A 72,089-nucleotide genomic window follows, 5' to 3' on the forward strand; every position below is an offset into this window, starting at 1 on the left:
CCTAACTTATTACACTTAGCCCCATGATCGTGTATAATTTTTTATGCAATGATTATGATAGTTACAAATTTTTATAAGCACCATAAGATTGTTTAACTTACAAATTTTTATACCATTTTTAAAATTTACAATTGTTGAAGATTTTTTCATAATATTTTATTTGAGAAACATAATATATTTTCTGCATATATATCTCATCTTGCGTTCAGTTTTCTGCTTTTATTAAGTAAACAATTATTTCTCCAGAAGTCAAAAATAGAGATGACATACCAAGATGCGAAACTCATAGTTAGACACAGAGCACTATTCTCCATTCCTAAAATTACAGTTGACCACCGGACATTTGAGCAGCTCTGCTGGTCATGTCTGGCAAATAGATCCAAATTAACAGCCCTGCTGAATATATTTAAGAAATATGCTAGGAGACAATTTAGTTTTGCTTAAAAATAAGACATATATTAGCTTATATAACCATTCACAGCCTTTGATAGAACAACTGTAACCATTATGACTTATTGCATATAGCCATTTTGTCAAGGCCTCTATGCTAGCATACAATCCAATCAAATTGTTGCATTTACTAACTTCCGTAACACACGAAATGTGGCTAATGATGTCATGGTAATTGATGTAGATCGTAATAGCTTGATATTGTGAAGTTGTGTACTTAATGATTTTAATAATAGTTTTGTTATTAAGGTGTATATATTTTAATAAATATTTTGTTAATTTTTTAAGAAATATACGAAGATGTACTAATCAGATGCTACCAGAATGGCAATAAAACTAATAATCACTTCAACGTCTTTTGATTTAGTTTTTATCAAAACTTTTCTTTGTCAAAACTTTTCTTTGTCCAAACTTTGTGATTGTTATAGATCAGATATTCAGATTTGGGTGGTATACATCAGATGCAAGTTTTATAAAAAGAGTTCCTTATAGTGATTTTACAGTTTAAGTGATATGGTATCCATTTCTCAACTGAATTAGGAATGAATTAAGAATGCACAATTAGTCTAAAGAATAGTCTAAACAACCCTCTCAGCCTTAGAGTTAATAGATAAATCTGTTATAAATATTACATTAATCCTCCTTTCATAGTAAAATTGAGTACAATAATTCATAATGACAAAAACTATTGAGCTTAATATTATACACACTTAAACAAACTTGAACAGAACAAGCAGAAAAATTCATAACAAAAATCATCTGATTACAAAATTACAATACAGCAAAAATTGTAATCTGAATCAAATCAAGGGTAAAGGGGCCGTCATATTATAGCGTTCACCAGTTGCCAATAATGAAAGTGGCCATGAATATTGAGCGCAATTCACAACTCAGTAACATGAGAGTTGCATTCAATACTTATGACGAATATCCTTTTTCGCAACTGGTGGTTGCTATAAAGTGACGGTCACATTGGTACCATAAACCAATTATACCAAATTAAAATTCTCAAGTTTCAAGGGCTCTCATTTTCCACCTTGACCTCATTCACTGGAGCACGACGAGATCTAATAAAAGCCATTCCATGTACACGCATGTGATTTTTCAAAAGATTCAGATTTTCAAATTCTTTGTAACAGACGCGACATTCAAGTTCACCAACTGGTCCTTCCTTTGCACGCTGGGTTTCGATTGGCACAATGTCTTTAATAATATTCTTACGCGGACTGACAGCCACATCTAATTCCTCATCTTCGCTGTCAGGAGGTAGTTCCTCAGGTTCTTTGATACCCTTTTCCTTAATGTATTCATCCGCGTTACGAATTTTATGCACCATGAAAAGATGTTTTTTGAGCGACGGTAAAACACTGAAACACAAACCACATTCTGGACATTGATTGGCTTCCACAGTTTTATGACTTTCAATATGTTTACAAAATTCTACTGAATCTTCAGTCGAGAAGGAGCATTTAACACACGCATAGAGTCCACTTCCTTCTTTACGCAGACGTTTCACGGGGAGCGTCTCCTGTTCTGCGTCAGCCTCTGTGTCAGATGCAAGCTGTCGTTTTGTAGCATCTTTCCGTCGATTTTCACGTCCAATATTTACAAATCGTTGCACACGTTGTTTGGCAATTCTGTGTTTGAAAATCAAATGTTTTTCTAGAAAAACAGCAGTATTGAAGTGTCTTTTAATGCCTTTTTGTTTACAAGGATAACAGATGTATCCTGGTTTGTCTCCAACATGCGTAGCTTGACAATGACGATCAAGTTTTTGTTGTGAATCATACGTCAAACCACACAAATGACAAGGGAAAGAACTATGTTCTGTTTTGTTATGTTCCACAAGTTTAGATTCAGAATCGAACTCAAGGCGACATATTTCGCATGTACTATTCTCAGGAGGAGGGGTAGGTTTTTGGACAGGTACAGAAGTGGATGTTGCTTTTCTAGATGTTCCTTTTCCAGGTGGTGGCCCTAAAGTTACCCTTATCACAGGAGATGTCTTTGGTGAAATTTTACGCAAAGGTTTTGGCACAATGTTAGTTTTTTCTTTGGACTTGTCGATTTTTTCCAAACTCTTCACTACAACTGTCGTAGATTTTTCACAGACATGTTTCTTGAACAAATCTGGACTTTCAAACATAATTTTACAAATGTTACAGAAATAAAATTCAGAGTTGACATGTTCATGCACTCTGAGTTGATGACTCAGCATTTTTGGATATGAGGTGAACTTTTCATTGCAAGCAGAGCAACGTAATGGCCAAGTTTTGGTTCGATGGTTTTCTCTCATGTGAGTGATTAAATAATCTTTCGACGAGAAGACAGCTTCGTTGTTCTCAGAACATTCAGTACACTTGTAGCAAAACGTTGCATTGCGTTTTATTTCCGTTATATGAGTTTGCATGTGTTCCGATACTACATGAAGAAGATTCATAGCCTTGTGGGAATACCATTGTGTGCCCCTTTCTTCACAAATTTTGCAATAAAAGATGGAATCACCTTTCCTGTCCTGATTTAGGTACGTTGGTAGTGATTTTGTTACCGTTTCATGAAATGTTGTGGTCTCGCCAATGTGAATGGTCTTCATGTGCTTGATCAAAGGTGCCAATAAATGACTCTTGTAGCCACAGTCGATTCCACGTAAAGAGCAGCATTGTAGAAAACACGAACGACTAAAGTGAAGACAGACATTTTTAATATGTTCACGAAATTCCTGAAATTCAGAAAATGAATCACCACATTCAGGGCAAGTATGTGGCACCTTCATTGAATGGTATCGTTTGTGAGCTTCCAAAGAACATTTTTTTGGTAGTACCATATTACAAGTATGGCAAACATAATTAAAGGAGCAAACTAGCTCCTTTTGACCAAAATGGTCTGCCAATGCATCCTTGCTCACAAATCCTGTATTACATTCATGGCACAGAATTGGATTTTCAGGGATAGGAATGGTCTGAAAGGGTTCAAATGTTCTTTCTAAAGATTCCAAAACCTTGTCTCTAGGTGGCATGTTGATAGTCAAAATGTCTGCCTTCACTTGAATGGCAGGATTTTTGGAAGCAGCTTGAGCTTTGTTATGCATTCTGATGTGACCCAAAAACGCACATTTGTTGTAAAAAGTACATATTGTCTTGCATAAAGGACACTGGTATTCAATCAGCAGACTCACACGCTCTGTGTGCATATCCATAGTATCTTTTGACATAAAACTATCACCACACTCAAGGCAGGTGGCTGGAGAATAATTCAACAAGTAGCCCTTGAATTCTGGAGGTAACGGCTCAGCCTTGTGACTCCCAATTTTATGCTTTCGCTGCATCAACTGAGTAATGCTGGCGACATTGAAGGACTTGGTGTTTGGCTTGTTTATTACAGTTGGTGGTTTATTCACTGGAGGATTTGGCTGACGGGCTGATTTGATGTAATGTCCCACGGGTAAATTAATGATCCTTGGAAAAATGTTAGTTGCTTTGATTGGAGGTCTTTTTGGTCGGACTGGCCGTCTTTCAGGTACTGGCAAACGTCTGTATTGTTGTGACATCTCCATGGGTCTTACTGGAAATTTCTGTTTTGCCATTTTATATGCAACTTTAGACTTGCTGTCAATTGCTGATGAGGTCACTGTTGTTTGTGATGTCACCTGCGTTGCTTTGACAACACCATGACTTCCATTGGACACATGACCTTCAACTTTGTCTGTTCTTGAAGAATTTTGTGAAGTAACCAATGATACTGATTTTGGAATCATGGCTGCTTCGTATCTTTCATCAATTGGTTCCGATTTGATTTTCACTGGAAAAACCACCTTCAGTTCAGTATTTCTGGAGGTTTCAGGCACCTTGGTTACAGGAACAGGATTAGAATGTGTGCTGGGAACCGGAACAGATTGAATTTCATCTGGATCGATGTCGTCATTATCATCATCATTTTCACTCTGTGTGATTTCTCTCTCGGCATCATTCTCCCCTTTTCCCATTCTCTCAAATTCTTCAGGGGTGATGTGCTGGACACCACTTAAGCTAATAATTGGACCAATGTCACTATTATCTGGCTCTTCTTCATGGGTGTCCATATTTGTAGATGTCAGTCCGTCCATTTCAACTTCTGCAAATCCATGAATGTTGTCTTCTATTAGATTCTCAGAAGAGGTGCTATGCTTTTCAATTTCTGGTGATTTTGTTTCTAGAATGCTCCTCACTGTTGATAGAGCATTGGTATTTTGATTTTCACCATTTTCCACTTCCTGTTCTGACCTCTGATTCAGATTAGAGTTATCTTCCTTAGTTGATAAGCTGTCTTCTGCATCTTGTGATGATTTTTGAGTGTCTGTAGACATGATAGCACTGGAAGCATCATTCGATAAATCTTCAGACAAACTTGCATCTTTTTCAAAACTTTCATCAGCAGATACCTCCACTTCATTCATCTCTGCTACATTCGGCTCCATTTTTTCTGGGCATGTTTCAGAATCTGATTGTGTCTTGTAGTCAAGGACTAGACGATCGCAATCAGAATCGCTTTCAGTTGATGGAAAATTAATTCCAAAATTATTTTCCATTATTTTTGGTTGATTTTCTTTGATTCCTGTGTCTTCAATTCCCTCCATTTTTTCAATCTGATCATAAATTTTGCTTTTATAGTCTTCTTTGGCTGCTTTGTTTTCACTAGCACCATCTTTGAGATCGGAAAGTTGACCTTCAACCGAATCTGACACACAATGCCCTTGTTCCTGATCTCCAGAGCTATGTATTGCTGCATTGGCACCAGTCTTAGAATGTTGATCCTCTACAGAAATGACATCTGCATCTCCCCCATCCTGAATATCAGAGCTACTTGAAATGTCCAAATTGGAACCAGTTTTCGCATGTTGATCTTCCAAAGTAATGGGGTCTCCATCATCTTGACTTTGGTCTTCAGAGCAGGAAGTAACGTGTGAAGTCGATTTCAACTGTGTACCCTGATCAATCATAGTATCTCTGTCTTTTCCCTCCTTTCTATCCAATGTCAAAATTTCAGAGTTCTGACTGGAAATGGCTTCAGATGTAAAAGTACTTAGCGAAAATGGATCAGTATTTTGCGAGGATCTTAAATCAGAATCTTCCATTAAAATTTCTGAATTTTGAGAATTTGTAACATCAGTGTTAATAGTTGCTTCAGAAGTAAGTGACGCATTTTGTGAAAGATTCGAATTTTCCGATCCAGAAACGTCTAATTGAAGATTCAAGGATTCTGTAGACAAAATAGAAATATTTTGCGAGTCTGGTGGACTCTGAGCGGAACTCATTTGAGACGTGTTCAATGAAACAGCATTAGAGTCAGTAATGTTGTCTTGGGATGTTTCCGAAGGACTTCCCGACATTCCGTCAAAATCACTGTCTCCAGATTCCTCATCTAGATTTATTATCGTAGAATCATCTTGTAAGAAACTATCATCCAGCCCATCCTCTTCTTCCATTTTCACCTGCCTGGTCAATCTTGACTACCAGACTTGACAATCTTGACCACTAGTCTTGACAATTGTTTCTCTGGTTTATAATATACCTTATATCTTGATAATCTCATCTACTTTCTACATAACTGTCTTTCTCTGAAATATAGGTAAGTTACATTGCAAATAAAGTATACCATAAAATTGAGTTGTTATTTAATGTGCTCTCTACCCATAAAATGTTTCTTAAGGCCTATTTTACATCTAGTTCACACCTTTTTTTGCATTTATATATATGCATGCATTTGACGGCAACAAAAGGTTATCTTTATCAACTGGATTATTATGATCAAGCCCTATGTATGGGATATGGCAAAGGGGACATAACCTGTGTTTCTGTTAGTAAATCAATACTGTAGCCTATATACTATTATAAATATATCAAATAAATATTATTAGCCACATAGACTCTCATAAATGATAGGCCAAGTTGACTATCCCAGTCACAGAAATACATCAGGTGTTATTGAAAAGGTCTATTTGTGCATGCCAAGCCAATGATATATGAAACAAAATAAATCATGTTGCAGCTTAAAGAGCCAATGTGCCATTTTCAGGGGTTGATTTTGGTCTTAAATATATGTAAATAGTCTTCAGAAGTTCTAGAAATGTACGAACCTACCAAATTCTAGTATTCTTGAAACAATAATAGCTGTTATCCTAATATCTCTTTCAGTCAAGTCTTATTTAGTCTTTTTTGTATATTTCTGTATACATATTTCAACTCATCTGAATACTATCTGGCTGAAAATAGACACAGACAGTACGTTTATTGGGAACATCCTTAAATTATATACCTGAAGACATTTTAAGATCTAGATATGCTATATAAATCAAAAGATTGTGGAATTTTTTATAAATTTTAAACCGGTGAATTTCATTCAGCCTTAAAAAAAACATAATAGGCTGGTATAGCCTACTGGAGGCAGAAAAAGAAATATAGACCTTAGTCTAGTATAGGACTAGGCCTACATGTAATAAGGCTTCATTCCCATAATGCATCTCTATTCTCTACCAATATGGCCCTTGCCATGCATCTCTAATGAAATATGGACTTGGCTTGGAATTTCTTTGTTTTCCTATGAATTCAGCTTTTTCCTCTGAAATATAAAAGATTGGGTTTCAATGCAAACGACGATGGTAAAATAAACGACATCGCACACTTACAAAGCATGGAAACTGCAGCAAAATAGCGACAAGATTCGTCTGTACAATCTATGGTTCATATCACGTGACTTCCACTGCCTCATCAGTCATCCCACAATGCATCTTGATAATGGCGGCGCCCAGTGTGAAAGGAAGCAGGTTAAATGTGAAATGAATAACTCATAATAAAGCGGTAAAACTTAAATAAAAAGCGAGGATTTTCGTGTGGATGTTGATCTAAATCATAAGTCCTTTGACTTTTGTCTCCGACTCGCCTTGTCAGTTCACAGAGTTCATTTGTGAAAGATAAATTTTGCTATTATTCGTGTCCTTACGCAGCCGTTCCTTTGTTTACATTTTTTAAAGGTCAATTTGTATCGTATCGTGGCGCCCGCAAAAGGTACAAAACCCTTTCGGTTGATATCTTGAATGGGAAGAGAAGGTTTTGATTTTGTAGAAATATTTGGTATTTGCTTTTGGTTCATTCTTTCTAAAATTGTGTCTCTTCTTCAAATATTAGTCTGTAGAAATGGTTTGCCTAGTAAGCCTGCTACTCTGTTAGCTAAATTTTTAAATAAGGTCATAGCCATGGGACTAATTTTGGTGAAAACTCTATGATGAAAAGCCTTAACAAAGCCACAGAGCATAGAACAAATAGTCAGGCCTCCTTTTTCGTTGAACTTTGTTTGGCCAATTAATAGCCTGCTTTGACAATTTGACTAGCTTCCCCTAAACTTAGATTTTATCAATATATTTAAACCTATTCTTTGTTTCAGGCAGTTGCAATATATCCCAACAGAGAAGGCTAGTACTGGTGGAGCAAGTTTAAAAATGAATAAGTAGAGTGTCATTTCTTTTAAACAAAATGTCTGCTTTCCAATTTACCATTCTTCTTAGTCAACTTCTGTGTTTCTTTGCTGATGAACGAATCATATTAGGCAAACATTCCAGAGAAGAAAGGGGCTTGGATTTAATTGGCAAGTTTTCAACACCTGGTGTATTTTACGAACATTTTGTGAAACCTGGTGTACCGTTACTATGGAGGGCAGTACTTGATGAACCCAAGGTGAAGTTTCCAGCCTATAATTATTGGACCGATGGATACTTCAGGTGGGTAACTGAATCTAGGTTTCTTCCATCTTCACAATGTCAAGGTATCACAAACTCTGTCTAACACCTTGACATCATTAGACACTTTATTGTATCATAGAATTATGTAAATGTATTGATTTCATTGGATTGTACACTAACGAATATAGCCAATCAGAGCCCTCAACAGAAAGACTTGAAACAAAAGGTGATATTAACAAGTTGGAGTTGGTAAGAGTAATTGTATTAAAAACAATTTAAAAAGATCTGATTCATCAGAAGGATATGAATTTTAAATATTAATTTGAGTGAACACTTATATTGATTGACATCATTTTGAATTTTGTTTTTCTGTCTTTTTTCCAGAGAGAAGTTTGGAGATGAAGAATATAATGTTGAGGTTCAGAAAAAAGAAAATCGAGATAAGAAATCAGTTAAAATGACACTGACTCAGTTTTTAGATGAATATAAAATTAAACCTATATATCTTATTGATAGTCTCAGTGAAAAAATGAAAGGTTGGTAAATTATTGAATTCATTAGGAGTTACATTGTTCTGTGTAGCATATAAGCTTTTGGGGAGTGACTAATAGCTAGGCTACCATGCACCCAACATCTCTGAAATCAAAATCAAAGTTAAGCAGCATTTTCTTGTCATTATATTTTTCCAAATTTAGCCAAGAATTGAAAATTTATTGATTTTAACATCATATTTAATCGAATCCAGAATCTGGATAATTTCGTTTTGAAAAGTATTAAAGGGGGATAACTTTAAACCCTTTAATCATCATTATGTAGATTGATATTTTGAATTTCAGAAGACTTGTCTTTACCATCAACTTTCCAGTGTGGAGGTTTAGAGAAATCTATCAATGATGTTGTCATGTGGTTTAGTAGTGGAGGTACTAGTTCTGTTTTACACAAGGACCCGTTAAATAACTTCATGTGTGTTTTAGAGGGCAGTAAAGACTTCGTATTTATTAACAAAGTAAGTATAGTGAATCCTGCTCATGGGATTACCTGTTATAAGCAATCACCGTCAATATGCGACTACAAGTTATTCCCCGTACATCTTTTCAATCTGATTAACGACTGTTAAGCAACCACCTTCTTTGCTTGGCCGGCAACAACTGGCTTATACTGACCCAATACTCTTCTAAGAGACCACCTTCATTAAGAGACCGTTTTGAATTATTCCCTTGAGTAGTCTCTTATTACAGTTTCTGTCGTAGAAGTATGTAAGTGATTGACTTGTAGTGCAGATTTTGCTTGGATATGAGTAGAATTTGATAATTTGAGTAATTGGCTTCCTTATGTATAAAGACTATGAACTTGCCCAGAAAATGTCTTTTATGCTTACTAACTCTTGGGATCATGGTCTAAGGGAGATAACTCTCTTTAAGTATAAAGCATGATGCTATGATGAGAGTATATAGTAATGATTTGATATCGTCTTAGTGACGTTGATCAACGTAAGATTATAACTTATACTAATCTTCTCTCTGAGCATTCTTTATTACTTATGGAGGTTATCTCCCTTGAATGCCAATTTAGGGTTTGATTCATACAGTTCTACAAGTGCTTGTGAATTTAATTAAATTCTTCTTGAATGTAATGCATAAGGAATTGAAAGGATCGGATTATAAAAGCACTGGTAGGGGCACCAGATGATTTCCAATACTTGAGAATGAGCCAATTAGTAATTCCTCCTTTTGTGTCTAATAGAAACATATTAAATTTTTTCTTCAGAAATACGAGAAAGAAGTAGAATCAGTAGGGTGGGTAGAAGAGGGTAGCTATAGTACAGTAGATGTTGATAATGTCAACCGCAGGAAGTTCTCCACCCTCCTGTCCCTACCCTGGGTCAGAGGGCATGCTAACGAAGGAGACTGTATCTTTATACCTTTTGGGTAGGTTTATATTTTGCTGTAATTTAACACAAGTCACTGATGTCCCTGATATACTTTAAGAGTTTAGAAAACCTCTTTACACTTAAGTAAATGAAACAATAAGCATTGAGGCAGAAGTTGATGTATATTATATAATAAGCAATGTTTCTGTATATTTTCTAGCTGGTATCATCAGATACGATCCAATGGTAGAAGAAACCTGGCTGTGAATTATTGGTTTACACATCGCTGGTGGTTTAACCATCCTGATTGTATTAAATCTAGTAAATTTAACCTTACCGAACCTCTCAATAAATATCCCATAGCCTCATCTAATGAAATACTGAGGTAAGTTATTTGCATGTTGCATCGAGTGATACAAATGTGTTGTGCAAAAAAGAATATACTGAAAAAGGCATTCATAATACCTTAATAAATAATGTATAAGGCAACAAAATGTCAGTGAAATATTATAATAAGGCATACGGTAGACCTTTAATTGATATGCTCCATTTTTATATGTTTTTATTGAGAAGAATGTTCTGTTGCTAGGTTTAAAATGTTACGACCATATAAAGATTTAGAATATATACTGAAAGATCAGTTTCTAGAACCAGATGTTGATAAGGAAGACAGGGAAAAGGTAAGTGTTAACCTTCATCACTTTGTGGCACATTTGCCTTGTTACTTAACGATACAGAACGATATGGTTTTCTACATCATTTACTAGATAATAGATTTTTGAAATGATTCATTTAGAGGATTTCAATAGCTCAATAAATTGAAAGCATTAAAATTTTACCTGTCATTGATGCAAGTCAGAGGAACTGAAATGTAATAAGAGTCTAGAGTAGATGTCTCGATCAGGAAAAAAGGCCACTTTTGTGCTGCAAGCTGTGCACATTTAAGATCGCTCATCGAGTTGGAAATCTGAAAAAGACCGGGCTAATGTCACATTGTTCATTGAAGGTCATTGCCCAACCGTTGTAGAAAAATAGGTCACAAAAATTCCATTTCATTTCTTATTTTGGTCTCATTGTCTGTTCCAGTTGTTTGATTTTATTAACCTAGACAGAGATAATGTATTAACATGGGAAGAATTATACGAGTTTGATATTGATGAAGCTGTATTGAAATATCACCATGTACTGGCTCTAGATTATGTCAGGACGGTAGAGGATACCGGACCAGAGACAGAGGAGGTGATGAAGGGAGGTGAAGACCAAGGTGTTGAGATCGATGAGGGGGTAGTGTTGGAAGAATACCCACATGGGGAGGATCATTTTAAAAGAATGCACCAACAGATTCTGAAGGAGTTAAAGATGGTGATGAAGACAATGATTCAGAAGACAGCAAGGTCAAGGATGAATTGTGAAAAGTATTATGTTTGTATGTTGGAGTTTTTGCCCTTGATCTTGAAATTGGAAGATTGTGTAGAGGTTTATGAATCAGCTCTTTGATTGTGATCTGAATAATGAATGATTTACAAGACTACAAAATTAAGTTAGAATATGTTGAGAGTTATTGCTCTTGATCTTGTGATAAATAACTATGTAAATTAAGAAATTGGCTACCAGCTGATATATAAGCCAATTGATTGTGATCTGAATTATGAATTTTTTACAAGACTACGAAATTGAATTCCAATATGTGAAGAGTTATTGCTCTTGATTTTTTGATAAATAGTGTTGTGAGAGCAAGAAACTTCAATTTTTTTTTTACCAGTTATATTCTACCAGATACAATCTGTATATTTTAATAAAGTCAGACATGACTGGTAAACTCCATACCAAGATCAATATATCTTGTAGAGCTCTGGATACTAATATGAGTCAGGGTTGTTTAACATTGTAATGTCGATGTTGATTCTCTCCGACAATTAATTTCAGTCATTGATTTTTTATTCATGCTTGTACAAATTGATAAAGTCAGACATGACTGGTAAATACACCTGGATCAATATACCTTAGAGAGAACTCTGGGCATTATTAAAAGGCAGTGAGAAAGGTCGTTAACCAGTATGATGTTGATGTGTATCTATTATTGATAATCAATTTCTTAATTAATTAATTACTGCTTCGTTAGCTACTTGTTGTTTACCAACTTCTTGACGAACGAGAAAAATATTTTTTGTTTTGTTAGATTTACCACCGGGAAAGTACTTCTCAACAATTTGAAACAAACAACTTTGTTAACAAGGATAATAACTTTGTTTTACAGTTAAGGATCCTTTCTAACAACTGGTCCTTGGTCTAACCTCTAAATATTGATCTTTCCACAGATTATTCACAATTATTTTCAGCTGGGTCGAATACAATAACAAGGAAAGATGATTATATGGAAATTTATTTGATAATTATATGATCATTATATACCAATACTAGTATATGATCTTATCGTCAAATATACAGGATGATAGTGGTGTCTGTGATGTGCCAATTCTGACTTCAATTTTTTCGTAAACAAGGGGCGCGCATTATACACGGGTGCGCATTATATTCGGAAATATACGGTAATTATATGATCATTATATACCAATACTATCTGTTGCTAAAATTTAAAATCTCTTAACATTTATCATACCATATCATTTTAATATATAGATTTTTATGATAAATATTTGATCTGTTAATGTTTATAAATTCTAGAATTACTCTAGTGAATGAAGTCCAGCGTATTTGTTAGATCATGTTATCAAGAATCATTATTGTTATGTTTTCCCTGATCTTTATTTCAGAGAGAAAACCTGATTTGTTTTTCATCTGATTGATTATCAAATATTGAACATATCCTACTTTCATTTTATCATTCCATCAGGACTAGTTAAATATTCCATATCGTGTTTCATATATCTAGAAACTTTGATTGTATGTGTGGAATATATTGATGGTTGATATCAGGTTGACTCTTAAGGCTTGGATATCAAACTTTTTCCTACTTGAATAAGAATGTTGCTATCTGTTTATCAAGAATAATTTCTTGGGCATATTCCTAAACATTTTTAAAAAATGTATTGATGTTTTAGTTTTAATAAAACACAAAGTGACTTTTCTATATCTGATAAAGTAACGCCTCTGTAAAACTGGTAATGCAATCAAAGTTTCTGAGAGTAACACATCTTTTGTATATATTCCATTTTTAATTGTTGATTTTTGAAAAATATTAAATATAAGAAAATAAAATTTAAGAAAATCAGAAAGAGTTTTATTGTACTCCGGGAAATCTCGGAAAATAAGAAAAAAAAAGCGTTCAAAAAAGCAATATATTTGGAAGCCTTTTGGAGACAAAACGTTTTGTTAAAACAGTTTTATGCAAACAGACAACTGAATGCAGGGTGGGCGTCAGAATATATATAGATATACCTAGGTTATTGGCCTGGTTATCGACCAGACTAAATGATGGATTGATATTAAAATTAAGATCAAATTAAACTCTATAAGATACATGTATTGATTAGGTATATGCTGTCGAATCAGGTTGTTAAAGAATGATTGTGTTTGTTCTATAGATTAAAAATGTCATCAGCCATGTATCAGGTGCGTAGGCTGGAAGAGGGTGACTTTCAAGCAGAGCTGTTTCTTTAATCATTTATTTAGGTTGGAGGTAGAGGGAGACAGGATTGTCTAGGGGGGCTCAAAGCAACAGGCCTCTAAGATTTGAGGGCCCCTCCCCCCCACACACACCCACACATCAGAACGCCGCTGAGCTAATCGGTTCCCAATGTTCGGGCGTTGTGTTCGAGACCTTCGGTCCAAAGGGTTTGCCAGTATTCTACAATATATCAGCTGATACAATTCTACAATATATCAGCTGATACAATTCTACAATATATCCGCTGATACAATTCTACAATATATCAGCTGATAAAATTTACAGAGGCATAATGAAATATAACAATACTGTTGCATGATGTTAATAAATGTTTTACTGTAGAATAAAATAAAATACAAATAAAATTATCACATAACTTAATAAAATATAACAGTTTATACGTGGACGGTTATTTTCAGCAGTTAGTCTGTAGATCACCTTGTCTCATAGTCCCAGAAACCCTGACCCTATGTACAGCTGGATACAACAGATGATTTTGACGGCAAACACACACACACACACACACCCCTCTTTAAATCTAACAATAGCGGGCGTCTACCGATCGAATTCATCTGTTGGATTTGATCAGATTTGCCTTGAGTTATTGGGTTTATAACTGCGTGGGTTTAGCTATGACCAGCGACAGCTCCAATGTATTGAGATGATCTATACTAGGCTACAAGGTGATCGGAGTGAGAAAATTCAGCTTATCAAATTTGGCAGTATTAGAAAAACTTGAAATAATATATTTACTATCAAAACGATTAACATATTAATAATATAATAAAGAGTTTCGGGTGAGGAAGCCGGTTGCAAATTCTCAGTTTTGCCAAACCATAAAAAGGGGCAGAGGGGATGATTCCGGCTGATTGCAGGACTTATACATTTTAGCAGTAGGTTTACATTCATTAAAGAATACATAAGAATTATAATGAAGATAATAATTAATAATAACATGAACTTGCAAAACATTTCAAAAACATCATTTATATTAGCCTGGTGGATATATCCTCTCATCCACCACCTAAAATGGATATATAATAAGCCAATTTATGTAAATATTTGCAGATTTGTTGCAATTACGATGGGCGTGCTTTGTTGACCTATGAAGACTCAACAATTAAATGCTGAAAGAAAGAATTCCTGTCTAAAAAAGTAGTCAGAAAATCCTGTATTTGGATATATAACTATGGTGTATGTAATTCTCTGACCAAGCCACTTTCCAATAAACGAAAAAGAAAGAATGATGGGAATGGCTGTTCCAAATATTATGTGCGGTGGGTGTAATTTTCTGGCAGTTCAGCCTTGTTTAGTTGCTAAGTGAACGCTTGATGAACATAAATTAATATACATAGTACAATAAAAAGAGAATTCTCGAGTTATTTGCTGAAACAAACAAATTCTGTCTTCAAACTAATTTTCAAAAAATAACATAAAAATATAATATAATATAATATAATGTACATTAAAATTGGAATGTTAATTGATACAATATAATTCTATAATAACATAAAAACAATGGACGGAATGAAAATATCATGAAAGCCTCCAATCAAGCGCGAAACAAAACTACATTATTTTACAGATTCACATTGGTTTCTTATTGATTTGATTCCAGTATGACTATTGTAATCTTACATCCTGGTATCTTCATCTATTTCTCTGTGCCTACACATAAACAGGTTCTTCCTTCCGATCTATATTCAGGCATCTTCACAATGTCAAGCTTTTGTTATCTGCGTCTTTTCCTGTATCATGGAATGTCGAAAGCAGTGATTTGATTGGATAGTACGCTAGCGAATACAGCTAATAAGAGCCCTTGATAAGAAGACTGTAAACAGGACTCCGATTGGACATATTCGCAAGTGCTGCATTCAACGATACAAGAAAGGTGGCTATTACAGTAAAGATAAAAGTTTGTAATAGCTTGACATTGTGAAGTTTGATCTATTAGGTTGAATGGAAAATAACAAGTTGACGTTCGCTTCCAGTTTAATAATTTCTTACGAGCTATGGGACCTCGAGTCAGATACAGCTAATTCAAAATATATAAAGAATTTTGATTGGTAGCTTTGGTGAAATACGTCAATCGGATGTCAAGTTGCCTCTATGTACTTCAGAGCTTTAAATGTAGTTTTGTTTCATGATATCGGATTTGTCAATTCAATGGTTCTACCTACCACTCCACACTAAATATGATCAAACAGAATAAAATAGATCTAACAGAGACGTATACGAATAATCTCTTGAATTCTGAAATTGTTATAGTTTAAACCCAGCGCTGTCAGCTAAAAAAGCTAATATTAAGATTTCAATAGCATTTTAAAGCGGAGTGGAGTGGTGGGTATAATAATAAATATACACGTATCACCATATACCAATTGTCGATATATATAAACGTATATACGGTAGGTGGTATATTAAATAATATACTAAATAATGCAATCAATGTGTCTCTACTTATAAATCTATAAGATTGTTTACATACCACAGTGATCACAAATAATTAAATAATGCTAACTCTAAAAATAATTAATTCACAATGAACGAATTGCATAAAATATTGTTCATTGTATCGTCGGTAAATTTATAAGTATACATACATACCACTTAAAATATCGCTTGCCTGGTGTGAAGCTAAAACAAAACCCCTTTCAGAATTCAGAAAGACAAAATCTATATGATCTATGCTGCATCCTATATCATATAATTGCGAGTATAATACGCATTTTTACCACAACTACGTTGATCTCCGTTAATTTCAGGTAAGCGGAATCGTAGGTTGAAAATATATCTTGAAATGTACACCGCAGTGTGTTCAACCGTTGTGTCATTGCCAGTTTATGGATTGTGTCTCTTGAATTGTGGTTTGGATTAGTATAATCATAGCGATCTTAGCTTCACATCACATCATGACGTCATTAGTAACGCTCCAGCGGCGGTTCTGGGGGCGGGATTATTTCGACTGTGTAACCAGGATTCTCAAAACCAGAATTTGTACTGGATTTCGAATCTTGTCGAATGATTGGCGTTTTGCTGATACTCTGATGAATGCTGGGAATTGTGATCCTTGCATCATGGGTACCGGAAGTGCTGGGTTGATCGATGTTGCCTGGTGCAGACGATGTCAATTTTTGATTTTTTCGATGAGTGAATTTTTCTATCATTCTACTAAAGAGATGCTTTTCGTCGCCGTTTGTTTTCTGTCGAGGTTTGGCTGGAGACATGCTGGATGCCCGCTTCACTAACAAATCAGGTCGTTGCATCCGACGCTCAGTGCTCATGTCTTTTTGTCGTGGCCATGTTTGAGACAAGGCATCGACGTCACCAACAGCATTCTCCTCGTCGGACAATGTCATTGGGCGAGTTCGAGGGGTTTCTGGAATTTCTAAACGAATAGAATCGGGTCTCAGCGCAGTGTTTTTCGCTCGGAGATTTCCACCTTCCTTCCCCTTTTTCTTCTCCTTTCGTTTTCTTTCCGATTTTGGTGGAGTTAACAGAATCGGATTTTGAAGTGGTTCTTGAATCTCTCGAATCTCCTGAGCGCATTGACGAACTGTTCTGATCAAATCACTCAAACTTTCTAAACTGAAATCCTCAATTTCCAAATCGGTCTCTGCATAGTTAAAATCCTTCTTTGTGCTGATAGGGGATCTAGGAATCCGTTTTTGTGGAATTGTTGGACTTGTCTCATCGTCGAAGCTGACGACGGTGTGGCTCTCTTCTCCGGGCGCAGTGACCGTTATGGTCGGTTCAAGGGGTCGCACCATTTTTAAGCTAAGGTCTGGTCTTTCTACCACAGAATCTTTCCGAACGCGGGCAATGACCTTTTGCATATTGTCCCAACTATTCTGTCGACATTTGACCGTAGTCGGAGAATGATCCGACATTGGTTTCATCTCGATCCAGTTTTCGTCCTTGTTAGTTTCCGGTGATTCGCGTTTCTCTGATTTAAAATTAGCGAAGAGTTTAATAATGTTAACATGTCCGCGGTCTGTAGCATGATCCAAAGCAGTCATTCTGTCGTTGTTCTTGATATCCAAGTCTAAAATATGTTCCCCGAGTTCATGCGACTGGAATAATCTGGACACAACTTCCGCATGTCCCAGAGCACAGGCATACATCAGAGCAGTATTACCATCAGCATCTGTTTTGTTGACATCTACAGCATTCTGAAAGATACAAACATGACTGATATGATGTGTCTCTGACGGAGGTATTCAAGATTAGCGTATCAGAGAATAACTTTTGTGCTTGCTTATTATTTCTCAAACCCCTGAACGATAGTCTCGGATTGAGGTTAATCAAAGGTACGCATGGGTAAACTGGAATAGTATTTCCTTGGGAAAAATGCTAACATTATTATTCAGTTTCTCAGAAATTGTCATCAAGGCCTAACAGAGATCGATATAAGATCATGTCGTAGTACTTTAGGTGGACCTAATCACCTTTCATAGATAAACACGCCCCTATTCAGCTGATTGACAGACCGAAATCTGCACCCAACCACACAAAATGTGAGAGGAAATGTTTTTAAGATATCGGGTTGGTCCTAAATCCAAAAATAAATATTCTGTTCTTCTATACGAATTCTAATACCCATCGCTGTGGTCCCAAACTCCCCCCCCCCCCCCCTTTAAAATAGCTACCTCAACCTTAAATGGCCACGTTTTCGGCTATTTTGCAACACTTGTAAAATGCCATCCTTTATTACTGACTGAAAGAAGGGACGTTGTTTCGGACTAAGAAATCGATAAATGATAAAGATTAGCAGCAAGTCAATAATCAATATGGCGGATCTGAACGACTACACAATCTTTAATATATTATTAATAGAAGTCATGTTCTTATTTAAGGGATGTAGTCCACTAGATATTATCAGTGGCGGATCCAAAGGCGGGTGCCCCCAACCCTCGCTGACCTGAAAGCGTGTTTTGAGCAAAAATCTCATAACTAGGTTAGAAATTCGGGCAATCTCAGATATTTAGCTCCTTCTCGGGCGTAAACCAGGCTCCACCACTGGATAATGAGCCACATCTTCAGAGACTATAATGTCTATCGGAATTTCAATTCTAAATCAGGATAATAATAAGGATCAAAAAATAAAACATTCTGGTCTTAAACGTCGCTCTTATATTTATGTGACTAGATCCCTTTGATTAATTCCTTTTAAATAGTTCATAAACCATTTATAATTCATTCACGCAAGTCCATTGCCAATCGATGTCGGCTAAAGAATTCCTTACAATACGCACTAGTAATGTTATGGATTTGATATTTTTCCCAAGACGAAAACATTCCATTCAAACATGATTGCTAACAGACCTAAAACAATGGCCATTATGCTTCTATATCTATCAATAGACCGAACCCTACATTGATGAAGATAACACAAAGATATGAGAACATTATTAGTGTTAAGTTTCGCAATTCTCTCGATCACTGAAAGTGGTAGCGCCAGCCTTTCGAGACTGGGGTACAGATAGGGCGCAGATAGGGGCGTCTGAAAGAATTCTCCCAAGACATATTTTGGGGGCAAAAACGTATAAAAATCACGTATAAAGCCACTGATCACTGGCCCTTCTAAACGACCCGTCAAAATCATCTTAGCCTATAATATAGAGCCTCTTGGATTAGGCCATCACTTAGGCTTGCCTTCATGCCTACTATAAGATAACTCACCTGTTTCAATAAAACAGACAGCATTTGAAGTTTGTTGAGAATACTGGCATAGATTAAAGCAGTTTGTCCACGTTCATTTTGATCGTTGATATCAGATCCCGCATTTAATAACTGGGTCACACATCCCACATCCTTCACGTGCATTACACATGCTAATAACGGCGTCTCTTTTCTCTCATTTCGTTGATTGACATCGAGTCCGGTACCCAGAGCAACTTTTATCTAAAAACAGAAATTTCACAACAATGATTAGTTTCTTACAGCACACAACTTCGTCTTATACCTTGACTGCGATAGACGGAAAGACTGAAAACAATAAGCTCTGTCTTTCTGTTTAGGGCTCTGATTGGCTGTATTCGCTAAACAATCCAATCAAATCGTTTCATTTAGTGATACAAGAAAGTTCGTAATAGCTTGACATTGTTGAAGGGCTTAATGAAGGGTACAATGCCTATGATTTCTGCCATACCATACCAATTTCTGAAAAGCTATCGATATAAATTGGGTTGTTACAGTGTTTGAAAATTCTCTGCTCTGAAAATAGATTTTACATACATAATACATTTGTTTTAAAGTTCCTGGGAGTACAATATTGTATGTCTGTAAATGTCAAACTAGTTAATGAATAGCAATTGATTTCAATTTCAGAAAAGACGGTGTTCAAGTAGCTGCTATTCAAACAGGCTATTCAAACAGGCTATTCAAACAGGCTATTCAAACAGGCTTTTCAAACAGGCTTTTCAAACAGGCTTTTCAAACAGGCTATTCAAACAGGCTATTCAAACAGGTTTTCAAACAGGCTTTTCAAACAGGCTATTCAAACAGGCTATTCAAACAGGCTTTTCAAACAGGCTATTCAAACAGGCTATTCAAACGGCTATGTCCCCTTACGATAACATTTCTGAAAACAATAAATTTGTTTATGAAATTTCTTCTTTTCATCTTAAAAACTCTCAAAACTTCAACAGCCCTATCAGAAAAGCATGACGTAAAACTCCATTCAATTTTCATTTCTAAACTCCGTCTATATCTATATATAATCAGATAGTCATTGAATGAAACAGTATTGAAATATTGAACTAGGCTCTAACAATTATCTATGCTATAATACCGTAAAGACAGTGGCATTATTAAATATTTATTCTTATACAATACTAGTTTTTGGGAGCGTGACATGGTTGAGATCCGTAGAGAGGGGTGGGGGAGGATGTTGCAGGCCCGTAGCCAGACTAGATTGTTCTGTTGAAGGGGCGGGGGGGGCTGGGGGGGGGTAATATGTCCGCAAGGGAAATGTTCAGTTGCAATATTGTTGAATTATTTCACGGGGACAATCCTGTCGCTATGGTACGGACCAGGGGTTAGGAATCTAGAGAAAACGATTAATAAATGTCCGATGTTTCTGTTGTGAAAGGTGGGGTGTGGTTTTTTAAGCCCCGACATGTGGGAAAAAAACATCTATAGATGCCTGTGGATACATTTAGACAATATATCAGATAGGCTCAAACCAATAGGTTCTATTTATTGCGAAAAGTCAAGATGTTGGACGTGGACGTAGTTGGGGAGAATATAGTTTGTCTTTTGTGAACAATGATTACCACCTACAAGGTCAATTGAGCTATTGTTCGGTTGTTTGTCGTCTTATAATGGCCAATCGATCGGTTTTATAACAGTAAAACATATGTCTAGTTCAACGGGAAGAAGTGAGATAAATGGAGTTAATGTAAAGATCGAGTATCTTTCTCGGATTACATTCATACATACAATTCTCTTTAACGAAGTTGTTCTAAGGGTTGCCACTGGATATGCGATCAATTTGTATTCGATGTCCTCTCACCTCCTGTTCTCTCTATTCTATATCTGTTCTATATCTGTTCTATTCGCCTGCCTCTATCTGAACTGGCCTATCCATAATCTGCCTTGTCCTATTCTCTTTTTAGCCTGACCTGGGTTGCCACTGGAAATGCGATGCGCTCACGACCTGTTCTCTCTATTCTATATCTGTTCTATTCTATCCTGTCTCTGCCCTGTTCTATATCTGAATTGGCCTATCCATGATCTTGCCTGACCAATCATGTCCTATGCTATCTCCATCCTATCATTTCTGTCTTGTCCTACCCATGTCTTATTTTGCCCTGTCTTGTCCTTTCTCTGTACAATTCTATCTGATATAATCCTATATTATTTATCCAATCATGTGTTGTCCTATCCTATCCTGCCCTATCTATGTTTTAACTTTTCCTGTCCTATCTCTTTCTTATCATATGCTGTTCTATCTCTGTCTTATCCTATCCTGTTCTATCCTGTTCTATCCTGTCCTATATTGTCCTATCTCTGTCCTATCCTATTCTATCCCATTCCAGCCCCTGCTTTCCTATACCACCACTCATCATATCCTGCCCCATCTATATCCCATCATATCTTATCCTATAACAGCCAGTATGGCGTTTCTACGGCGGGCTAAAAAAAGAGACTTGTCCGCCCCCCCCTCTCAAATTTTAACAATTTACATAGTGAAAAAATAGCGTGTGGCCCCCCTGGAAAATTTTTTATAGCCCCTCAACTAATGTTTCTTAGAAACGCCACTGATTACAGCTCATTTATTTCCTATCCCATCCTATCCTATTCTAAATCTATAATGATAATAGAAGAAAAGGACTGATATGGATGTGAAAGTTGTCAAGTATTATTTCTACATCCTATTATTCTGCTGATCAATACATAACTCTTATATTATTCAATATTTCTACCTTGTTTTGAAAACACTAGGTATCGATTAGCCTCTTGCTAAACTGCGGGCGGAATATAAAATATATTCAAAATGCGGGGGCCTACAGTTAGAGTACAGTGGCGGAGCCAAAGGATGGGGCAGCCCCGAAAGCAAGTTTTTCGGGCAAAAATCTCATAACTGGGTTAGATATCACATGAAAACTTGTTGATCTGCTTGACAGCACCCCATGCATCTCACTCCTACCACTCGGAGAGAAACATGAACCTGTAGCTTTAAGTTTGAAATAACTATTCCCAATAAGTATATACGCTAAGCGAAAAACGCTGCTGAAAATAACTTAAAACACAAAAGCATACTCGATTTAGCTCTTAAAGTGGTTATAGACTAGTTTGCCATGACAACTGAAGACAATCCTGCAAGTAATCGGATTCCGCTAATTGCAGGAATCTTAAGGAATGTCAAGCAGGTATTAGAATCGGTTGTCCAACAAGATTTTATCTCGAGCTGTTTGGAATCAATCAATCAATAACTTCCTACCTTCTTCACAGAATTCTTCCGAATTATATCAAAAATATTTTCCTCCATTTTAAACAAACTAGTTTTCTTCGTTTACCAAAATTTCACCAAATTCAGCCGATTAATTCCTAATTCTTAAGCGTAACATCAAGGTTTCAAATTGTCCACTAGTATTCTGGAATCAATTCGCGTGTAGAATAGAAGGTATGATATTGTCATGCGCGACATGTGACGTCAGAGTTAGTTACCTGACATCCAGGTAGACTGTGGAATTGGTTTTCTACTCGATCAACCAGTCTTAAAATGTTGTAAAATTCATTCCACTAATAACTGCTTGATTGAGACCTAATAATCAAGTATTGTTTTATTTGTTATCGATGAATTAGAAATAGCCATTTGATAGTTCAAGCAAGAAAATGTAGAGTGTAAGACGTAGGCCATGAAAAAGTCCTTGGTAGGGCATCTTCGAAGATCCAAGGTTTGGGATATAGCCAAAGTTTAGACAGAAAAGTTTCAGTTATCATTTGTTCCTTTTTTGTTGCCCTCAACGCGTAGGCTGAAACTTTGACAATTAAATAGTTGCGACATACGTAGGCCCTACCATTAGACTATGGGAGGGGCGGGGGGTCGGGTCAGTCTAATTTCTCAGCATCGTAGTAAACGCTACTACTACAAACCAATTGCAAATAGCCTGGAAGCATAGGCCCTATTTTCAGAGTTAAGGCTGCTATTTCAATAAGTCGCCGCCATTTACCTGGTGATCGGAAGGTGAGACGATCAAATGGCAAGACCAATCAATAATATGGCGGGAATAGCAGCATGGAGAATTATATCACGCAATTACTGGTTAATATTGTATAGCCTATAGATCATTTATATTTCATACCAATTGTTTATATATTGATCTCTGGGAGGATAGTTAGCGTTTTTAACATTTACATGTTAAATTAATTGGCTGACGCAATTTACCTTATAGCTCACTGAATGGAGTTACTCGTAGATAAGGCCTAACTAGTCTTGTGCAGAAAAATTCACAGCCTTATACCTTGTTGTCCTGATTATGATATTGATTCAGAAACATATTGGAGGCCATCCTGTAGAAAATTGAGCTAAAACGATTTGAAAAACAAAATATTATCTAAATTATGTAGTTATTTTCGAAGAATTCCCGATAAACGGATTGATGGAGCAAATCATATCGCATTTCGTATACGCCTTTCACTTGTAGGTCAACTTGTACTCAGCAGAATGCAACCGACAAAAAATTATCAAAATAAAAGCATAGTAGCCTAATACAAAGTAAACAAAACAAGAAAATCAACCAAAATGTTTTAATTAACAAGTACAACACATTTACAGACTGGTGTTTGCATTTTATACAGAATTATTGAAGGTTTGTAGGGGAAATCTGGGGTATTTCGTTCACTTTCATGTATGCAGGATAGAAAATGTGGGGGTATCAAGTCCTATTTTGATGCCACAGAATGATATCTAAATTGAATCTTTCAGGAAGTTTAAGTTGCTATAAAACGTCTCTATCGTTAAAAAGTTTGTAACTTAGTCGCCTTTTAACAAAAAACATGGCGACTTTCTTAAAAGGGGAAGGGGTAAATAAGCGTTTAAATTCGGAATAACAATAGACACTTTCAGCATGACGTTCAACGCGAGCCTTCACAAAACTGTCAATTTGAATTCTACTACAAAGTCGCATTATTCGCTTTGACAATATTTCCGACACACTAAATAAACATATACTTTCTGACCTAGGCCAGTGCTTTTATAAGACTATGTTCTCATCACCACCTTACACCGCTATTGATCTTGTATTATCAGTCATTCTGTCCGTTATATCATATTGTCTTATCCACACAAAGACGTTGAACGTCGTGCTAAAACGTCCTGATAATAATAATAATTGAAATATACATCCAGTCTAAAAGCACTATTTATGCCAAGGAGAAAATCCTTATGACGACCATTCCTCGCCTGGATTTTGAGCACTATGATTTGGACCTTGTCGTCCGAAACTACCAGGAACATTGAATGGAGTAGGGTAAGGATAGTTCCTGTAGTTCGAGTCCACCATACTAGGAGCATGCTGACTGTTCAGGTAAAGATTGGTGAACGCGTTCATATTCATTCCAGACGGAAAGGCGTCCATAAAATTCATATTCATGCCATATCCTTGGTAACCTGTAGGATTATTCCAATACGGAGCCATTGGATTTGTCATTTGTTGTTGCTGCGAAGTGACGTTGCAAGATGGTGGTTCTCGTGCTTCCGGGGATGATTCGGCACTTCTTGATTCTCCTCTACAGCTTCCGGTTTCCAAGGGTGAAATTGGCGATATCGGGCCACTGTAAGATCTGCTGTAGGGTGAATTTTCATCAGATGATTTCGAGCCGTAGCCTTCTGATCCGGATGGACTGTGGTTGAAGCTTTGCGGTGGGTTGATAAATGGATTCCAAATTGGTCCACCGGGTTCAGGCATGGGCTGTCTGGGAATGTTGGGTTCTGGGGACGAACCACTAGATGGTGGGGATGTTGTGGGTGCGGAGTGGGACATTGGCATGTGCCAGTTACCATGGTGACCCATGTTTGTTATTGGTGCCACGAGTCCACTGTGTCCAGGGTAACCACCAAAACCATTTGGCAGAACAACAGCATTAGGACTGGATTCACTTATCTTCTGCTTCTTCTTGTTGCCATCTTTGAATCTGTATCGTCTGCGCAGAAAGCTTCCATGATCGAACATATCTTCATATTCGGGGTCAATCGCCCATTGATGACCTTTCATGCCAGGTTTTCGATCGAGCTTCATGAAGCAGTCATTCAGTGCCAGATTATGTCGAATGGAACCTCTCCAGCCTTTGGAATTTGGGTGATCTCGGTAATAAGGGAATCTATCGGTGATGAAACTGTAAATTTCGTGAAGGGTGAGCTTCCTTTCTGGAGAATTGGCGATTGCCATGCTAATCAGAGCGATGTAGCTGTATGGCGGTTTACCCTTTGGGATTGGTCTTTTGCGTTTTCTGGATCCTTTGGACACAGTTTCAGTTTCTTCATTGTCCTCTGCTTTCAGAAGTTCTGGTTCATTGCCACTGCTGTTTTCCAATGAATTTTCTCTATGTTCGTCTCCTTCACTGCTAATACTGACAATAGACTGCTCGGCACTGAGAACGCCATCTTGGGATTTCTCTTCGTCAATCACTAAGGATCGTTGCGTCTCATCTAAAGCGTCATATCCGGTTTGATTAGAATTGCTGTAGTTCTGATAACGATATTCCAAACTGGATGGCGAAATGTTCTGAAAACTTTGAGAAGTTTGTACATACGACATGTTTCCATATGAATTAGTTTCTGGTGGAAAATAACTGGAATATCCATTATAATTATCCAAGCGAGCCGCCATGTTGTCAATTTTGTCACTAGGGCAGTAGGTAAGAGGAAAGGTATTCACGTTTGTCATAGTTTCTAATTTCACATCCGTTTCTTCCCTTTTAGAATATCCAGAGTCTTCCAAATTTGTGCGATCACCAAGAACGGTAGAACTGGTCTGCATTATGAAAAGTTCTGTATGTTTTTATATAAATTGCTGTGTCATCCCAGAATAAGTTTTACTCCAAATTTTTGTTTCACTCCCAAGCGTTTGACCTCATCAACTCCCAAACTGTCGCATCAATCGTCAACTCAGATCACGTGATAGTTTCTAGATCGTGCAATGCACGTGGAGTAAAATGATATCAATGAAGACAAGCCGTCACTCTGTCCCTAATCAAACTACGGATAGTCACGTGACTATAGATTATCCTTTGGATTAGGGATTAATCCACGATTAAGAAAGTTTGTTTAACCAATCAGAAGCCAGTTTAATATTTCGAGGGAAATCGGACACTGTTTGAAAGTGAAGTCTCATATTTTCGAGCGATTTTAAAGTTTTTTTTTTACTTTAAATTTTTTAAAAGATATTAAGGCTAAGAATGACGTGGAAATTTTTTTAAATAAAATTCTCAATAAAGTTATTATTTTGTTATGAAATGTTTTTTGAAGAGTAAGATATGAAGCCTAAATGTTTGAAAAACGGAGAACTTGATTTTTCAATACTTCAGATATGAATTATTTTAACATTTTTTTCTCATAAACTACTATTCCATTGATTAGTAAATTATGCAAATATATGCACATAAATAATTCAGTCCCTGTTAAAGTACCATTATAAGTGTCGATCCATATTTTTCGTATGAAATACATTACCGTATTTTAAAATATAATTTTAAAGAAATAAAGACCCCGAAAAATTACTAAAATAACCATCAGTTGAAACCTATCTGTATCATCTTCAATGTCGATATTTAGAAATTTGTAAAACAGTTAATAATGTACCTTATTATATGATATATAGTGTTTGTTTTGGAAAGTTTGTATAAAATTTGTTGGAATGTAAAGACATCAAATCGTGAAACAACAAAATAAAGGTGTTGATCTGGGTCACTGGAACATCATCACCTATATTAATGTGATTATTACACTTCCTATGTTATTTTAGATATAGTTTATGCTTTAATAACCGATCAAATATTGTCTTAAATGAGCATGGAAATCATGCGCGGAATTTCTTCTGAAAAATATCCTATCCTAGTGTCTATATCCTAGCCTATAATCAGAGATAGACTTAAAACTATGAATGGAATTTGTGCTAAAATATACTGTGGGGCCTCTGTACCGATTCTTCAAAATCAGTTCTTCTTTATTACATTAAAAAAACCTGAATAATAATTTTCTTTAGTTTCCCTTAATTATAATTATTGATAAATAAAATCCAGATTCAGTTTGGATTTGGAAACTTTTTTGTGGTTTATCTAAGAATAATATGGTTTTAATTCGTGAAACAATTTCAGATCTCAACGAATCTAGGGGTTAAAGTTCGTATATGATGTTTGATTTTTAATCAGTTTGATTGCGAGGTGTGGAAATTGACACCTTTTATAAAATAATATTATCAGGTTTAGAAATAGGTTCCAGATTGTTAAAATATCAGATTTTGTCCAATTGATTGATTAAAAGATGTTCTAATTTTGAAAACACGTACTAAATTTTGATTTCATTTGTCCGGAACATAGCTCTATGGTCTGGAACCTACAAAGTATCGTACAAGTATGTTTTGGAAATTGAAATGAATGGGGTTCATGCAGGGTACAATGAGGGATATAGGTATCAGCCTGCTCTTTTTCGATTATCAAATGTCGAGGGATCTTTAACGTGCACAGCCTGTAGCACACGGGGCCTCGGTTTATTGTCCTATCCGAACGACTGGATGCTTTTTCCATTTTATTTGAAAATGATGGATGGAAAGTTTGAGATCATAATTGCCCGACTAATTTGGCCCTGTCGTTTCCCGAAAGTGATATATGGATAGGATATCAACATGTTTACCTAAACGTTTAACGTAACACGTAGAAAACCATCCGTATAACACGTTCGAAAAACGGACAGGTCGAGCTAGTATCATAAGAGTTCTGTTTGATAGATATCATCAAATCAATCATTGGGGTTAACAGAAGTGTGGCGGGTTCGAGACAGACGATCAGACTGGCTTCGGTAGTCGACAACCAATCTGGAAAGGCTACAGATATTGATAACAGAAGCTACAAAGAACAACAAGGCAATTATTGAACTAATTATGGATCTATATACAAACAGACTTCCTAGAAAACTTGTTTTTTGGTGTAATATTCAAATTTTGTATTATCATATTCTTGGACAATTGATTTCATCCCATTCTGTAAACTTTTCATGATTCTGAAATTTATTTTTGATATATATACAAGTCGGTTTTATAATGGCATAATATGAAATAAGAAAGGAACTCTATATTGCTTATATATGACGAATTTTTGCTTAAAAAACACCCCAATTCGATTGCAAAGTATCCCCTTTCCTTTACTCAATATGAGGCGAAAGCAAAAGACAAAAAATGGGAAGTAAAACTTCAGTTCAATGTCAAATTTAGGGATAATCTATGCATAATTCATGCTTAGGAGATTTTGTTAAGAAACCTTAAAAAGTTAAATTGTCAACTAAAACAACAATCTTAAGTTTATAAATTTACTCCCCAGGTAAAATATTCAAATTAATTACAGGTGTGAGAAAATGACACACGTCACACCGCGGGGGGTCTCTTGTTCCTTCATTCTTAGTTTTACTCTAGGATTTGAATATCGAGTAAGCCCTTTCTACTGTCACTGACGGATTAGGTACAGTTTCTTCTAATCTTATAATCTTTGGACACCAACCGAATGGCCTATAGCAAAGTGGGCAAGAGCGGGGGTGGTGTGGGGCGGGGTAGTGTCGTTGACGTTTTACCAATTGTATCTTGATGGGCCTTGAATGGTTTGATGAAGACGATAACGTAATTGTGGATATATCATTCAACAATGATTTCGAGCCAAATTTGAGGATGTAGAGTTTTTGGTAGGCATAGTTCTTAAACTGCAAATTTGCCGGAATAGATATTTCCAGTAGCACCGTTAAAGTTCGCGGAAGTGTATTATTATTGTTCAAGGGGAGAGGGTGGTTTACGAACATTAAAACATAATAAAATGGTTATGAGAGGGCATAATCTACCATTAAATTGGAGTAAAAAGGCGCCAAAGGCACCCATCCTACAAATTTTTATGAGTTTGAAAGTTTCGGCAAACAGTTTTATTAGTAATGATTATCGTAATCAGCCCATAAAAACACGTTTATTACCAAAAATCATTACGCTTTCGTTCTAAAAACTAAGTACACGATCCAGAAGCGACAAAATGTAATGATTTTATAATCCACCAATAAAAGTTAAGAAAGTTGTGGTCTGGGTCCAAATTATCGAAGGGACATAACTCATGTCTCTAACGACCTTCACCTTACGGTCAATACCCGCCATATTTGAAGAAAATGTTCGAATAAAGATGTAATTCGATGAATATTAATGATAAAAAGCCAAATCTCACAGAATGAACAAGGTTAGGAGTTTCTAATGACAACCATGCATACGACGAGCGTCAAAAATATTCTGCGCCAATTCGGCAACGAACTCTAAATTTAAATTCAAACCAGTTTGAGTTTCAATGTAAAGTCACGAGACAAGTCACAATAGTAACAATGTCAAAGAAACTAGACCATAACTCGGAATGGACTACAATTCTAGTATATAACTATTGCATATTTTTGATAAAAGCAGGCGAATTCATAGGTCACAGGACAGAATCTATTATCACCTTCTTCATTATAAAGTTGGTAATTAAATAAGCCTGAAAAATGTACTTCTAGTTCAGTATATTAAAATGTGGTTTTCTTTTCCAGAGTTTTTCAGACAGTCCTGTATCTGAGTTTGATCTGAACTCTACGCTAGAGAAGAATATTAGTCATGTGATTGATATACTGGAGAATGAAGATAATGAAACAGAGGGAGATGAAGATAGTGGGAAAGATCAGCCTATTTTAAAAGGTATTGTTTGAATGAACCATGTATCAACTTATCTCCCTTGTTTTTTACATGGAAAGATCAATGGCATTCAAAGAAAGAATAACATTATATAGTTACAGACTAAGGCACACATAAATTCCATGAAGGATTTTGGCTTGTGTAAATGTATCTTGTTCCTTCATGTATGTTGTCCATCTTTGCTTTAGATATATGCTTATATTTTTCAAGGATTAAAATGAGTCAAAATTTCACAGTTTTTAATCCTTTGATTTCACTATCAAAGCTTTAATTGAATCATATGAAAAACATATTTTTTTTTTCGATTGTAGGTGTACGAGCGTATGTTGAAGTAAGAACCAATAATGACAATAGAAGTGAAGCAGTTAGTGGGATGCTGAAATCTCATGGTGCCATTGTTGAGAAAACTTTTACCGACAACGTTACACATGTTATATTTAAAGATGGAAATAAACGAACTGTGGATAAAGCCAAGAAGAAAGGCATCCATCTTGTGTCTGTTTTATGGGTTGATAGGTAAATCTTTTTGTCATGTTTTTTGTGCCAGACAAAGAGCTGACCTTTGCGAAAGAACAAAATTTAAACTTAGGCCATTAAAGAGTTTTGTGGCGATATATAAAAATCTTTTATTTCAATGATAGTGAAACAATCAAATAAAATTTCCATTATAAAGAGCTCTACTATGAAGACCTCTCTCATTTAGGCTGTTTATTTTTCAGTTGTTTACGGAATGGAAGATGTGTCTCTGAAGAGATGTATCCTGCTATTTTACCTCAGAAAGAAAAATCTACCCCAATTTTCTTTAAAAAGAATAGATTAAAGGTAGAATTTCTTCCATAATTTATGAAATTGTGTGGTTTGCAATAGCTACGTCATAAAAAGCTTAGTTTAACTGAAATTGCAAGACCAACAGACGTCTGACTGAAAATTGGAATGGTGCAAATCGATGTTATCAGTAGCCTGATTCACATGAAAAGTTAAGGAAAACTTTCACAATCTATTCCATGCTCTTACAGAAAATGAAGTCAATGCAGCCGAATGATTTTGAACATGATGTAGCCAAGAGTTCAGAGAGATATGATAGGAAGAAGAAGAAAGAGGAAGAACGGCTTGGGTTATCAGGATGTTCTACACCAGTTGCCTCCCCTATTGTATTAGCCTACGACACAGTGCCTAGATCTCCGGTAAGTTAGGTCTTTAACAATATGATAGTAGCCATTTCATTTCTTTGAATTGATTTTTATGTTGTGATTAGTAAAATTAGAAGAAATCAAGAAAAAATCAAAAAGTCTATTTCAGAATAATCAGTAAATAAATTATATTTTGAAGTTATATCTGAGTTTATCTAATATTCTTTCTTTTTTCAGCCGTCCCCGTCTGACTGGAGATCACCAATACCCCTGATGATACCCAACACTCCACCTAGTATTAAAGATACAGTGAACAGATTACGTCAAGCTCGACTTAATCACAGTACGTTTCAATATTGCTATTTTAGATTATAATTTTCATATAACATTTAGATTTAGTGTATTAGTGAATTGCAACACCTAAAATGTCTGACTGCAAATTGATGCTATCATTATCCTCTGTGCACATAAAAGTTAAGAAAATTTCCTTACAATATCTTTAACAGTCTGTGTGTTTATTTTGTAGGTGCTGGTAGTGATGGCAGCGGAACAGACTCTCCTATGATTGGTGATCTATCAAATCTACCTCCTTTACATAGAAAGTTATTTGATGGTAAGTCACTTGTCATAGTATAATAAGATTAGTTAACAGAATGGGTTGAAAGCCAACATCTTACAGACTTACAGAAGTACTGGTCATGGAATTAGATTTGTTTCCCTTGTATTAAACACATACAAATAGTATGATTAGTAATGTGGCCTCTTTCATAATTCAAGCAGAAATCTGGAAAAGATCAATCAGGTTTAGCAAAGGTAGGAAGGATCTTTTGTGAACCTAATATGTTATCCTTATTTCTTTCTTTCTTTCTTTCTAATGTTGATATAATATATAATATATTGAAAGTTTTAGGAAAAGAAGAGATGCAGACACCAAATTTTAACCAATCAAAAGATGATCATGAAACTTCACATACCGATATAGTTCATGCTGTCAACAAATCACCACCCTTCCATTTTCCTGAAATCGATAATCCAGAGGTTGATTCTGTAGGTCTTAGGATATTGAAAAGTTTTGACAATGCCAAAAAAACTGAAAATGAAGAACCGGCCACTGTTTTGAAACGGAAATTATTTAATGTGCTTGACAAAAACTCTCCGAAACCATATTTATTGGAACCTTCAAGTTGTTCGGAAACTGTTCGTCCATCTTTGTTAGATTCGCCTGTATTCATAAATAGAGCTGCCTTGACCTCGAAGGTCAAAGGTCAAAAGAGGAAAGCAGACACAGATTCTGAGAATTCAGGGAAGGAAAAAAATTTGAAGAAAAAATCAAAAGACATTACAATGAAGGAAAAACCAGTAAAAAATATTTTTTCAGAGCATGTATTGGAAAGAGCGCCATCTGAAGGAAGTGCAAAAGTGAATGGTGCAGATGTGGAATCAAAGGGAGCCAACTCTGAAACAACTAGTCAATGCCGAAGTAGTAGACGCTCTTCAATTCTCAACAAATCACACGCTTCAAATTCTTCTATGAATCTATCAGAGACTGGACAATCTAGCAGACGTGTTTCCATAGCAACACCAGATCTGCCTCCACCTCAAGATAACTTGTTACGTCGCAGTTCACGGAGATCATCAGTGATTAGTCTAAAATCTATTTCGGAAACACCATCCCCTAATTTTAAACCAGAAATTGATTCCTCAAAAACTTCAAAACGTGGTCGAAAAAGTGTTGCTTCAAGGGAAACAACTCAAACAATAAGTGAAGAGGGAGGGACTGAAATTAATGGAACAGCCAGTGGAACAAGTGACTCTGCGATAGTCAGACATGGAAGAAAGAGTATGGTCTCTAAGTCGGGTGTTTCAACTCCAAGCTGTGACAAACCATCTCTAAATGGTACTGATGCTCCATGCAGTGGAAATTCGGAAAGTTCTGGTAAAAACGTGCGAAAGGGCAGAAAAAGTCTTGCTGTCAAGGAAACCACACCCTCTCCCATTGTTAATTCAATTTCTAATGGAACTGATACACAGACTCCATGCAAGCAAAGTCCTGATCAGTCTACCAAAAGTGTAAGAAAAGGCAGAAAAAGTCTAGCTTCTAAGGAAGCCACTCCATCCCCAGCCTTACATTCCCTAACAAATGGAACAGATTCTCCTTGTGGCCAAATTTCTGTGAATTCTACTAAAAGTGTAAAACAAGTTAGTGAACAAATTAAGCAGACTGGAACATCCAGACCTTCAAATGGTGATCAGAATTCCTTAAAAACTGTTGATGAAACAAACTCAGGGAAAAGTTCAACAAATCGTAGAAAATCCATGAGAATTTCTGCTGGGTCTAAATCTCGAGAAACCACTCCAGTGCAAACCCCAGAGTTGAATTCTAGTGCTCAAAATAACTGCTCAAATTTAGAAAACAGAATTTCAAAGACATCCCCAAAATCTGTAAAGGCGTCCAAATCAAATGACAAAACTGATCATAATTATGATCATCAAGACTCTTCTGTACTTGCTCATCAAGACTCTTCTAGACTTGGTCAACAAGATCCTTCTAAACTTGGTCAACAAGACTCCTCAAGACTTGAAATAAATCCTCATAATACTTCTTGTGCAGATATGCTTGATCATCCAGACATGTCCAGAGCAAATATGTCAGATTATCCAGACACTTCTAGAAATGAAACAACAGGATGTTTGGGTGCATCTATGTCTGCAGTATTCGGTGACATAACAATGCCGTCATTTAGTCACGCACCTTCCCGACGAAGTATTGACGAATTCAAACTCGTAAATCGAAAGAAAAGTTCGACTCGTGCTCAGATATTGACAAGTATTTCTGAAAGCAATCAAAACTCTCCTCCGAAAAAAACTAAAACCAGTAAAAATTCGCAAGTGCCAAAGAAAAGAACGAGTCGAAATTCTGAAAATCGTGGAAATGATATGTCTTACGAACTTGAAGAATCAGAAAAGCCAACTGGGTCAAAGGTAATGCTACGAAGAGCTAATTCGTTTTTAAAAGAGAAGAATGAAACAGACGGGAAGGGTAAAGTTACTAGACCTTCTCTTGTGATGACCAGCATGCATACTCAGTAAGTACTGATTTAAATTCCTTATTCCATGATAGGTCAAATAAATTTTATATTAATTTACAGGTAGGATGTTGAGGCTCATCTGATAAAGGTATACTACTGATTGGAATGAACATAAAGTGTTGATTCTCAAAAATTGCCATTAGACTCGTAAGTACTGCCTCAAGTTTAACAGCTAGAGTTTTAACCAAGCAAGCTGGTCACATTAATTACAATGACTTGCTACAGGTCTTTTTGTCAATACAAGGGTATATTTGTCAGTAGACTTCAATGGCAATTTTTTCAGGGAACAGGAAACAGTATTATCAGTGATTAAAAAGTTAGGAGGATTTTTATTGGTGGATAATGTATCTGATACAACAACTCATGTAGTTTGTGGGGACGCCAGGAGAACTCTCAATCTAGTTAATGGTGTGGCTCGAGGATGCTGGATTCTTAAACAGGATTGGGTAGGTTTTAATGGTTTCTTTTTGGTCTTTGCCCCATGATTCTTTCAGGCCTGCACCTGTGTTCGGGTGTAATTTGTAGTCTTGTATCACAGAATTTGTAAATCCAGCGGTTTGATTGTGCGCTATTGAAAACAACTGATAAGACCGGTCATCAACAGAAAGACTATGAAATATATAGCTAGAATTGTTGAGGGCTCTGGTTGACTATATTTGCTACAACTGAACAAAATATTAAATCATCAGATGAAGTTCATGTTAATTTTAAGATAATTTCTATTCCCAGGTATTAAAGTCACGAGATGAAGGTAGCTGGTTGGAAGAAGAAGATTATGAATTCTCTGATGTTTATCCTCAAGTTAAGGTGGGTTATCCTCTTCAGTCTTTACACAGTTCCTTATACCTTACTATTGCTGTATGTATTTCTAAATTGTTGAGTAATTGATAGCTTTAATGGTATCTTTTACACTAACCTAACTGTTATTCTGCAGTCTTTTCTGAAAATATAGATGGTGCATCCTGTCGATAATGAATACAACTTCAAGCATGGGCGGACATATTAATTTTTGGCCTGACGTCTTTCTGTTGTTTTTTTTAAAAATATGCTTGTTTAAAGCAAGATTCCTGAAAGGGAGACTATAAAGAAAAAGGTTGAAAATCCCTGATTTAATGATGTTTTAATGATACACTAACTAAGCTGATGTTCTACCAATTATCACGATAGTTTTAGTCTCCCACTGAAATTGACAGTTTTAATAAAAAACAGTTATAATTTATTCTATACCTATTATAGATCAACAGAAAAGAAAGACAGACAGCAGGTCGACTTTACAATCAGTCAATATTTACTGGTGTAGGAACTTTTTTTATCTCAACTAAAAATTCTCCTCCTCGGTCAGCGTTAACATCTTTAATACGATTGTGTGGAGGGGAGGTAAGTCAGTCTCAGTTTCTTGTTATTATCATATCATGGCAGAGAACATGTCTGACTGTTATCAAGAGTTTAACAGATGAATTTAAGATATAAGCTCCAATCATATTAATTGATAAATAAATACATTTGATTTGTGTATTTAATGATTGTAGGTAACTGGATCAGCTAGTAGTTGTGATCTATTTATTGGTAGCCAGGCTAACATCAATAAAACCAGTATTAAACCTGTCTGGGTTTTAGGTATGTATGATCGTTTTGTCAAATTATGACCAGTAATTAAAGATGAACCAAAACCTGTTAGCAGATTTAATTCAGCAGTTTCTGTCTTGATACTGTATTCCATTATGTATGCTCTCTTTCTATATGTATCATTATAAACTAAACCAGACTTCACCACAATGACCTTTTTAAGACTCAATAGGTGAGGCTAGAGGCCACAGAATTGTCAAGGGGCATGCACATGTAATTTTTTGCCCTATGTAAATGGATCATTCGCCCTACCCCTCCCCCTACCCTCCTCCCATTGATACTTCACAGCTTCATATGTTTTTACATTCATGAAATAGAAACCTGTATATATAAATATATATATTTTCAGATTGTATTATGGAGCATAAACTTCTGGACTATAATAAACCTAAGTACATCCTCAATTTAAATCATACCACAAGAGAAAGTAGTCCTGAATTCTAAAAAAAGAAATTGTATATTGTTCGGATTTGATATAAAATATATATTCTTGTAATTTGAAGTTTTAGAAATTAGAATGATAAATTGCATGTTCTTTATTTTTTGAATGAATATTTCTATCTTGACTTGGTGTATGAACTTCTCCCGGAATTGTTCAAGCATGCTTATAATCGTAGACACTATTTCGATTAGTTGATGATTTATCTCTCTACCAATTAGATTCATAGAAATAAAATGTTACATCATAGAGGTCGCCAATTTTGTTAGCTTTACTCCTATTGGTCAATTTGAATAGCAAAGTAACGGTCTGGATGAGGTACACATTATTCTTTCCCTGCTTCACTGCAAGGTAAGAACGGGTGCGCATTATATTTGCAATTATATAGTATATATTATACTCTTATTGGTGATATTGAATAACGACGTCGGTATCTTAATGTGGGTTATTACTCAACAGTAAAAGAAATATTGACCTACTGGAAGAAATTTAAATGTCAAAACCTCGTATCATCATAGCGCCTAAGTGAATTTTTATGTTCTAATCTACAAAGCTATAAGAGTATAAGCTAGAAATGTGTAAACTAACAAAAGAAATTGGCGTATTATAAACACAATGAATTTTGTATCTAATTTTATGATTTATTATCCTTAATTGTATTTTTTTTTCTCTTGTAAGTAGTAAAATCTTACTTCAGATTCAGGTGTTTTCATTTTATTATTTTGTGGTAGAAGGGTCGTGTTAAAAAAAACCTTGATGAGGTCCGATCTGCTCGAATAATTTAGATAAAATGAATAAAGGTAGTAGAAAATATTCACCTGATACCACTTTTTATTATGAAATATTTACTCTCTTATGATTGATATACTTCCTCATATGAAAAGTTCATTAGCTGCTACGAATATTTCGTCAATATGTCGTTTGGATTTCGGGTTTTGTATTGCCGTTCGGATAGTAAGCACGATTATTTAATTACTATTAGTCTGTAGTTAAAGAAAAGTAGTTATCTCCCCTTCATTATTGTCTCTCATAAGATACGTCTTCATAATTATTAAGAATACATTGCCACCGTATGGTAATAATAATTAGTAATATTCTCCATGTGTCACACTCACACTAACACATGCTGTGTTAATATTACATGCTTCATAATAATAGTTCTCGTATCGAGAAAATAACAGACCATTCAGTCTGCAGTGAAGTCAACATTTTACTAAGCCTAAGCTTGTAAGCTTGCTTTTCGTTCCTAGTGGATGCAATAACCAGCTTATGGGTGATTCGGTATACATAAGGCTTAAACATTATGCTATTTTACGGAAATTTCCACTTCTTGCCATTTTAATCTTTTGTCGTCTCGATTTGACCCACTCTTACCTTCTTGACCTATATTACAAAGCGCTGACCTAGTTCTCTAGAACTGTGTGTTTACACAAAGCACGCGCGTCATGTGTTGTTGTCTGAACGTGTTATATTGACTGGTCTACAGGACAAACGGTTTAAGTTCACGCTTTTTACGATATTCTTGAAATGGTCTACTGCGTCAAGTATTTTAAGGTCGATATTTTCAACCTTATATACCTTTGACTTTCTCAGCTTTTTGAAAACCTTTGTTTAAGTCTTCAACTTAATGACAGTCGTTATTCAAGTACTAGATATTTCTTTTAAGCCTTTACCAGTCAACTAAGTGTCCTAGCGTTCGAATGGGGAATTAATCAGGGCCAAGGTCCTTATCTACTGGCCTAAACTGGAAAAGCAAAGTATATCTTAAAACTCTCAAATCAAATAGGTCATCATTTTTTATTTATATTTATGTTAATGATGATTTATCGATATCCAATTTGCCTCGCAGATCATTCATGAAATATTTCTCTATTAATCGATGTTTATTTATGCGTCCTTGTTTTCTGCACATGATCTGGCCAATAAAGGGGGGCATTTTCGAAGACAGCGGCGCCGCATTGGCCTTTTCGATATCCAACTGTCGTGGGATCTTTAACGTGCACAACTTGTAGCACACGGGACCTCGGTTTATTGTCCTCTCGGTACAACCAGATGCATTTCTTCATGTTAGATCCTTCAATCTGCAAACTAGGGGAAGCCGGTTGAAAAATCAGAGAATATTATCTTGAACTATGAATCCTGGACCTCCAGGTTAGCGAGTAAGCGTCTAACTCACTGAGCTACTGCGGCTCCCTAAAAAATCAGAGGATATTATGTGTACCAATGCCTGGATTGAAGCCTCGGCCGAAACCTCTCCCTGCCTCTTTAACGTAATCACTTATTACATAAATGAAATATTTGGCGGTCACGTGACGTACATCGTGTGAGATATTTTATGAGATATTTTATTCCCAATCTGCCTGTTACGGTTTGTTACCACAAAACTTTTCAAATATCTCGCCATGTAGAGTTCGACTGAGTGTAAACAATCTTACTCGTTAAGAGCTAGCAATTTCCGAGCCTTAGACCGTCACAGATTTTTGAAGTAAAAAAAAAAACATCAGACACAGCTCACATATGCAAAATATTCGAGAGATATAGTGATTATCTTATTTAGGCCCTACTTGAGAACCCACATACATATTCTCGGGTGGATATTAGGTCTATAATATACGCTAGCTAAACCACATCTTGAAATGACTTAAGCAAATGCCAGGCAATCGGTCATTTATTTCCAATTGTCCAAATGCATCATCGAATCTCTGTTCCTCGTGGATATTTCGTCAGCAAATCATGGCATAACCTGCCCGATTTTAAGACGATGGGTCATGACAAAGACATTTTACTACCCGACTAAGGCTCGAGTTGTTTTATGAATGGAAACCAAACCATTCATTTCTAAACCGACAACAAGGTCATCCCGGGTCACCAAATTAGACTACAGCTCCCTAGCTGTGTATGAGAAAAATTCTTTTCAATTTGAATTGAATAGAAGTTACTGTGGTGTTTAATAGAAATATTTCTGTAAAAAAAACACGTTATCCAGGCCTTTCTGAATTTATTATGAATGGTAATATTGGTCTAAGCAGAAAACCGACACCTATAAATATATATTCAAGTCATACATTAGGCGTAGGGGCCCCAAGTAGGAGTAACGGCGGGGGCAGAGAATATACCATCGAATATACCGGGAATTTCTGCATAGTAACTTTCTAAGTTTAAATACCACAATGTCACCATTTTTTTCAGGCCTGTGCAAGACAAGGGAGAATCCCAACCGTTTCACGTTCCCCGTTTGAAAGACTTGATTGTAAGCAAAATGCCAATGATATATTAACCACTGAAAATGATTAAAATTATAATAAGAATGAAGTTAAAAAGCCCCGGATCCGTTTTTTTTTTTTAAAAAAAGAAGATATTTTGATATAATTTATGTGAGAATGTATGATATAGGTTTCAAGTTGACATACAATTAACATAATAAAACCCGGATTATATAAACTACTAGTATGAGGATGGGGGGAAGCTTATTTGACGATACTCTAGTCCCTTTCCTGCTGGCTATTTTGCCAATACTTCTATACTTTTACTATAGCAAATGGGGACTTTGAATATGGTATGTCATTGTATCACGGATACGGGTTTGACATGGTCTAATTAACGGGGAGGTGTTTGAACACGATGATGGTATATTATATAAATTCTTGTTATACTATATTATGTAAATATGTTATGTAAATGTGATATTGAATACCTTTTATATTTCTAGCCTATAGGTATATAGGTATATATATAGTTAGCAGTGCTATATCGTTATACTAATATACATTATAATATCACCCCATATTACAATATCACGATATAGACTAATATATTCAACTTACTGGCTAAATACGACCTTTTCTGGTTGGATATTTTTGTATACACTTTATAATGTTTGGTAGATTATAATATTTCTTCTAGAAAATAGGTCTTGTCCGCAGGCCCGTAGCTTAGGGACTGGCCCTTGTAAAGAGAAATTTGCCCCCCCCCCCCCTTAAAAATTTAGATTATTAAATAAATAATTAATTAGATATTTGTTGAGTCACATAGTTTAGTCCGCCCCACCCCCTCTCGAGATCATGGTCTAGCTTCTAACCTGCTTATCCGTGAGATAAGCAGCTTTCAATGTAAAATTGTAACTTTAAGAATTATTCACATTGGTTAAACTAGAGTCAAGACCGGAGACAACCCAGCAGTCAAAGGAGCACCAGGTGTACAATATGACTGAGCCAGTTTCCCACCGTGATCGTTGTAGCCGAGCTCCATTCTTCTACTTTCACCCGAATTCTTTCAACAATAACCCTTTGAAGTATTAAGGTGCACTTTACATACAATGGTCACAAAATGACAAACTTGTTTAGTTTGAGAGATGAATTGGATATTAAGACATGCACCTTTTCACACGTGTCACAATTTTATTTTCAGTCCAATTAAAATTGACTTCTCCACCTATCTTCTTTGAAGAAAGAGAGTGGAAATTTCTATCACGTTGTCATAAATATGCTCAAGTTTGTTTTCAAGAAATTAAGTTGTTAACAGTCTGATGAGCACATTCAAAGATAGAATAAACGCAGCCACACCCGTTTCTGTTACATTGAAGTTAGTAAAGGACCCACATAAGAAGAACGCTCTGCAAAGAATGAAAGCTATTTGTATTAAATATCAATGGAAAGCCATTTCTAACCAGTATCAATTGAAAGCCATTTGCATTAAGTATCAATGGAAAGCCATTTCTAACCAGTATCAATCGAAAGCCATTTGTATTTCTTGTCAATGGAAAAACGATTTGTAATCAGTATCAATGGATAGCCATTTCTATCCAGTATCTATGGAAAATCATTTCTATTCAGTATCTATGGAAAATCATTTCTATCCAGTATCATCGGAAAACGATTTTGATCCAGTATCAATGGACGCCACTCCTATTCAGTATCAATGGAAAGCCATTTCTATCGAGTATCAATGGAAAGCCATTTCTATCGAGTATCTATGGAAAGCCATTTCTATCGAGTATCTATGGAAAGTCATTTCTATCGAGTATCTATGGAAAGCCATTTCTATCCAGTATCAATGGAAAGCCATTTCTATCAAGTATCTATGGAAGGCCATTTCTATCCAGTATCTATGGAAAGTCATTTCTATCCAGTATCTATGGAAAGCCATTACTATCCAGTATCTATGGAAAGCCATTACTATCCAGTATCTATGGAAAGTCATTTCTATCCAGTATCTATGGAAGCCCATTTCTATCCAGTGTCTATGGAAGCCCATTTCTATCCAGTATCTATGGAAAGTCATTTCTATCCAGTATCTATGGAAGCCCATTTTGCTATGTATCAATGGAAAGCCCTATCAACCCATTCATTCTAGGTATGATTTTGTAGGACAAATCCCATTGTATTCAGTATCAATGGAAAGCTATTTTGCTATGCATTTCAGAAAGCCATCTCAGCCTACTGCTTTGAGGTTCTCTAGGGTTTTGAAGTAAATAAAGACAGTACACAATTATTGTTTTGTAAATTTTACATTTTATTCCTATGAAGCATACAAGTTGAGTCAGTCATACACTCACATTTACAAAATATTAACAACAGAAAAAAATAATATTATTCACATAGTTACAGCTGTTACATGCCTTCAGATTACGAGTGAGTGGGCTGAATTGATTAAGAACTAACACATTTTGAAGGATATTGAAGTCGTGCTTTACGGTATTCTGATATATTTTTTTTTTTCTAGGTTTAAGCAAAATTCATGTATATGATAATCATATAATGTTCTGTAAAATTAGAAACATGATTTTGAATTTCTAATTTTACACTTTTTCTAAAAGACTGAGTAAATTTTTTTTTAAAGTGCTTGTTAATTTTTTTTTTTTTTTGGAGATACCAGAATAGCATAGAATAAGCTCAATAACCCTCAGAATCATGTAATTTCTATCAGTCAACCACTATAAAGGGGAGAAATATATACATACTAAATGTGTACTATAAATGATCTAATACTAGAGGTTTTACTAACAAGTATAAGATAGAATATTAATCAGTTAACTATAGGTGCTTTAAGAGATTATTTTCAAGATTTTCTGTGCCAGAATTTCAAAATTACAGAAAGCATTCAAATAACAGTGAAATGAGTTCAAATTTATGATAAGATAAATCTAATTGTCTCCAACTTCTTTAGAAAAATTTGATTCCTCTTGATATAACAATAAATAATTTTCCAAGTTCCAAGAACCAAAAATGATTGATGGAATTGTCTTGCTTGTAGAAATTTTTATTTGAAAACGGAGACACCCACAACTAGCTGATTACTATATTCCTATACCATGAGCACTACGTGAACACGATTCAAGATGACGGAGGACAATAGCCCTGTTGGTCATCTTTCGTCAGTTCCATTTTCTATTTTTTTTATTTTAATATTTTTGGCAATTTTTTTTTAATATTTTAAAAATAGGTGTACATTTTTAAGCTTCTTTCGATGTGAGATTACATGCAAAATATAAATAAAATATACAAAAACAAAAATAACTGGAAAAAATAAAACAGCACTTGTACAATAACAATTGTTACACATAAACAACATATTATTTGAATTATTTATTCATTATATTAATGTTAATTAAACTGGATTTCATCACCAACAAAATTTCACATTATTGAATTATCATTTCATTTTTATTCTGATGTTATATTATTTTATTTTTAATTTTGATATCATAATCATATCAATATTGTATCTGATGTTGTCTTGGTTTGCTACAAGATGGTGAAAATACGTTCGAGAACACCATATTATGTTACCCTTAACGCAATCCAAAATATCCGATCTTTTGATATTTGGATTATTAATGCCAATGATATAGTTGATGCTTAATAAAATAGGCAGTTTTGATAAGCCATCTTACTTTTGTAGCAAGTTGGATTGTCATCTGTTAGGAAATTGGGTGCAATAGGTTCGAATCCTTCTCAAAGTAGGTGTTTAAAGGAGTTAAATCTCAAACTTTACCACAACACATAAATAATGATAATAAAAGACAAATAAAAGTTGAATGAAATAATGTGGAAATCTCAACAATAAGTAACTAGATCAATCTTCAAATTGCATGTGCATCTCAGAATAACGTGCATATTGGATATTTTACAGCAAAAAATAAATTATTTTACACTTATTAACATAGCCTCATAAACAACCAAAATAATATTATAGCACTTTACCATGGAATAACATATTCAAATATCACACATGCACACACATGGATCCCACACATGCTTTAGATTCAAAGTAAAGCAAGCCACACATCATTTGTATTTACACAATGTACACTATATACAGTTCATGTTCTAGTAAGGTAAGGAAGGGGGTTGAGGAGTAGAAATTTAACATGGAGATAGGGGTGGCACAGGTAGCATATTTACATAGCTTTGTACAAAGGTAGAAATTCATGATATTGCATCAGAAAAAGTCATTAAAATTCCAATTAAGAATTGAACTCTTTTGCCATTGAATGGAATGTTGTAAAGCAAATAGAATTGAATTTGTTGGAATCGATTTCTATTGATGATTTCATTTTTTGTTGATTTTTTTGTCAAATTTTTATGCAATGTGATGGTATAATGCCAAAATATTTGAGCAATGAGAATTTTAAAAGGTCTCGGCCAACACAAGCTATTTTCAGAATACTGTGCAGGGCAATGTCTGTGATAATATCACGAGTAAACTGGTGACCACTTTGTTTGTTTGTTGATCAGTCATTTACAGTTCTGATTGATCTTGACCGGCAAACATTTCAGGAAATCTGAATAAAGTTTAAGCTCTGTATAGCAAATATAAGTACATAAAACTTATTGACAAAGGCATAATTATAACAACTCCTCCTAGGACCTTCACAAGCCATTTGGCAAAGTCTTCGTTCACTTTAGGCAAGTAGTCAATATAAAATAAGGTGGCAATGAAACAGAATTATAAAATGGTTGATGGTTGAAAATGAAAATTGAGCTCAGAGATTTTGAAACCAATATTCAGCTGTTTTTAGACATTCAGATCATAGCGAGTAAAAAAATACTGTACGCAAACAAAATATAACAGGCAACAGAAATATCAGGATAGTAACTTAATATAAACAAAAAACGCTGCCAAACTACGACCAAAGTTAATCTCACAATCAACGAACATGGGCTGTCATTAACCGTGCCTCTTTATCACACGAGGCCTCAAGTATTGTTCAAGGTTTCAAGCCAGATAACGCCTGGGTAGCGCTACGCATTGTCCGAAAATATAAGAAAATAAATAAAAACCTAACAATATTCAGGTATCAAAACTAAGTGCACAGAAACAAAAAAACTTAAATAATTTAACAATTATATATTATTTTTCTTATTATACACAACTTCCACTGGTATCTAACAATTTCATACACGCACCTACACGATCCCACACACATTCTATTTATACACTGTCTCTATTATCCACTCCACTGGCACATATATATCTTTTCTCAGATCTTTAGTCTCCATCCTCTTTCTGTCTTGGTGTTCACACAGCAATAAATTAAAAGTTAAGTGTCTAAATGAGACATAATTGGTAATAGCTATTAACTGCCATGATGATGTTGGATGTCACAGATGATATGATTGGCTGATGTTAATGAAGATGGTCCAATGAGAAAAGAGTATTTATCATCAGTTCACAACAGGCTTAAAGTTTTATCACTCAAAGAAACTCTCCAGGCACATTCTCTCAAACAATTTCATTGGTTGGAGGATTTAAAGGTTGCATACTCTGGAAAAATAAAAAAAAAAGGATTTGAAATGGTGGGTTCAGCTCGTTGATATTTAAGACAAATACATTATAGTTTTATTATGGATGTTCTATGCTTTCACCTTGGCAATGGCTATCCTGTACCTAATGTCCGACACAGACTTGTGTGACTCAGACATTTAAGTTGTCCTGCCATTCATGTTTGAAAAAAAGAGCCAAATAAACAGTCCTGCTTTGATTATTGAACCGTGGCTTTCATATAAAACATACATTAGCACTTAAGTTTCATTTTAAGCATTTGTGTTCGCTACCATCTTCTTGGTTATTATGTATGATTATCAATGATGAGTTGGTAGATGACAAGTTAACGTCAGCTTCCAGAATAAGCAGATGACGCTATTATCAATAATATTAAGAATACAAGATATAAACTTACAGGAGGTAATTTATTGGCTTTATCAATAGCAAATTGTTCTTCTGTTGTTTTACGGTAGACAGGATTATCAAAATTCATACTCTTAATATTTTTTCGTCGTAATCTTTTGAAGAACACAAATAAGATCTGAAAAATAGAAAATATAACATGGCTAAACAGACAGAACTGGGATTTCTCAGTGGGTAATGATTGTCTTCTAGGTGATTAGGTGCTGTGGGTTTGAATCCTCCTTGTGATTAGAGATTAGGATGATTGAAAAGTAACAACTTATTCAATATAAGGCACTGGCACAGGGTTAAAGTTATGTTTACAATAATTGTGATGCTAATATGCAATGCAATACTGATGCCATGACAAGTTCAATAGTCAGCCTATGTTACCAATAGAGTACCAACAGTATAGTTGATCATTCCCCTCCCCCCTCTCTTTTTCCACATAGTTATCATAAAAAATCAAGGAAGTAAAAGACCATTGTAGAGTTAAGATAACAGATAATCATTTGTTTGTGAGATATTTCCTGATGTTAATAAAATGTTAAATAGATTATGAAGTGTCCAATCTAGTTGAATGTCTTCCTGGTTTACTTGTATTAAAATATTAACAAATTGTACTCAGAAAATTTGACAGAACAGATTAATAAAACTAAATTTTGAAGACATTTTGATTTAAATAGGTCAGTTGTCTGAGGTTTCACAGTGTGAAGTAACAACATATTTCAGGTTCTGTTTTGATATTTCTTAAAAATGTACCAAATGGACAATAATATAATCCAAACAGAATGAATTCTTAAGTTTTCAGATGTATTTTGATGGGAGAACAAGTCTTTTAGCAATATGATACTCAAAATGGAGAGTTGACAACATTTCAATACTTGGATATGTCATCAAATGTCCAAACTGTGGACTTAAACTTTTTTTTTTTACCTCAATCCAATCACACGAATGATAATTCAATCTAAATGATTAATCAACAGAAAAAACAAGTACTTACAATTCCTACTAAAATAGCTACACCAACAATAGCACCAATAACAATTCCAGCAATTTGTCCAATATTTTCTTCTTCTGGTTTACTAATAGGTGCAAATTTCTCCGTGTTGTTTTCCGTTGAGGTCACGATATCGTAGCCACTGTCTGTTGTCACATCGTGAGCCATAAGAATTTCTGTGTGTTTATGGGTGTCAGTATGTGCATGGCCTTCTGTTGTCATTCCATGGGGGTGTGCGTTTGTTTTTTCTGCAGTTCCTGTTGCTATTCCTAACCCTGAATTAAAAAAAATTACAATTTCTTTAACCTCATGAAGAATGTGACTGGCTGTAATTTATTTTCTGTGAGATTTTGTTAACAACTATTGCTAACCAAAATATTATTCTTTGACTGCAGAAGATAGACAAGGATTGTTTCAATTCAAAAATTTTGAAATGGAATTCTACATCTTAGTTTTGTCCACCTTTGAGGATTATTGAGCAATACCAAGCAGTGTGCAATGAGGAATATTTTAATAAAACACTGGCATAATCCTACAGTTTAGGTTTTATTAAACAATATCTATAAATTGAGCATATGAATTACAAAATCTATAAGATTGTTGAGGGATGTTCTATAATATACACTGCCTATAGTGTTATTTTGAAAGAACTGGATTGTTTTCAGTACAATCGAAGATGCTACTGATGAAAATAACTTTATCTTATCTTATGTAAGATTACATCAAACTTGGCACCATTCCAAACGTAGAGAGTAACCTATCAACGTATATCATTTCGTATGATGTTTTAATAATTTAGCTAATAAACAACCCAGACTAGAATTTATCAGGCATTTTGTCAATTTCTTATCATCAAGACAAATTCTACAGATTTTAACGATTTCAGAAGTTTTTAAGTACAGTAGAACAAGATGGTATTAATATTTAGGTTTAAATATCCATTCATGTAAAGAATACATGCAAGGGGGTATGTTTATCTAAAAGAACAGCCAACTTTATTTTTACTGGGTTAAGAGAAACCATATATGAGGTCATGATGTCAACTGTTACCTAGCAACCAGACACAGATGGCAATTATTTGAAAAGATTTTTAAATTCAAATTTCGACCTTATTTTCTGTTTTCTTTCTTAGTTGAGTGAAACAGCTTTTTGAATTCATATTATTGAATATAATACATATGAAAAAGGTATAATAAAAATATTTTGAGGCTTTATTTAACTTCCTTTTTGATATCTGAGTTGAAATTTTAAAAAAAATTTCCCTTGTTCTTCATAGTGTCAATTTACACAGAAATAGGATCTCTTAACATCCCTGACAAGTTTGACAAAATCATTCAAGTTTGTTTAACAAATAAATAAAAGATACTTACAAGCTCGGACGTGTTTACTCTTGTTTGGTGAATCTGGTTTCTGATCAACAGTAGGTTTAGGTAGGGAAGACTTGTTGGCTGCAAATAAAATTCAAAATAATTAAAAAAATGTTCATAAAAAGGAATAATTCAAAGTCAATTCAATTGACAGAACTTAATTTTATATTTTTATTAAGTTCTTGAAAATATTCATAGGTTCAGTTCGAAAAGTAAAAGGTAAACAAAACCAAAACATCATCTGCAAATAAGTTCACAGCTCACACTATGTATAGTCTTGTGAACTGTCCAGGCTGAGTCAAATTTCCACCAAATTTGAAAATGTTCAAAGACTTAATGCAAAAAAACATCTTAAAACTTACGAATTTCAGAGCACGTTTTCTTATCAATATTCAAATTGAAATCATTTTGGCAGACACAGCTATATTTAACATCAGAAGGACTGGGTAGACAGAAATGTTGGCAGCCATGATCTGCTGGGCATCTGTTGGACCCTGAAATCAAAAAAAATAAAGTTATTGGAGACAGGCTGTTTAGTTCAGTGTATTTATGGAATGGTGACACTGGGACAACTCTTGGAGACACTGGGACAACTCTTGGAGGCACTGGCACTGGATTTAAGTGTGAACGCAATGTAAACCAAGAGTAACCAGTCGTCTAAAAAGGAATTCTGAGTTGCCTCCTGTTTAACTTCACCGGACCAGCACTGGTAATAGATCGATTGTCATGGTTACCTCACAAAGCAGCTCTAAAGTTAATTTTATCAACTTACATTGTGGTTGTTTGTATTCGTGAAAGATATGAACATCAGTGGGTTCGTTCAGATCTAAAGCAACTACTGTTGGTTTACCAATTCCAAATTTGTTCATTTTCCGTACTGATTCAGATTTCCAGTCTGTGTAGTAGATGAAGTCTTCAAAAACAGCAATTCCGTATGGATGGTGGACGTCAGCATGAGAAGAATGAACAAGTCGTAAGTCATTTCCTTCATAATCACTGCTTACTATTTTATGTAATTTGGCATCCAACCATAATAGTCTTTCATTTACATAATCTACACAAAAAATATAAAAATTAATAACACTGAGAGTAAATAAAATAAATAAATAATATAACTTTAAGATCTTTAGCTTTAGTGACGTTGTTTGGTAATATCTGTTCGGCTATATTTCATGTAATTATGTGGCCAGTAAAGCAGACAACAGTGTTCAAAAGGTAACGTTAAGAATGAAACATCTTTTGAACAACTTTATGAAATAAGAATGCCTAGACGAGATTTTGTAGGAAACTGTAATATCTGACAGAAACTATAGTCATATATATCAAAAGGTTAAAATCTTCTGTCATAAGGAAATATAAGAATAGCAATGAAAAACCTACCAATAGTGATACCGTTGGGCCATTCAATAACAATATTCTGTTTAGGTTTATTCTGAATAATAACTTGTCTGTTGCTGCCATCCATTCCACATTTCTCAATCTTGGGATTCTCACCCCAATCAGTCCAGTACATATAACTGAAAGAGAGAAATTTAAATGAATTAGACTTATGTCCTTTTTTTCAGCTCCCGATAGAGTTGATGAAGAAAGAAGAGAAAAATGAGAATTAGTTTGCAGAAGGACTTAAAAGGGAACAACAAACTATCAAAAATGACCCCCTTATCATTGAAACAGAAAGCATGGACTTAAAATGGTATCCAAAATGATCCTCTTATTATTGAATTAAAGACCATTATCACCTTGTTAATGATATTTACTAATATACAGATATTTCACTGCATTTACAGTTTACTAAACTTGTAACCCTGCTGAAACCAATATTCATGTAGAACTAAAGTCATTTATTTTTTATTTTTAAATGATATGCAAGGAATGGAGACTTACCCATTAGAAGGATCCAAGACAATAGCTCTAGGTTCATCTAAATCACTATCAATTAAAACACGTCTCATTTTACCATCTAGTGTTGAGACTTCTATTTTATTATAGCCTGTATCAGTCCAGTAAAGATGTTTGTGGATCCAATCAACTGCGATACCGTCTGGTGTATTTACGAAGGTATCAGCCACTGTAGTTACTGTTGTATTATCATCTATATCAGCACTGAAATAAACAAAATTTAAAATTCATATCCAATTCAATCTCCACATTCACTTTTGGCAATAGTGCAGCAAAAAGAGTTTTATTGAAAAATTAATGGTAATGCTTTCCTTTTGCACTGCTTCCTACAAACAGATGAATTGCTCCTCAGTCTCCTGTGTCTATCATTGAAATTCGTATGATGTTTTTCGTCGATTGGGTTTAAATCTAAATAAATACCTTAAAATCTTTTCCATACTGACGTCAGTCCAGTAAACTTTGTTATTTCTGATATCATAATCCACGGCAATGGCACACTCGACACTGGCATCTTTCACCAACAACGAATAATCAAACTTCCTCTGATCAGCGATATCAATTCTTCGTAGATCTTTACGATTAGCCAGTAAGAGTTGTGGGCCTTTACCATCAACACGGCAATGTTTATTTTCGTCTAACATATATCCTTCTTCACAGCTACATTTAAATGATCCCTTGGTATTGGTACAGAGTTGAGAGCAGGTTCCAGGTGTCTCACATTCGTTGATATCTATACATTCAGTAGTGGTGTTGAGTTTGAAACCTTTATGACATTGACAGATATATCCCCCTTGATAGTCGTTAACACATACTTGGTTACAACGATTGTTTTTATCTTCACATGGATCAACTGAAAAATAAATTTAATTTTTGAATTTCCTGATGAATTCACAAGTGAAATGATATGGAGAAACACAGATATATATACATCAATATTGCATTTCAGACAACAATAGATGCAAATCAGAACAGATTTAAGGTGATTTCATTTAGTCGACTTTAGTAAACACTTTGCTATATCCAGAAGATTATCGAAATCATAAATTTAATGTTCTGTTTGTGTGAACATGTCAAAATGCAGGAATTTCTAAACGTAATAAAGTGATCATTTCATGAAATGTGATTTTAAAAATGTCAAATTTCTAAGAAACAAGACTGTCTATTCAGCAACTAAAATCCTTTAATTTGATAAATGAACTCTACCACACATGCATTTTATAAGTATAAACAATATGCATGTGAGGAGAGTCCAATATATTTTAGGGATGTTAAGTACATAAAATATTCAGCCTTGCAAAAAGAAAACCCTAACTAGTGATGACTTAAAAATGAAAATAAAATTATACACATAAACATTTCTAAAAAAAACAAAATTGTGCGATTGGAAGGTCGTTTTTGATGGGTCGTTACACAAGGGAGTTAACACTTAAAAAAAACGTTCTACTACAGACAACAAATGTGACACGCTTATGTACCTTTGGTAATATTCCTTATTTTGTCTGAATCAAAATAAAACATGAACAAATTAAGACTTGAAAACAGAAAACAGTCAGTTTATGAGAAGAATTTTATGATGATGAAAATAATGGAAACAATTGAAAGAATGAATGCTAAATAAAATCTGAAGAACCATTTCCGCTGAAAATGAGCAAATTTCTGAAATATAACACCAGAACCCCCTTACTAGAATTTTGGATGGTTTTTTAAATAAATTTACAAAAAGGTGAAGAACAATTTCCCTGTACCCTAAAATGATTTAATTAAAGAAAAACAATTCCAAAAGTATTGCACCTTCACCTGGACAATTGTATTTTTTTAAAGCTATACCAATAACCCCCATTGTTCCTACCCATTCCCCCACCCCTAAAATAAAATTCATCTTACCAGCATCAGCTTTACAGTTAAATCTCTCTGGATCTTCATCCTCAAACATTCCACAGTCATTCTGATGGTTACAGACTTTATGCATGGGGATACATTTTTTACCGTTTCCTTGACAATCAAACTCATTCTTCTTACACTGTGTAGCTAAAATATACAATATCTAACAATTAATAACAAGCCTCAATACATAAACCATAACCATAAACTATAAACCATAACAACACATTGACGTAACATAAGTAACAGTCAATCAACTTTTCACAAGAGGGAGTATATCAATTATAAGTTCACCAACAGAATCACTCACCCAGTGGTGAGAGTAAATAAACCTATCACTAAAGATCCTAACCGCAAAACCAAAACGAAATTAACAACAAAGAATGCCTTTTATATTTATGAATATATAATAAGAAAAATAAATAAGTCCAATACTTACGACAACCCTCTTCATCAGAATTATCATTACAATCAGGATTGCCGTCACATTTTAAAACATCAGAAATACAATAACTTTCCTCAACACACATAAACTGATCACTTCGACAAGTTATTACACCTGTAATACAGTCAATGAAAAAAGTGAATGAATGAATAAATTATGGACAATAATCAAAGATGTTTGAGTGATCAGACCACATTAGAAATTAAGACGGAAGGACCTCCTACCTCTAAAATCATTTGGAGAATACGTGGCCAGGGTTTCATTCAAAACAAACATTTTCAGTCAATATGATTTTCTATGTATCTGAGATATAATATAAGTTTATTCAGTCTCAAAAAATTAAGTGTGTCTGAAAAAAATTATGAACTTACAATCATGTTCATCAGATTCATCTGTACAGTCAGCATCACCATCACATCTCCATGACATATGGATACATTCAAAGGTTCCGTTACACACAAACTCAGTTTTAGAACATTTCGAGCCAATCAATGCTGTGTCGCTACAATTCTTTTCATCCGAGCCGTCCTTACAATCTAAATCACCATCGCAAACCCAGGAACTTTTCACACACAACTTATTTTCACATTGAAATTCATCTGTTTCACAACTCTGGACAGCTGTAAATTAAAAATGGTTTCGGTAAGAATGCAGATCATTTTGAAAGTAAAACAGCCATCATTCATTAAACTAATATTAAAAGAAATTCTTATTCCTTATCAATGTGTGCTAGAAAAACATACTGTATAATGACATGACTGTATAGCGACCGTTATATAAATAATTTTGAAACTTACGACAAAGTTTTGGATCCTCGTCTGATTTGTCGTAACAATCATCATCTTGATCACACATCCATCTTTCTTCGATACAGCGGCCATTTTTACACGCAAATTCACCTTCTTTACAAGTTACTTTGGCTACAAATAAAATTTCAAAAGTTTATTTTGAGTGATTTTAGTGAGGGGAAATAGAATTGTAAGCCTTCAATTCAATACTGAATTTATATAAAGGTTATATATTCAATCATCAAACCAAATACTTACTGCATTCTTCATTTTTCTCATCCGCTTCATCATCAGCACAGTCCGTCTGTCCATCACACATCCAAGCCCTCGGTATACACGCCCCATTTCCACATTGAAACTGATCTTCTTTACAAGTCTTATTGGCTATAATTAAATATCATTGAAAATAAATATTCTGTTATTTTGTCTTGTTGAGAATATTGAGAATTTTAATTTCTGCATACTATAGTTTGAACCCGATAGCGCTGATAAAACCAAGTTCACTGGATGTCATAGACTATCTTGGACTAATGAAATGAGTACTATTGCGTCACACCTTCTTGGGCAAATGAAACAAAACAAGTTTAGACTCTTTTTTGATGTCACAAGCTTAGGCTATAGGTCTTGGTGCATATCTCAATGGATATTAGACGCATTTGACATCCTATTGTTCTAAGTTTTTCTCCATGTTCTGTTTATACATTGACACTGGCTGGCTTTGTTATGATATCAATATGTTAGTAGGTCTAATAGAAAGGAACAGAGACACAGAGAAAATGGGAACAGGTTAAAGTAATAAATGTGTTAAACATGAATAATGATGTTGATTTAACCTATTTTAATATTCATCTGGTATCAAACAGGTCATCAGCCTAGCTAGTCTCATGTTTATCTTAATGTTAAATATATTCTAGCTCTCATAACTGTACAAGTCTTATGCATGTTCTGAATTCTATTCCAATAGAGAATAGAAACGACAAGCCATATACTGGCTCTTTTTCCTCTCAATTCATGATCAATATTTAGTACATTGCTCTTGATGGAGAAATTCCAGTGCCACTAGAATCTCACAATTTTATTCTTTATTTTTTCAACTTATTAGAACTTTTATTTAAATCTTTCCCTGCAGATGCCAAGAATCTAATTTCAGTGAATTTCGAAGAATTGGGAATAAAAGTCACAGAGTCCATTTTTCATTGATATTATATAATGACTTTGAAAATATCACGACCTGACCTAACTCACTGAATCAAGGTTAAAAACATTATCAAATTTGACATTTTTCAACCATTGGTTGTTATGAATATCAATGTGTCCCACTTTTAGTACATTATTTTGTGGCCTCCATTGAGGCATTAAATATTTATGAAAACTGAAGTTACGTATTTATAAGTGTAGAAAGCAACGTCATGAAGAGGCAAAATTAGGCTTAAATTCCAAAGCCTGTATTTAGAAGTTGAAAATCTATTTTTATTTTAGAAAACAATAGCACGAAGGGTAAAAATTTACAGAAATAAGGCTTAAATTCCAAAGCCTTCACGCCAATAAAGGGGATATATTTGCATATCGAGAACCATTAAAGACTATGTATTTTTCTAAATACCGGTATACAATTACATATATTTTTATCCTACCAAAGAAATACAATCTTAAACAATTTGAATTTTAAAACCTTATGAATTTGGATGAGAAACAAATTCACAAAACAACAAGGTCGAAGGGTCAAAAGTAGAGGTGAAAAACAAGGATATTTTGAAAGAAATTCAGTGATGCAACATAACATATTGTGCAATTTTATGAAACAGGTTTTGAAAAGCTATGCAAATATTCCATTCACTGTAACTTTCTATGTAATCCAAGCCAAGCGTTCACCTATATTTTATGACTCATCATTTTACAATTTATAATCTAATAAACTTGATGACATTCCTGTTTGTCAAAATATAAACTGTTCTATATTTTTGTCACTTTTAACGGTTTTCGGGGTAAAAATATGGTTGGAATTTTTTAAAAAGAATAAGATTAAATGAAGATATTTTTTTTGACTGAATCTTAAAATGTCTGTCAATAAAAAATTGAACAGGGGCAAGACCTTATAGTGTATCAGATGAAATTCAGTTTCACAGGTTTTTTTCAAAGAAAAGTAATCTACATACAAGAAGAGTAAAAGCAAATTTAGTTTAAAAGGTAAGTTGCAAGAGATGATATGAAGGTGGCATAACCAATACTTTTAACTACTGCATCTCAAATGAAATGAAACTGAAATCTTTCAACTCACCACAGAATTCTGGTTTTTCGTCCGAGCCATCTCTGCAGTCAGTATCTCGATCACATTGCCAACGACTTGAGATACACTGTCCATTGTCACAACGGAATTGATCTTCATCAGAACATGTTACAGCTAAAAAGAAAAGATTAAAATAATGTACAATTGGACAACTTCTAAGGTCAAGAAAAATTCTTGGATTATTTAAAAACTTTTTTAAAGAATCAACAATTACATGAATTAATATAATCTATAAGCTTCTCTTCATGTTTGTTTGCTTCTTTTTTTTTTAAGTTTGAAGGTGTTACAATTGTTCATGTCATGGAGCTTCTACATTTAATGACAATTATCATCTAATTAGCAAACAGCAGTTAATTAATCCAGTAATTAGGCTAATCAACTCCTAATAAGAATTGTTATTGTATGTAGGTTTGATTTCAAATATGATCATAATAAGCTTATATGATGCTAATGGACTTATTAGTTTTGTTATATCGTTAGACCTTGTTTCTTTGGGGGAGGGGGCGTAATGATATTCTAAAATACTTGGTGGGGTGGGGCCGATGTATGATGAATCACAATTTAGACCATTTGATTAAAAATCGTCTGTTAAATTTAAAACTATTTTGTTTCATTTTTGGCAATTAAAATTTTCAATTTCCTCCCAATATCAATTTTACCTGTGCGGTTAAAAATGTCATTTAAAGATGAAAGGGGGGCGCGGTCACCGGTTATATTACTGTCAATAAAATCTCAAGTATTTACACATTTACATTGGGTATGTCCACAGTCTGGAATGGCTACAATTCTATTGGTTAAAACCACATAGTACGACATGTTTCAACCAATCAGAAGTAACTGGGTCACCTTTAGATACTGACCTACTTTTCTCTAGTGTGGGAGAAAATCAAAGAAAAATAATTTTTCTCGCTTGAATTTTCAAATATTTTGTTAAATTCTGTATGTTGCTTTTTTGGAACTAACAATATTTCTAAATTAACCTAAATTAAAAACCTCAAAGCTCTGAGAAAATTATTTGAAGGTCTAAAGACATGACAAGTGCGCAAAATGATGATGAAATTTTCCATTGCCGTAAATTTTGAGTGACAGTTGAATGAATGAGATAGCCTATTTTTTTCGATTTTTATCAAAAAATTAAATGTCAAAGGCTAGCCTATCCCACAAAATAATGAAACCGAAATCCTAGTCTAAGCCAAGCATAAGTGTCTGACGTAGGCTACCTGCCGGCACTGCCCCACCCAAACGAAACGGGAAACTGGCAATTTTCGCTTCAAAGCCCATTTTTTAGGAACTTACCACAGTCGATTTCATCGGATCCGATTCCTCCGGGTTCTCCGTCATTGCAATCACTGTCTTTATCACATCTCCAACTTGATGGAATGCATCTCGAATTTTTACACGTAAACTGCGAGCTTGGACATTGGAATTTCTCCGTCGTTGATTCTGAAATATCAAAATTAAAATGTTTCAAATCATCTCGATTTCAAGTTCGAACAGAAATAGAGCCCCGTTGACAACGACGAAAGAAGAAAGCACTTGTTTTTAAATTTTCCAGCGGCATAGGCCTGGCTTGAAAATTATAAAAAATGTTCCGCGTTTCTGGGGAAAAATGACAGCATTCAGGAAGATGATATAACACCCCGACAACAGTAAGTCATAACTGAATGAGTTTTTAAAATCTACAAATTTAAAACGGGCACCCGAAATCGAAGAATCGACTTTTTTGGATTAGAAGCATTGACTGATCGAATGACATGACGTGTTTTTTACTCACCGTCTCCTCGTGTTGTTTGTAGTACCAGTTGTATCGTCAAATACCATGAAAATAATGCCCAAAATAATTTCTTCATCCTACTTTCCGATAGAATTATAATTTAGACTGCCACTAAAACACGAATTTACACAAGTTTAAGGAAATTTTTGACCAAAATGTGGTAAATTCCTGGAGGTGTACCGGCTTGTCGTTGAGCGCCGCGAAACAACGTTGATGTTGAAACAGTCTGCAAGCTGGGCTCTTGATTTTCACTCCCTCGTAATGGTAGATTGACTAGAAAATATTCCCTGATATTTTTGCAATTTAAACCTCTAATTCTACCTTGTTGCTTTGAGTTCGATCCGTTCTGAAAATGATTCCACTTTTTAAAAACACAATTGTCGAATGTTCCTAAGAATTACTCACTATTTGGCAAAGCGTCAGAATATCATGAATATTAACAAGTAAAATCGGATGATTCTCAAGTTGCTGCTGAAACTAGGGCACTATGACACCGGTGCTGAATTTTCCCAAAATATCAAATGAAAATAAACTTGAAAATTTATCCCGTTGAAAAATATGAGAGTAAATTATATTCCTGTGCGTTTACCAGCACGCCCTGTAGATTTCTAAATTCAGTATGGGAGAAATAAACGGTTGTATTTTGACAACGGAATGTAGTGACGTATTTTGTATATCGTACGATACTGATTATGAGTTCATTCAGGTAATACTGGCTTCTGATTGGCTGAGAGAACCAAGCTTTACTATTATTACTATGATGTCGTACGATTTCGCATGTTATCCACTCAATTTCCATGTTTTTGCCAAATAAATGCCCTTAATGACCAAATATCACCTTAGAAACTATATTTTTACTTAATGTTTAAGTTTTTTGACATTTAAATCCTAAGATATACCTACATTTTATTTAACTTTTGATTTTATTTGCCTTTCTTGTATCATGACTTCTAAATATGGCCCACCCTACCTTAAAATCTGTTATAAGGTAAGTTTTTTATAAATTGTAACATCATTTCATTTCAAGCAATCAGCAATATTTAATTTAGATAAACCTAGGTGTCTTATCCGGTTTAATGAAATATGGCGGATCATAAAGAAATCAATAAGGGCCTACCCGAGGCCCGGCAAGAGAGCGTCAGTCATTCAGGTACAAACACAACCGTTACAACTTGGCGCTTTTACATTTCCAAGAATTTAAACTTTGCCAATTGGACACACATTTGAAAAGAAACGTTCAATCTAGGGGCTAGCTTGAAAATATAAACAACCAGTTGACTGTGATTGAAACAACAAATGTTTTTCTATTATTATTATATTTATTGTATTATAAGCAGTTTCCTGTTTTTTTTTGCATGAAATCTTGTTTTAAACACATATTAAATAAGTAGACTATTATTCCAAATAGTTTTTTTTATTGGGAAATATGTTAATTATATTCTTAAACATACATAATGGGCCTAAAGCTAAATTATAGCCTATCGTAAGATTTAAGTATATTGAATTATATTGCCTAATGCAGTCTCAGAAAATGCATACTGATGGATTTTGTGTTTACTTTAGGCGTATAATTATAGTGTAGAACTGACGTAACAATGTGTCCAATATTGGTTGCCCCGAGTTTTTGACGAATGGTAAAACAAGTTTGAATAATATATTATCAAATGAATTATAGTTTATTATCTCTACATGTACTAATAATATAGTATCTCGACAATTTCTAACTAAACATTTTAAATTAAGTTTTGTGATTATCAATATCATTAATAAACGATACTTTCCTTCATCACTTTAAAAAAATAATAAATTTATTAAGATTGTTACTTACAACAAATGGATTATCAGCCAAATAAGATTTGATATCAGAAAACGGATATGCTCTTGCATAGCGCTCGTGTGATGTTCTAAAAATAGAAATCAAGAAATAAACAGTCTTGATTCATCAATAATAAATAGAAGGCAATAACCTTCGATTAAAGGGACGTAAAAATACTGAAAAAAGCCTTTGAATCTATCTATTTTGAACTATGAAATAAAAGGGCGTGTATGAATGAATGAATAATATAACCCTGATTTGTAATAAATATTAAGCCAACCATTTGGACTTTCTGAAAGGAATGTGACAGCTCGCAGGGTGTATTGGAAGCAATGTAAGGGTGTGCTGAATATCAGAAATTGCACCAGGAATCAGGTGATCAGGTAGAATTGTCAGAGTTTTTGGAACTAGGTATATAGACTCAGAATTCAAAATATTTGAATGAATAACTAGAGTGGGTGTGGGAGGTGAGGAGGTTGAAGGGAAGAGGGTATACGGAGAGAAGGGGTAGGCATATTGACTTGAGATATTTAAATACAGTTTGAATAGGTAACCAGGTGGGTCAGATCACCTGTCACGTGATGATCGATATTGATTGAATATAAACAAATAGTGGTGATATATCAGTTATTATCTCGACCCCACACTGCATTTATTACGTCAATTTTATTAATTATCTTTTATCAGTCCCATTCAATCTACAGTAGGCTACGTCTGGTAATTTTTTCGTGTCAATTGCTTTGACGCAATCATATTCGGTGCTCTATAACTGATATTTAACTGGTAGGTCAGAGTAATAAAAAAACACTCAAGGGTCTGCCTAGTTTAATCCCCCCCACCCCCTAAAAAAAAGTCGGACCAGACTCGTTTCTGGACGGAACGCCTTGCCTATATGCCTACTATAAGCTTCGAATTTGGCAAGTTTAAAATCAGTTATTTAATGTCTATAAACATGTATCAAATTGTACCAGGATGAAACGTGACACCCCTATGGTTATTATTAAATATTGATTACGTACGAACAGAATTCAAATATGAGAAATAATCATACGATAGAATAATATTATGATCACGTGATAGTAACTCTATTGACACCCAAAATAAACAGGAAGAACCAACCCTTGCATTATTAATCAAACAAATTAGTCAGCACTGGATATGTTTCCTTCCAATAAAGTGGTAGAAAAATAGTAAAAATCAATTTTGGCTAACCATTTCACTTTTTTGAATTAAAATCCGACGCCAGGTTTTACTACAATTAAAAAAGCTGATACACTGCATCATTGTACTTCGTCAAGGGCGTTATCAACCTTATCTCGTGCAGTTATTACCAATATCACTATGGCGTCATAAATTCGCGCTAGTATATTATAAAGCCTACAAAATGAAGACACTCTGTGCGTTAGGCTGCGTTTATGGTGAATCGCAGGAGGGAAGGACGTCGAATTTAGTTCTGAAAGGTGATATGCATGGCTGAAACGGAGTTTTATCAGCTATTTTTAAACAAATGCTTAGACCCAGGCCCGTAGCTAGAGGCCAGGGCCAACAAAGAAAATTTTGCACCCCCCACCACCACCACCCCACACTAAAAAATTTAAATGATTTAAATGACTTGTTAAGCCCCCTTCAAAAAATTTGCCCTCCCCCTTAAGACCCTGGGCTAGCTACGGGCCTGATAAAACTTCTGTATGCCTTTAAATAACTAGAATATTCGTTCAATCAATGGTTTAATGTCGAATGACTTGTGAGCCTGAATAAAGATGGAGCCGTCATAATTTCATGGAGTGTGCTTTATCTTTGAATCGAAGCCATCCTTAAAAACTCAGTCCCCAACTGGACACGACCTTCAGGGGTTAAAATGATGAAACTCGGGTAAGCAGGGACACATAATCTAATGTCAGTGCGTAGTCTAGGCCTTGTGAATCAAAATCCTATGGTCACTGACGCACTGAGGAATCAAGTGGTCTTGAATTTTGAAATAAATCGTCTTGTGATTAAAATAACTAGATAAGAAGAAACTCACAACACGTTTCTATCTGTCATAGTATAAAGATAGTTATATAAACATGACCCATTTTTTTTTATGAATAAGTGATACAAAAGGGCTCTCAAATATACCTCTATTACTTATATACAATACAATTATATTATGTTGATAAATGAATATAAAAGATTGTTGTAAATCCTGTACGTCTTACAGGTAATCCTAAAGGTAAAACAAGACTTATTTCTCAATTCATAGCAGGATGGGCTTCATATAGTTATACATATATATTTATATAACGCATAACTACCAATCTATGACGTCAGCAAGCAGACTCGGCTTCTTGGAAGTGACGGGAAACTTGGTAAAGAGTTATAAGAGTTGCCCCCCACCCCACCTTGAAAAATGGACTACCCACCTGGAAAAACGGCATACACCATTGTCTCTCCGGATATATTACTAGCCCCTCCGAATATATTACTTGCCCTTCCGAACAATCAAGTCTGGATACGGGCCTATACTCTTCTATAGAAACATTGGCCAAAGTCACAAGTAAAGTAAAGCAACTTGGTGGGAAAAATTATCTATTCATTTAAAAATATATTTATTAAATTATTTATTCACAAAATATTTATTTTTTATCTAAAAAAAATATTTATTTAAAATTTATTTATTTTTCAAAAAAGGATATTTATTTTAATATATATTTATATGTGTAAAAAAATTTTTTATTTATTTATTAAAATATCCATTCGTCAAAAAAATATTCAATTATTTAAAAAACACTATTTATTCATTTATTAAAAACATTAATCATTTATTACAAAAACCAATATATCATTATCGTTTTTTGTGCTCTATTTATTTATCTATTATAAGAGTACATAGCATAGTTCAGACAATATTTTTTAATGAATGACTAATAAGAAAGATAAGTGTTTGTCAAACCCCTTACATTGATAAATAAACTTTTATATGATTATTAATCTTTCCCTATCTTATCACAAACCTTCCAAATCATGTCCTGATAAAATATAACATGACAATTTTACTTTTATTGAGATAGGTCGAGATATCCTGCCCCACCCACAAACACTCCGATAAGCTGAAAGTAGAGCAAAACGAGGGAAGGTCCTGGAGTGGGGTGAGCTATGCATGGTGTCGTATGGTTGCCATAATATGAGACTATTTATAATAATATGGAAGTCCTTCGTTGCCAAAATTTGAATGTTGAGCATTTGATTTGTTGAATATAAAATGATCCAGAACAGGAGATGAATAGCAATCTTGTCGGATCATAGATGACAATTTGAGGCCGAAACATAATAGTTATTTATAAAATATTTCATTACAATATCAATCAGAAATACGATCCAAGATAGTTAATCCAACTAGAACGTGGATTAGGGGTAGGATTAACGCCAGTGTCAAACCTAATTCCATATATTTTGATAGAATAGATATTTCAATTTCTGTGTTTTAAGACTGGCCGAAACCTTTCTTATTATATCATCTTTCGTTTCGTTGTTTTTTAATTCCATTGCCTCTGTGATTCAAATTGTAAAATTATCAAAAATATATAACGAAATAATTCTTAACTTTAAATGGTTTGTAAGAGAGATTTTATTTAATTTGAACTCTACTATAGTAAATAATGTAAAGGGTGTTTCTAGCGAGGCAGGTGATGCTCATTCTTCAGAAACATCTGATGCGACACTGAGACTTGGTCAGTGAACTGTCATCTCTTTCAGAGAGTTCACATTGTTCATATTATTTATTTAATATATTTACTACCTTATAAGCAAAAATGTCTTTAAGTACGGAATATAAACTACCTGTCTATATGTTCTTGTTGTTATGATAGAAACAGTCATAATAATAAAGTTATTGTAGACCTACACAGTTATTGATTGAATTCCATTATAATCGATACTAGTATACTTTTTACTTACATTGTATCACAATATATACAATATACTCTGCGTAATCCGACATACAGTACTTGTAGATATATATACAGGTCAGCTATAGCTGGGTATGTCAAGACTGACAGAGTCACGCCAACCCTAAGCTTGATGCCATGGAATATTCATATACCGAATTAAGAATAGACTGATATGGTAAAAGCGTCTAATCGTCCAACCATTCTGCACCTGATTTGGTTAATGAAGACGGGTAATGCCATGCAGTGTGCAAAGAAATGCTGTTAAGAGAGTGACATTAACCTACTCTTTTCGATTTCCAACTGTTGAGAACATGCTCAGCACAACACAGCATGTAGCACACGGTGCAGGGTTTATTTTCTGCCTCCGCCCCTGCATCACTGGCAAGGGGGAACAAGGTTGAAAAATCCGAGTGTATCTCCACTTCCGATACAGATATTCAAACACTATAGAGTTCACCAACATGAAACCTGAAAGTTCATGTCGTGCATCAATTTACTATATAAAGGTGAGAGGAAATGCTATTTAATAATTGTGAACTTCGAAAGTATCTGTCATGATATATTGAAATACCAAATATTATATTTCAACACATTCTGACAGGGTTAATAGCGTTCATTTCATCGCTATTCAATTATTGTTATTTTGTCCAATTTTTAAAAAAATATATGGCATTACAATAACATTGAAAGTTTAAAATTTAATTATTATGAGAGGACTTCAAACTTTATTAATGACACAATGCACTTAATGTAGTGCTAACATAGTTTGAATTATATTTTTAGTCTATTAGGCTACTGAGTTGTTATAAGGCCAAATAGACTTTTCATAATCCAAAATCCTATTTGGATTTTTAGTTATGCAGATCAGCATGGAGGCGATTAATCCGAAATTTGTTAACATTTCCGCAAGCCACTTCTTGAAGTTGTATCACGAGCAGCCTATCGTGATGGTTACGCCAGCGCTCTGCTTTACGGAAACTGCTAAGGATTGCCGAATGGTACTATACACTGCACTAGTAAAATTGAACAAAATAAGCCCCCACCCCCCAAATAACGAAACGAAATCACGAATCTGTGTTTTTTAATCACTACTGACGCCAAATAAGCTTATCTATTTATTGCTCATTTATTACCCAGTCTTGGACCAGTAGGAGGCTATGGCATAAGTAAGCCTATACTATACATTGTACTGTACTATACCGAAATGAAATAAGGATAAAACTCTTTAATTTATGATGATTCTAATTTGACGCGCTTCTGTCCATTTATGTCCAAACGAAGAAAAATAATTGGCTGACCGACATCCAGAAGTTTGTAAACAAATCTATAATAGAGCTAATATACTGACATTATGTGACGTCATCAGATCATTTAAAGATCGACCTAACCTATGACCTTACGTGCCCTTGTTGATTTGGCGGGAATCCAGATTATAGTAAAACTACTAGCCATTGTGTCGGGTCTATTCCTGTTGAGTTTATATTATGATAAATATTATGAGTAAAATACAAAGAGAAAACCAGACCCGGTTTTCAAAATACCATAGTATTGTAGGCTATATTTGAACGTAAAATTCCACTCTACGTCAGATATTTTTGGAAACGGCGCCCCGGGGACCAGAGGCTCTTTGTCGGGTTTATTCTTGTCTTAAGATAATCATTGACAATGATTCATTGTAGGGGGGAGACGACCAATTCACATCATTTTGCCTACCCATCATAACAACACTTCAGAAAGCCAAGACATCAGGGAGGTAGGTCATCGTCTAACTTGGTAGGCTATAGACCTACCTACAGACAAAAATTTCTCAAGTGGTTTATATTTCAAAGTAAAAAAGGAAGGACGTAAATCTCCATTTCATTTGGTCTGTCATGTGAGATGTGCAGCAGTAAGATTCAAGGTCTGTAGACGGTTGACTTCATTTTCACAATTTTATCACTTATTCAGTTGCATCAGTCTGTTTTCTTTTATTTTCTATACAATAATGATTGTATTACAAATAAAACCTCAATGTGAATAAAAAATATATAAACATGTGTTATTGTATGATGAAATCTTTACAAGAATGGTGCCATGATATGACGAACGTTGAGATTATCTCCCTTGGTAGTTAAATAGGTCACCTTGAGTTGAGATTATCTCCCCTGTCACCTTGAGATGGGATAATCTCCCTTGGTAGTTAAATAGGTCACATTGGGATAGTATTAACGTCTGAATCGATTAGATTAAGGTCACAACGATATCGGGTAAAACAAAATGACGACCAAACAATGCTTTAAGCTGCCAAAATTTAGAATTGGGTAACAAGCGAACTATAGGCCTATAATTAAAGGGGCTGTAACGTTTCATGTGTATCGGCGATACCGATAGCATCAATTTGCACCATTCCAATTTTTAGTCATTATGTCTGTATGTCTTGCAATTCCTTGTAATGAGATAGGGCCTACATGTATTGTAATTAGCATTTGTGATAATGACGTGCAATGCGCTTAAGCATTTCAGGAACCAAGCATCGGATGGAAAATTATAATTTTGGAAATCAGCTAGAAAACCTTCTATAATTACCTTTAAATCACACGTATTTTAAAAAGGATTGTCTTTTTGGGTCACATTAAGGACATGTAACAAATAAGACGCACCAGTGTTTATAGAATTAAAGGTTATTTGAAGAATATTTGTAGGTTAGAAAGGATTAATGTAGGATTGTAGATCACAATGAGAAGGGGTAGCCTTTTAGTCCTACATATTCTATTTCACAAAACAAAAATGCTAAAATCATATCCTTAACGAACATTGCCCTTTACTTGCTTCAACTCACTGCATTCGGTGCAAAAAACTAAATTTAACCAAATAAGGAAGTTTTAACCGTTTATCTGCAGTTATAAAAGTCTCAAGTTGTTAGTTAAACGAGACAACAGACAATGACAGTATCGTGGCAAAGAGTCACCTTTCACAGTTATGTAAGGGGTTTAAGCTTTTTGCCTTTTTCTCGAATTCCGGAAGGGGGAGGGGGGAGGGGAAGGGTGACGATGCTCATCTAGGCTACCGGCTACCTGTCGGGTATATTACCATACGAGTTCTCTACATTTTATGTTATAATATTTATAACTATTGGTACCTGTAAACGTGGTATATAATATTCCAGAACTGTGAGAAAGGGGGAGATGTTCATTCAAACTACCTGTCGGTTATATAAGCACGCCTTCACTGATACCCTACCTATTACCCCATATACATAACTATCGGAATCTGTAAACGTGGTAGGTTTAATAAAGTGTCGTGTGAACAAACTCAAGTGGGCCGATACAGAAACCAAGCAGGTGTTACCCTGAACATTCGATATGTTATAAATAACAACATCATGCTATCTGTGATATTTTATCAATACTTCTACTACCCACGCTTCTACGACTGAATACTGATATACCTGTTAGAATATACGAGACGAATTACGAAAGTCGTCTAACGAGCATCACATGCAATTGAAGATAGATGTATGAGCGGAAGTGACGACAGTATTACGATAAAGTTCTTTTGTACATAACGTTTCGACAATTTTACATTGTCATCATCAGGCGAAAAAAAAGAAGAAATTTCTCTCACTGTACACTACAAGATCCGTTATTATCCGTTATTATCCGTTATTCTACGGCAAATATTATGGCGTCATCCGTCATCAGCAATATCGACAAAGAAGAAGGTTAATAATGCCCAGGGTATATCATTATGTTGAAACGTCTGTCGGTACGGTTATCTTTTACAGAAGTAAGAGGCATCGGACTTGTAACCTGAAAAGAGACAATCCACACTGATAATCGGATTGTAGTTCTACACTGTAAAAAAAATGTCCTTCGATTAGCAGAAAGCGACAAAATCTGTTAAATTACAGAATGACTAATAATATTTCCTGTAATTAACAGAAAATAGGAAGGATATTCTGGTAAATCTGCTGCCGGAATTTTTCTAATATTTCCTGTAATTTAACAGAAAAATAGGAAGAATATTCTGGTAAATCTGCTGCCGGAATTTTTCTAATATTTCCTGTAATTTAACAGAAAAATAGGAAGAATATTCTGGTAAATCTGCTGCCGGAATTTTTCCTTCCAGTTCTGTTAAAAAAAAACAGAATTTTAAAAGGGATATTCTGGTAATAAATCTGTTGCCAGAAATCATTTTCTCTAAATGACATTCTCATAACTAATGACATCTTCATTGCGTTCTAACTAATGTCATCTTCATGACATTCTGATTTAACTAATGTGTTTTTTTTTATTTATGTTATATTTTCTCCACATTGCCCATATTTTATTAATATTGACAGAACTTTAAGGACCTGTGGTCCAGTAATGCTACTACTTCTGGACATAGTACTTTAGTAATCATTATCATAATCATTATTATAAGGCCTAATTGTTTTTGATGTGCACAGTTAATTGTTGCTCGTTCGAAAGTCAGACCAAGTCTCACAATGCTCCGTAACTTTTATCTGGTAAATGATGGCAGACGACAGGGTCACTATCTATTAGTGATGGGCCAATTGTCGCAAATAATCGGTTGTCGATCGATTTTGTCCTATCGATTGCGACAATCGATATAGAACATGAAAAATCGATCATCGGTAAAGTCATTTTCAAACACACCTTTCAAAGCTATTTTCACACGAACGCACCTCAAAGGAGGCCGCTCTACTGTCTAGTCGCAGACTGGTATGGTAGACGATATGGAAAGAGGCATAAAACACATTTGTCCCCATCTACGGGACAAAACAAAATCAAAAGTATGGAAATACTTTGGCTTTCTAAAGTTAATGAGGACGGGCCACCCATCAAATCCAATCTATATATGGCATCTGCCAAGTTAAAAGAATAACCATGTATGTAAAACCAATCTTCATTCTAAAAAAAAACTATTTTTGGTATTAAAAAGACAACAATGATGAAAACACATGCCATTCCTTTGATTTATTTCATAGAAACATTCCATAACTAGCATCACATCCAGCCAGGTGTTTGTGGGGTAACACATGGCACACGACGTTTCAGTACAGTACTAGAGTACCGTTATTGAAAAAACTATCCCCTTTTTAAATGGTCTGAACATCCAATATCATTAGTAGAATTTCTCAAATTATCCAGCTTGTCATAGAATGATCAAATTATACATATCTTTATTTTTAATTACTCTTACAAAGCACAAGGTTTCCAGGAGTGTTATGAGTTAAGTGATGGATTACAGCAGTTATATTACAGTCAAGTATCTGAATCATACCTCTGTTAAGCACCTCCCTCCAGGAAGCTACCTATTATGAGCATTGTTATGATATGAATGTTTCCATCATCTATTAATTAACCGAATATTAATCGGTTAGTCGATCGGTCAAACCTATGTCAACCGATAATCGATTATGATTTTCAACCGATTTCCCATCACTACTATCTATACCAGGCCTAAGCTAACGTAATAGGTAGTCAGTGTAGTACTAGTAGGGCACTGGATCTTTTAGTTCGAGGAATCCAGGGTCCTATTCGCCCTCGTTTACGAATTTACTAAGGCAATAATTAAAATGCACTCACCTATGAACCAACCTATATGTATTCAATGATCATTTCCACTCTACCCAAGACCAAATAAGATAGTCTAGTTCATCGTGTGTGATAAATTTACGCCATTTTGTCGTTGTTCCCACACGCTTAAAATTCAGTAAAACATGTTGCATTTTGTAGTTTTTGACAAAGAGTGATAATAGAACAGGAATGAGTGGTGGAATGTCGGGTCTCTATGCATCTCACTTCACCATATTAAATTTAATTTGAGAAATTCACAAAAATCCCTTCGACGTAGCTTTGTTTTATTTGACGTTGGACAAAAAAAAATAGTATGCCCACACATGCGCAGGTTTCGCTTATTTACAGACAAGTTTGGCCATACATGATAAACACAAAATTTACGTAAATTTACATACTGTTAATGTAAGAACAAAGTCCGTAAATCAACAGAAAAGTATGTATATCAGCAGAAATTTATGTATATCAACAGAAAATACAAAGTAAATTTCTGTAAAAAACACTGACTTTTTTTACAGTGTGTGAGAAAGAGGGAGATGTTCATTCAATCCACACTGATAATCGAATTGTAGTTCTATCGGACAGTAAAAAGATATTGACTGCTTAACCCTTCTATTCAAGGACATGGACACATTTTCCCTTAATTTTCTCTGAAGTCATTTGCTTTTAGTCTAATCAGGCGCTCTTTCTTATGATTCCTTCGCTGAGATTCTTTCTAGTTTTGAAAAAAACCCAATTATGTTCGTTCTATGTCTACCAGACAGAATGCTGAGTTGACTAAACCAAGTCAGAAAGTGGTACCAGGTGTTCAAGTGAAGTGTCTGCACCAGACGTCTCTAATTAATTTAATACCATCACATGCATAACATAAAATTTGCCTTGTGACTTTGAATAATGCGGTTATCAATGTGAAGGTCTCGTACTTGAAGTATTTATTACAGTATCGTATTTCAGGAGACAAGAGCGATATCATTTTATTACCTTATATATATTCATCCATATCTGCAACTCATGCAATTCTTTTCTATAAATTAGGCCTACTTAAACGATTTGTACAGATTAAGAAAAGAAGCTAGGACAATAAACAGCTGATAGCTCAAAGAGTTCAATTTATCCACAGCACTTTTTTGCATTCTGAAATTCTGAAATATGCTATGGGATGCCGAAATTAAGGATTCACGGTATCGATTAAGAGCACACGGTAAGGATAGCGAAAAAGAGTTTGGCAAAAACCACAGTTCTCACTGTTGCATGATGTTGCCTTATTAGCCCAATAAGGTTTCGCACGTGGTAACGTAATATTCTCTACTTTCTACTGTAAAGGAAATATTTAGATGATAATATCACTGTAAAGTATGTACAACAATTGATATATCTGTGTACAAAAGGGATATATAAAAACAATTCTTGTTATTTTACGTTTATGTTTATCATACCCACCTTTAAATATGAATGCACGTGTCACCTGATGAGATGAAATAGGCTACAGTAGATTATACAACTATATCATCCTGATTTCAAGCGGAACAAGTGATATTAATGTTATATAAATTATGAATTGAGAAAAATATCAAAACAGAACCTAAAAAAACATTGTTGTTGCTCAGAGTTTCACGCTATGCGATCTTCAGACAATTGACCTATATAATTCAGCCTACGTATTGAAGTTTGACAAGGTGAACTTATTTTCATGTCTACATTTCAAGACAAATTGAGAAAGTTTGTTTAAAGACGTGTGATTAGGTAAGGGCATTAATGATTGAAAGCTTAATTTATGTTGGCTTCCTAGAGAAGAACTGCAATTCCAACTGTCATTGTCACGAAATAAGGCTGGTCTGAGACGGATCCTTAAACGAGTGTATGATAGGCCTACCACTTCTGAGACAGTGTTTACCAACTGAACACCCGTTTCTGGGAATATATACAGCTTTCATGTAGTCCGAAACATTTATCTCCATTGACAACTGTCACAATATCAATCAGAGGCTGGAATAGAGGCAGATGTTTCGGACTAAGCTTAGCATGTTTATTATGTAAACATTCCACTGCCGTTTTCCGACTCCGGCTGACATTACTATTTGGGCCTGTTTCATGCTGTTTCAGCCCAACACCCTTCTTCGGCCTCTACTGCTTACGTTGTCAAGGCCGATTTTTTTAAAAATAAAATGTATATACAAATTGTATAATAGTTTTCAGTATTTCATACCTATTGTAATTGTCTTTTGATTTATTAACAATGGAATAATACGTCATATTTTAATGTTTACTTTGGGTCATATTGCCCAGGATATAGATCTATGTATACCTCTGAAGATCCAGTCGCTCTGTTGAAATAGTCGTGTAATAAAAGTCTGGTAAATGAAGACTACAACATTTATTAATTACATTCAATAACGTCACTATAGTAACATCAGACCATACTATTGTCTACATGCGCAGATACATTTCGCCTTACATTCAACATTTTTCATAATAGGCCTATAACAGGATTTCATATTGTGCAACTAATTCACAATTCTAAAACCTTGACAAATTTATTCCTTCAATATTGCATATTGTTGAGGGGATTTGATAACATATGAATAAAGTTGGACCGGATGTGATGTCTTTTAAGTTCAGAATGGTGCGTAATAGGTATCCCCTCTTTCAATTGCTTTAAAGAACACGAAGCATTTCGTTTTTAAGACAAAGGATTCTGAATGGTAAATAGATATGACTAGACTTTCTGTAGAATATTTCTTTGTTGCCGACTTGAACTAAAACGATTGGCATCAAAAACTCACGAATCTCTTTGAGAATTCATTTTGACGATACCGTGAACAACTTGTATAAAGTTCCTAATTAGAGGGTATGTAGGTACAAACATGTATTCAGGGGAGGACAACGTAACAGCCAGACGTTACTTATTACTTACATGGAATGCCAAGTGGACCAATCAAATGTCTTGTTACACCCTCGCAATGACCTTGTTGGGTCAAATACATCAGAGGAAAATATGTCATACAAACAACTTACATATACAGACCTAATTTTTTTTTTTTTTTAAAACAATATTTATTCAGGATTTACAATGGATAATTTCATGATATGAGCAATGGTTTCAGAAACAAGCCGAAGCTTATACAGACCTAATTACCGGCCTTTTAAATTTCAATTTAAGGTATGAGCCCATCAAATGCGTTTGAGGAAATGCATAGATAGCGTAAGTTGCATAATAGGGAAAAAAGTGAAATATATTAATCAAAGACAAAAAAAAAACGACCAATGAAATCATATACTTTTACTACCGCCTGTCATCATCAAAAAAAGAATTAAAAACTTTTCCTTGTAAAAACGGAAGTAACAGTAAATAACCAGAAACATTTCATAGTTACTTGAGCTCAAAATATTGCTCTGACTTAAATGACGTAACAGGATGCATCATTGGGGATAAGGATTGAAATAACTGGCTGTGAAAACAGAATTTATCTCAACTAGAGCAGGATTCGAACCCATTACCCAAGGCATCTAAGTCCCAGAAGACGATAATCAAACTTGCTAACAACTGAGCTATTCCACTGAGCTGCAGAGGACAATTCAACTCGCTAGCCTACCAACTGAGAAGACAATTCAACTCGGACAATTCAACTCGCTACCAACTGAGAGGACAATTCAACTCGCTACCAACTGAGAGGACAATTCAACTCGCTACCAACTGAGAGGACAATCCAACTCACTACTAACTGAGAGGACAATTCAACTCGCTAACAACTGAGAGGACAATCCAACTCGCTACCAACTGAGAGGACAATTCAACTCGCTACCAACTGAGAGGAC

General features: G+C 34.7%; 7 protein-coding genes across 7 annotated transcripts; 3 read left to right on the plus strand and 4 right to left on the minus strand.

Moving 5' to 3' along the window:
- Window positions 1–977: 977 nt before the first annotated feature.
- LOTGIDRAFT_186390 (hypothetical protein) lies at window positions 978–3,436 on the minus strand. Its single transcript, XM_009050521.1, has 3 exons — window positions 3,163–3,436; window positions 2,688–2,871; window positions 978–2,399 (listed from the first exon to the last, which is right to left on the minus strand). Exons 1-3 carry the CDS (start codon window positions 3,272–3,274, stop codon window positions 1,466–1,468), a joined length of 1,230 nt encoding a protein of 409 aa, XP_009048769.1. The 5' UTR covers window positions 3,275–3,436; the 3' UTR covers window positions 978–1,465.
- Window positions 3,437–7,955: 4,519 nt separating this feature from the next.
- LOTGIDRAFT_157933 (hypothetical protein) lies at window positions 7,956–11,528 on the plus strand (the record flags this gene model as incomplete). The annotated part of the gene is made up of 7 exons (XM_009050522.1): window positions 7,956–8,200; window positions 8,546–8,697; window positions 8,998–9,167; window positions 9,929–10,089; window positions 10,252–10,416; window positions 10,621–10,711; window positions 11,118–11,528. 7 exons carry the CDS (start codon window positions 7,956–7,958, stop codon window positions 11,526–11,528), a joined length of 1,395 nt encoding a protein of 464 aa, XP_009048770.1.
- A 5,052-nt stretch (window positions 11,529–16,580) lies between these two features.
- On the minus strand, window positions 16,581–22,654 carry LOTGIDRAFT_157934 (hypothetical protein; the record flags this gene model as incomplete). Its single annotated transcript, XM_009050523.1, has 3 exons — window positions 16,581–17,831; window positions 19,342–19,563; window positions 22,607–22,654. 3 exons carry the CDS (start codon window positions 22,652–22,654, stop codon window positions 16,581–16,583), a joined length of 1,521 nt encoding a protein of 506 aa, XP_009048771.1.
- A 2,620-nt stretch (window positions 22,655–25,274) lies between these two features.
- On the minus strand, window positions 25,275–25,589 carry LOTGIDRAFT_89332 (hypothetical protein; the record flags this gene model as incomplete). Its single annotated transcript, XM_009050524.1, has 1 exon — window positions 25,275–25,589. A coding segment is annotated over one exon (315 nt), but the record flags the coding sequence as incomplete, so codon positions are not given.
- An 8,669-nt stretch (window positions 25,590–34,258) lies between these two features.
- Window positions 34,259–35,100, plus strand: LOTGIDRAFT_79964 (hypothetical protein; the record flags this gene model as incomplete). The annotated part of the gene is made up of 3 exons (XM_009050525.1): window positions 34,259–34,287; window positions 34,574–34,736; window positions 35,020–35,100. Coding segments are annotated over 3 exons (273 nt in total), but the record flags the coding sequence as incomplete, so codon positions are not given.
- A 6,280-nt stretch (window positions 35,101–41,380) lies between these two features.
- Window positions 41,381–41,707, plus strand: LOTGIDRAFT_112084 (hypothetical protein; the record flags this gene model as incomplete). The annotated part of the gene is made up of 1 exon (XM_009050526.1): window positions 41,381–41,707. One exon carries the CDS (start codon window positions 41,381–41,383, stop codon window positions 41,705–41,707), a length of 327 nt encoding a protein of 108 aa, XP_009048774.1.
- Window positions 41,708–45,470: 3,763 nt separating this feature from the next.
- LOTGIDRAFT_112161 (hypothetical protein) lies at window positions 45,471–56,619 on the minus strand (the record flags this gene model as incomplete). The annotated part of the gene is made up of 13 exons (XM_009050527.1): window positions 45,471–45,729; window positions 48,249–48,384; window positions 48,663–48,944; window positions 49,271–49,407; window positions 49,775–49,993; window positions 50,210–50,639; window positions 51,689–51,817; window positions 52,110–52,229; window positions 52,487–52,735; window positions 52,913–53,035; window positions 53,162–53,287; window positions 55,182–55,304; window positions 56,487–56,619. Coding segments are annotated over 13 exons (2,466 nt in total), but the record flags the coding sequence as incomplete, so codon positions are not given.
- Window positions 56,620–72,089: the final 15,470 nt, after the last annotated feature.

The sequence above is a fragment of the Lottia gigantea genome (assembly GCF_000327385.1).
Source record: "Lottia gigantea unplaced genomic scaffold LOTGIsca_15, whole genome shotgun sequence".
Classification (NCBI taxonomy): Eukaryota; Metazoa; Mollusca; class Gastropoda; family Lottiidae; genus Lottia; species Lottia gigantea.

Coding starts and splice junctions, on each gene's coding strand:
- LOTGIDRAFT_186390 (XM_009050521.1), bottom strand. CDS start 3,274: ATGGTACTACCAAAAAAATGTTCTTTGGAAGCTCACAAACGATACCAT. Junction 2,872..3,162: donor TTCTGAATTTCAGGAATTTC/GTGAACATATTA, acceptor TTCTTCATGTAG/TATCGGAACACATGCAAACT. Junction 2,400..2,687: donor TGCTCTGCTTGCAATGAAAA/GTTCACCTCATA, acceptor AGGAACATCTAG/AAAAGCAACATCCACTTCTG.